At 39.8% G+C, this 72,089-nt stretch overlaps 1 protein-coding gene across 2 annotated transcripts; it reads left to right on the top strand.

Annotated features, from left to right (window-relative positions):
* Positions 1-53,522: 53,522 nt before the first annotated feature.
* Positions 53,523-69,733, top strand: LOC126278119 (40S ribosomal protein S7-like). Of its 2 annotated transcripts, none has more exons than XM_049978005.1 (5): positions 53,523-53,610; positions 53,876-54,043; positions 55,795-55,976; positions 62,257-62,407; positions 69,612-69,733. In XM_049978005.1, the coding sequence occupies exons 2-5, from the start codon at positions 53,876-53,878 to the stop codon at positions 69,687-69,689; spliced, it is 579 nt and encodes a 192-aa protein (XP_049833962.1). In that variant the 5' UTR covers positions 53,523-53,610; the 3' UTR covers positions 69,690-69,733. The 2 variants fall into 2 exon arrangements, with proteins under 2 accessions (XP_049833962.1, XP_049833961.1); XM_049978004.1 differs by having other exon boundaries at positions 53,560-53,664.
* Positions 69,734-72,089: the final 2,356 nt, after the last annotated feature.

Here is a 72,089-nt window from a genome sequence, read left to right as displayed (position 1 = left end):
TTAGTAGGTTAGTTTGCATGAACAATTACAAAATAGTGTGGTAGACATTTATGTTTGTGATCATAAACTGTATATAGACTGTATACAGTTCTGATTTCACACACTGATTTTCATTATTTCATCGTTTCAAACTTTCATAGTCTCCTGTGGGGCAGTGAGTTGCCGTCATTTACGAGAGTATGTAAACTATTTCTGCAGTCAGTGAGAAAGCAATGGAGAACGTATTGACCATAGTTTCCAGTCTACAAGTCCACATTCTTGTCCAGCCCACTGAAAGAAATATTTCTATTCTCTATTTAATCAGTGGGATCAGGAACTATAATTATAAATGAAGATTTTGAGTCCTAATTGGTAGTTATATTTGATCAACTTTCACATGAACGCTACAATAATATTCTTGACGATAATACTAATAACAAATTTCATGTCTCTATCCAAACACGCTATGTGGAGTTCAGAGCGACGTTCACGGTAAGTTCCCATTAAATGATCTGTCGCCCTGACTTCTGATAATCAATGTTAATTGCTCACCACAAAAGTGGAAAATAATTATCACCACTTTCCACACAGTTTCGTTAAATTTACGGGTGGCACACAAATACATACTTCAGCAAAATCTAAGACATCCAGGACAGTGTACAGTCCTTGCCAGTTCACTTCCTACCTGTACCGAAAACATGAGTTAATTGCAGTCTGGCTGCGACGTCACCCGATGTTTGGCTGTAGCGGACCGTATGGTATCTGGTGCTAAGTGAAGTCTCTTTTCAGAAATATAAACAATCGAGTACGGTGTACGGTCCTCGTCAGTTCATTTTCTATTAATACTGGAAGTTTGAGTTTAGTAACAGACTGTCAGTGACGTCATCAGAGGCAGTGTGTACTCTGGCATTTGACTGATGCAGACCTTACAGTAGGTGGGTGCAAAGCGAAGTGTTTTCACTGCCTCGCAGGCCACATTTATATATGGAAGCAGTGGACTGCCGAAGGGAACACCTGCTGTCATCCACTCTATGCCCCGGTAGTAGCCTCTTGATGTCTGCTTTCTCGGACACATAATATTTTATAACACAGTTGTGTATTAATTTAGAATCTTCCTAATTTTTCTATGAATGTACTTAAGTTGGCTATAATCACAGAAAAAGATTTAGCTCGACTGCATTCGAACTTCGCCGTCTAGAATTTTTAGAATAGAACTGACAGTAGAACATGACCTCTGTACTACAACTTTAAGAGACCATGTATTGATTGTTATTTACATAAAAGACTTGAAACATGTTATAGCTCTATTATTTAATGGATTTTATCAGGTACTGTAATCAAAACATTCTATCATTAATATAAAAGTATAAATCATTAATATAAATAATACAAGGACATTTATGTTCCAAATTTAGTTTGCAGTAAATTACTCAAAAACTGTTAGAGGTAGCTTAATGGAGTCACATACTTTGGGTTTTCATATCAAACTAATGCTTCATACGAGTTTTCATCTTTACAAGTCTAATATTTAACGCTTTCAATTTTTCTTAAGAACCTGGATTCTAACCAAAATATTGCTATAATCAGGTTGACATACATTTGCAAATTATGGCGGATTTTTGCCTTTATATCTTTGTTATTTAGCTCCACTGATCGCTCTGAGATTTGACAATTCAAACATTAATATACTTGCGCTTATTTGACATAGTTGGGAAAACAGCCTAAATTTTTAATTTCATCCATGAATTATGGTGCAATGCTTGTATGCTATGCTATGAACAAACGCATTATGGTGATGTGGCGCTAGTAGTAGCGAACTGGGTAAGTACTGGCACACTCTCTCGTTTCTGTATCTCTCAGATGAAATAGCGCTTGTTTCGCCACATCACCCCCTATTTATTTTTGTGAAAAAATATTACAAAAAAGGTATGGTATTATAGCTGACCTCTTTTAAATGAAATTGATTTTTAGCAAAATTCCTTAACACTACATTCACAAAATAATCGTATATATAAACATAGAAAAAGTAACGTAATGGACTTATACAAAACATGTAGATAAATTACATAGAAATATGAAATAAAATTTTCAATTATTACAAAATTCCTTTTTTTCATAAATTTTTCAGTCTTTACCTTAAAAAGAAACACACAAAATTTTTCACATTTCATTATTCAATTGTTTAATTGCATATGTAGGCATCAATTTGGGTGTCCACATAAAACACTATGTATAAAATGTTAGAGGCAGGGGGTGGGAAGTCACTTCTCCAGTATATTTTATTAGAAAAAGGAAAGGGAGGATTCACTGTATATCGCTTTCTTCTCCATTACAGCGTGTAGGCTGACTTTCATGAAACCCCCATGTCCCTAAGAAACAGATAATATAGCCTAGGCTTCTGTTCTCAACTTACATCTAAGGGTGGGTAAAACATATTCTATTTTCCTTCAACAGTCCCAATAACTGAGAAGTTAACAGAAATAATTTCGTTTCTTTCATTTTTTTGAAAATTGTTATTAACGTCTTCAAAATAATTATTGGCAGCATGTTCCATAATAAAATCGTAACCTTTCGCCTCATTACTAAGCATGGATCACAAATTTTTCAGTTCCATTTTCTTTAATACTTGAACCACAGCTGTTGTGCATTGAAGATCAGTTAATATTTTTTTTTAAACAGATACATTTGGTTTAGTTTGCAATTTATTTTAATACTTTAGATGCTGCTTTAACTCATAAAATTGAGTAATCTTTCTAAGTTTTTCATTCCTTTGACTCAGTTATCGAACGGATTAGTATGATAAAGAAGTCATTTGTTCAACAGCACTTACTTTGTTTCTTAAACATATAATTAGGAAGCTGTTTTTATTATAACATATCAATACTTTACGATTTGTATTTCTGAACACATTTGTTTACCTGCATTTCGTTGTCTGTATTTATCTCTTAATTTACCATTTGCCTTAAGCAAGATTATGTGTTTCTCAAACCTTTTTACGAGACGTGTGGAAATTACTCACCGGCTTTTCACCTTTTCGCCATATGTCAGCCTACTGACTTCCTTTCTCCTCATTTTCATTTCTACACATCTTTCGTCGCTTCTTTTTCCATTTTCTCTTCATCAGCGTACTGACCTTGTTACTTCATATATTTTTGGTGTGGTCCTCTCACCACTTCCACACATCTCCTTTAATTAATATAAAAAGCTTTGGCTTGCCTCTAGAGGCACAACATTATTAATCTCTTTTACCTTCAAACAACCCATATAATGGTTATTAGTCTTATTAGGTGCATTAGAAAGAGAGATACGTGATGATTAAACACATGTCTGAAATAATATGGGCTTTGGTAATGATAATATTTAGTTGCATGCTATAGGTGTAAGCAAAGTAAATTTGCCAGTGGAAGCGAGGAGTGGACGGGCGCAGCCACGGAGGCGAAGGCCGGCGAGCGCAGGCAGAGCTTTGTGCAGGGGCCGGGGGCTACAGGGGATGGGGCCAGTGACCGGCAAGCATCCAAGGGAACACTGTCGGGTGCCAGATGAGAGAGAGAGAGGGGAAATGTTGAGCAGACAGAGAGCGTCCAACATACGCGCTAGAGCCGCACGGTCGTGCGCTGTTTTAGCGGCAAATGGGCTGAGCTGTGATTGGGCAGTTCATAAGAAAGTGCGGGAAACGCTGAGGGTCAACGCCCGCTGTTTGAACAGAGAAATTTTTGGATAGCTGAAGAAGTTGTATCACTCCGCGAGGGAGATGTGGGAGGCCTTTGCAGCGTCAGGATTGGCTGATTCGAATTTGGCGGCAAGATTGTCGCAAGAGCATCGTGCAGAGCGAGGCGGGGAGGGGAGCTGGGTGCCGTGAAAGCAGATAGTCGCAAAGTTCGGTAGCTCTGAGATAGGGACTTAGATTCTGAATTCTGTGATGGGTATGATCTAGAGTCTGCAGCTACAATAGGACACCAGAGACCATGAGAGGCATTGCATTGACTAGTAGTATAATTGCAGTTGATTCCGCCTTATAGGCTTGCAGTCACCATTGAACGTAGTCAACCAGTGCACAGAGCTATCATACTGGTATTGCACGTTAGTACAAGACACAGTGGGCTGCATCTGAAAGGTTGTTGAGCCAGTCTTGAAAGCGTTGTATACCACTTAGAGGAAATATAGGGCTTGTGGTATTAGTAGTTTCTGAGTACTTTATTCTGCTCAAGATATTTGAGAGAATTAACTTAATTCAGAAACTTCGAAGCTGCAGTCGTCGCCCCAGCAGTATCGACGGAGCCAGCACACTGGTAGACAGTATTGTAAAACTTGCAGCATTGGGAGTGAAGTTCAGAAATAGTTGTTTGATCGTGTTCTTGCCATCCACTGAGCATCCGTCCAGTTTTTGCATGTTGTTTGGTTTGTTTCTTGGTGGTGGTGTCCGAAGTACATATTATTTCAGACACAAAAGACATTATAGGAAAGCAGTCAGATCGCATTTACCATTTGCTTATCCATTTGCATAATTAAATCTAACTTCGCATCAACTAAACATTAAGAGCTGAGAGCCAATCTTACCAGTGTAGTATATCTAAGAACAGTGTACAATTTGTTTAATTTGTTTAATTCATGATTTGTTCAGTATGATCTAATTTCTATCGTGAGATAATTTACAATAAATACAAGTTATTTACAATATCGCTTATGATTCAATAGTTAGTGGTAGTCAGCTGTCACTGTCACATTAATATATTTTATCCATGTTTAATATCGGCCACTACCCCATTAGGAAGTCCTCCACATGGCTTTACCATGCCAGGATCGATATTAAAACTGGTAATTAAGAAAGACAGAAAGAGAGGCAAAGCAAATAACAAGAAGAATTGACTCAGTGGAAAATTTTCAGTAATTGTGATCCAACATTTGCTTGTTTCGCGAGATTTGTATTTATATGTGCATTGTATTTTATTGTGTTGTTTATGTTTTATTTTCTTTTGTGAGGAGTGTTGTGTATAATTGTGCTATAGTAAATAGGAGTGTATTTGTTTGCGTGTAACTTTGAATGCAGGTTCAGATTATCATATTATAGGATGCATAGTTATGTCAGGTTGTACAGTAAACTTTGTGTGTGAATTGCGGGTAATGTGATAGTTCATTGTATATCAGAGAACAGATTTAGTTGTGTGTAGTACATCTATGTTATGTACAAAATGAGCGGGTAGTAGTAAGGGTATTACAAGGGCAAGAGCACGTAAAATGGCAGACGATATGAGTCGGGAAAGAAATGAAATGATGACAGAAAATCGGGGTAGCACTGATAGTATACACGAATTACGTCAAATCAACGACGAAAGAGAGAGCAGTTTCGGCAGGGTGAGAGCCGGTGCAGTGGAATGTAGTGAAGCAACAACGTTCGATCAGTCAGCTCGTGGCCAATTGGCCAATCGAGAGCGAAGGGAACAATACGTAGAGCCGGTTATTGTAGTGCATGAGTACGGAGAAATTTCTCCTAGAGGGCGGAGAACACCGACAGAAAATTTGAGTGAAGTTCAAAGATATAGTTCAGGACATAACAGTCCGACGCAAATATATCGCGACGAATTTTGTGCACGTCCAGAAAGAGTAAGACAAGACGGGAGATGAACACCCGCGATTTATGACGGAGGGCAACCCAGTGAGAAACAAGATCTAGGCGTAGGAGTGGCGAGCATTTTGGACTATCTAGAACGTCTATCACAAGAAGTGAAGACAGTCCGTACAGAAACACAGGCGACGAGAGAACGTCTATCACAAGAAGTGAAGACAGTCCATACACAAACACAGGCGACGAGAGAACGTCTATCACAAGAAGTCCATACAGAAACACAGGCGACGAGAGAACGTCTACCACAAGATGTGAAGACAGTTCGTACAGAAGTGCAGGCGATACGGAGAGAAACATCTGAAGTTAAGGACGAAGTCAGAGCCATGCGAATAGAACTAGAACGTGAAATAGCGGAAGCAAAGCGGACGGCAAAAGAAGCAAAGACAATCGCAAAAGGCGCAAAAAGAATAGCTAAAGAGACGAAAGAAGGAACAGAAAGACCGACAAAAGTGGGGAAGATAGTCATAACTAGATTACAAACGAGAGTGAAGAAAATTGAGGAAACTGTAACCAGTAAAAATACGGAATCGGAAAACGGATCGTTTTCGGCAGAATTCTCTGAATTTAAGAAAAAGATCTAGAATGAATTGAAAGTACTAACAGCTGACGTTATGTCGAAAGCAAAAATGGTTCAAATGGCTCTGAGCACTATGGGACTTAACATCTATGGTCATCAGTCCCCTAGAACTTAGAACTACTTAAACCTAACTAACCTAAGGACATCACACAACACCCAGCCATCACGAGGCAGAGAAAATCCCTGACCCCGCCGGGAATCGAACCCGGGAACCCGGGCGTGAAAAGCGAGAACGCTACCGCACGACCACGAGATGCGGGCATGTCGAAAGCAAGATCGGGCAATGTAGACACTGAAACCGTTAAAAGAGTGCAAATGACGTCGGCAGTAGAAACAAATGCAGGGGTCAGGCGTGCAGAAAGAATTTCTGAGGACCGAGTCGTACATCCGATGGAAATCGACACGCGATCGCAAAATGTAGAAAGAGACGGAGGAAGTAACGGACAAAGTTATCACGAAAATCAAACGATTAGTTCATCTTAGGACACGAACAGGATTATCAACTCGTGGTACAGTAACGGATCGTCCGGGACAAACAATTGTAGCCCGTTGCGACGTACTGCAACGGTGTTAACGGATTCAAGAAACGTACAATAAATGAGAGGAAATGTAGAGTTCGAAAATACGCGCAAAGAAGCAATGAACAACAGTAACTATCTGGTGACGAGGTAAAATAGATACGACGAAGGGTCATTTGATTACAAGCACTTTCTGTAAGAAAATTTCAACACTTCAAAGACGACAGCGAGGTCTTGCATCCAAAAACTTTCGTTGGTCAATTCGACATATTTACCACCGCAATGGCCACTGATCTACAAGTTAGGTTTTGTATGTTCGCACATCGAAGGTGCCTCTGCAGAAAGTATGCGGAGCATCGCTAGAGATTGTTCATCAAATAAAGAATTTAGAGATGCTTTCACGAACCGATATTGGTCGCATGAAATGCAGGACAGAATAAAGCAAGAAATCTTAATGACAAGGGACTTCGAAAATTCTGACTTCAGAAGCGTCGTGAAATTTTTCGATAATGTGTTAAAAAGGAACCAGTATCCCGATGACCCATGTAGTCCGGGAGAGATCATCAGAGTTTGTTACATGAAGTTACCGTTATCTTACCAACAGACATTGGCAGGACGATGTGGGAATGACGTGGAGACTTTTAAAAGCATTGTCGGGAATTGGAATTTGCATGTAGTGAGCAGTAAGTTCGGGAGAAAAGAACAGGAAAATAGACACAAAAAGAGAGAAGAAATGAAAACGAAAGTAATAATCAAAGCCAAAATTGGCCAGCCAGTGCAGGAAACAGGCAAAACAACTTTGGGGGAAACAGAAACAGAGATAGTCAAAATCAGGACTGGAGGAATAATAATAGATGGAGAAATCAAGAGCCATAGAACTGTGGGTGGCAGCAACAAAATAATTTCCCATCACGAAACTTCAACAGAGAGGATAGGCCGCAAGTCGAGCAGAATTGGAGATCACAGGCACAACAGAATCCACTGATGGTTGAAGTTAGACCACAAAATCCGGCGCGCAGACGAGGTGATCAGAACAGGTAGCAAGACTGAATAGTACGACGAACGGGTGCAAAAAGGAGCGTACCTGTAGACAAACAACAAACACAGGAAGTGAACATAATGGGACACGAAGACGACATACGGGAATAATTATTAGAGGAAAGAGAGAATAGTCCGAAGAATGACATTTACCCTACTGTAACGGTAAAAGTAGGAGACATATCTTGCATTGCAATTATAGAGAGTGGAAGCCAACTTTCTGCTATTTCAGACAGTGTGTTTGATCGATGCAGAGTGTCAGTGAACCGGCCAATGTTAAAAATCCAAAAGATTAAAGTACGTGGTGCGCTACTTGGTAGAAGCAGCGACATTACGCAACAAACTAGACTGGAGTTAGAATGCCAAGGGCATAATCTTACAGCAAATCTCTATATCCTTCCGAAGTTTACCGCCGAAATCATCTTAGGGATGGATTTCTTGGCCGAAGAAAAAGCAATATTGGATCTTGGACGTGGAGAATTGACGTTAGGGAAAACTGATAGAGCAGTGATAAGGTTCAATGAGCAAGCCATTAAGGCGCAAGTACCTGCAAGTTGCGTAAAACTGCAGTTTGTGAGAGAGCATGAAGATGATATAGAACATGATCATGAATATTACAGTAAAAATATTGTCTGGAAGATAAGAAAACACAGATAGCTGAGATTCACGAAGAAATTAAGCAAAAGTTAACGAAATTGAGAACATAAAGACAACAGAATGAGAGGGGCTTGAAGAAGTGTTAAAAGAGCATGCAGCAGTTTTGCCGGGAGTAATAAAAGGATACCAATACAAATTTCAGGTCAAGAAACACTTTCCATTAAGAGTGCGAAGTTACGATATTCCGTGGTCTGGTAGAGAAAAAGTAGCAAAAGAACTTCAAAGAATGCTGGCTGACGGAGTGATAGAACAGGCGACGTCAGAATACAATAGTCCGTTGAGAGTACTGGACAAAAGAGACGGAAGTATACGGTTAGTACTCGACTCACGCCAAATTAACACTATTATCGTTCAGGAGACAGATCGACCGGAGAGACTTAAACAGTTGCTTCAAAAATTTCACGGAGTATCTGTGTTCTCGAAGCTCGATTTGTGCTCGAGTTTTTGGCAAATTGAGATGCATCCTGCATGTCGTAAATATACGGCGTTCCTGGCGTTTGGTACTTGTTACCAATTTAAAAAGCTCCCTTTCGGACTCAACATATCGTCTGCCGCATTTATTCGTGATTTGGGGACAAGCTTCAATGATGAGTTAAAGGATAAAATAACCTGCTATGTGGATGACATCCTTATTGCGGAGAAAACTTGTGAAGAACATAGCGATCCTCTGGGGTAAGTTCTAAATAGATTAAAGGAATACGGAGTAACTGTAAATATTACAAAATCGTGCTTTGGGAACAGTGAAGTAGACTTCTTAGGGCACATTGTCTCGGCCAAGGATATAGCTCCAAATCCTGAAAGGATGGTAGCTATTGAAACATTCCCAACACCAACCAATAGAAAACAATTAAGAAAGTTTCTTGGGGTCATTAACTTTTACAAAAGGTTCATATATGTAGAATGTTTAGGAACGCCACGCTTATGTGCATTAACAGGCAAGAAAACACCGTGGGTATGGGACGAAACAGTTGACAAAGAATTTCTTGCGCTGAAATCAGCACTGGTGAAAGCTCCCATACTTGCTCATCCAAACCTGTTCCATGACTTTTGCAAAAACAGGAATTGGGGTTTTGATATACCAAGAGTATGAAGAGAATGGAGAACGAGTATATAAAACCATCGCTTTCGGGAGCAGCGTGCTGACGAAAAGTGAAATAATTTGCCCTGTAACTGAATTAGAAGCATTGGCCGTAATTTGGGGGTTCAAGAAATATAGATACTTCCTCTTCAGAAGAAAAACGAGGGTATATACTGATCACAAAGCCCTCGAATTCATCCTGACTGCCAAGTTGAAATATGGGAGACTGGCACGTCGGGTGACGCTGCTACAAGAATATGACATCACAATCGAGCATGTTCCGGGTCAGAGTAACGTAATTGCTGAAGCGTTGTCTCGTGCTCCTATTGGTCTAGAAAAGAACGTAGGGAGCGAAATGGAAGAAGAGCACTATTCTATATTCTATTTAAGAAAAGTTGCCTTTGCTAATTGCCATGACGCTCAGAAACATCAAAAATGAACAAGAGAAAGACGCGCAATTAAAAAACTAAAGAAAAGAATGAAAGACAGAAGGGAGGTCATACTGAGGACGCACTACCTGCTAAGAAATTGGATTCTCTTTCATAGAACAAACGAGAATGACTCAATTTGGGCAGTATGCATACCAGATGAGGTTATGAATGAACTGATTTGGTATGTCTATTTAAGTTACGCTCATTTCGGGTCACGAAATTGGTTACTGAAGATGAAGAGGGTATGTTAATTTAGAAATATAGAGAGACGCATTAGGAAGGTTTTGGCCACTTGCAAATAATGTCAGAAGGCTAAGACAACAACTGTTAACATGCAGGCACCATTGTACCCCACAGTTCCTGAGAAACTCAGACTAATGGCGGCGAATGATTTAATGGGACCTTTGCCAACCACAGCACGGGGATATAAGCACATTTTAGTAATGTTAAAACTAACATCAAAATTTGTCACCCTCGCACCCCTTAAAAGAGCCACGGGTTTGACAGTTAGCAAGGACTTTTGCAAGGATTTTCTGTCTGAAGTGGGACAAGTGGATTCTATTATTACGGACAATGGACCACAATATAAATCAGATGTATGGACCAGGATGTTAAGATGTCACAATATTAAACCCATATTTATATCAAGGTGGTACCCAAGTTCTCATCCTGCCGAAAGGACAATGAAAGATCTTGGAAATCTGTGTAGAATCTACTGGAACAAGAGTCATGGTACGTGGGATGTTTCCCTAAAAGATTTTTAGGACGTGATAAATGAGCTCCCATATAGCACGACCTTGTTACAACCAATAACAGTTTTGAAAAACAAATATCCAAAAGACCTTATCCAGGAGTTATTGGATTTCCCGTCCAGGAAATGACTACAGCATAGGGCCATAGTTGAACCGGCAATTAGTAGAATAAGAGCGGCGGGGGAGAAACGTAAGGCTCGGGTTGACAAAAAGGCACGTGTAAGAGAATTTGCAATAGGGGAAAAGGTACTCGTAAAGACCCACAAACTTTCTAACAAACAGAAAAAGTTGTGCCATAAGTTCTTTGCAACATACAATGGCCCAGTGAGAGTGCGAAGAAAGGCACACCAGACTGCATATGAACTGGAAGCAATCAAAAGTGGTAAATCACTAGGGTGCATAATGTCAGTCATCTCAAGCCGTTTGTGGGGTAGGTTTGGATGACAAGACACTGGGACAAATGTACATATAGAGTAATTAAGTGTAAGTAAAATAAGACATTATGTGTAGATTTCTTTAAAATAATATGGTATAGAATAATATTATATGTTTTGCTGAGGAGAATTCTCAATAAACATTTTGAATTGAGTCATAATTTAACATAACATTTACTGGAATTGTAGCGTAACATATGTTAACCATTTAAATTTCAGGTACTGTGTCATGTTTTCCAAGATTGTAATTTTTAGAGTATTGTTTGTCATGTGGTGAATCGAGGTAGTGGGATGAGTGTTAATTGTGGTTGGTGTGCATTGCGTCTCACCATAGTTGTGGGTTTGATTTGCGTCTGTAGAGACGATATTAGGTGGCCTGTCTTACCGCTGTGTAATGACGCACCAGTTCGAGGACGTTCGTTTGATTTATGTTACCGTCCTTAGAGAAATAGGTGTCCAGTTTCTAGCAGGAACGACGAAACGCACCATTTTCAAGGTTATTTTGAGTGTGTTGTTGCGTCCGCAGAGACGTGCGGTGATCTGTCTAGTACGGAATGTCTGGACACACCGAATTCGACGCTTTAATGTAGCGATGTGGGTTGTAGCGCCCGGTGGTTTATTTGTATTTGTCTGGTATGTTCCACGTGTGCTCGTATGAATGCCGACAAGGTTGAACGAGTAGGTTATCGAGATAATCACAAGACAAACATTCTCAAGGATGTGCAAGGCTGGAGAACTTGATTACAAATATGTAACAATTGTAAACATGGATACTAAAAATTTAATGCAATTTTTCAGGAATAATCGTTATTAAAATTTAATACTGTGCAAAAAGCATAAATATTTACAACAACAAAAACTAAGGAAGATTGGGCATGATGAAAATAAGCAACGGAAAGGTATCAGGAAGAAAAGCAGAGATGTCGGTAATTGATTACTGTAACTAATCTGGGAAAGAATCTCTTTTTTTTCACAAGAAATGTGGGGTGTCCAACGTTGACAGCAAGGATGGAACGAAAGATAACTTCCCTTCTTTTTTCATTAGTCCTAGTTGGCCAACAATTCCCCAACACATCCTAGAAACATTATATTATGTCTGCATGATGAAGTACTGAAGTAGAAACTACAAGTCATTTATATAGTATCTATAGTAGAAAGTGAAACATTGTAGTAAGAATTGGTGGTGGTAAATATTCTAACGGAATGTTTTCTTTCCCAACAGCAAAACGAAAAAAGGAGAATGTTGTTATTTTGCTTAAATGAGTTAAATTGATAAAATTGGCAGATATTAATATTATTGACAAGAGTAAATGTATGTAAAATATATAATTTATGTCCAGAGTAGAGAGAGTAAACTTTGTAAAGGATCCTATAAAATGTAATGTTTTACTTTGTATAAAACTAAAAAGGATGGAAATTGTTGTAAACAGATGGACGTGGATGTTTGGTCTCAGAGGACTGGCATGCAGAAGAGGGAGAGTGTTTGGCGTAAGTGGAGTATCGGCCGTAGTGGGATGACAGTGAGGAGAAATCGCTGTCGCTTTCCATGGCCACTGTAGGTAGCCAGCTGGCGGGCCGAGGGCACATGGAATGCACCCCTACCACCGGAGCGCTCCAGCTAACCGTGAAAGGGCCAGCGTGGCGAGAAGTAGGACCTGTGCAGCGGCCTGCCATCACGACAAAGCTTGAATGGCCCAGCGGAGAGGAGGGCAGCCCATTCTCTCGCTGCAGACAATGAGGTTGTAGTAGACGAACACTTACTGAGAGGATGCATCCAAAGCCTAACTGTCACAAAATTTCCCTATCCGAAAAAAAAATAGCTGATGAAATGTAACACGAAGAAAGAAGACTAGGCACACATTTGAGAGTGAAAGAACATGAAGAATGAAATAGGAAACAGTGACACAAGTCCTTAGTCGCCGAAGAAGAGTATAGGTTCCTAAAGCCCTGTCAGTACACAGCACAACATCTGCGCACTACTAATTAAATCGTCATCTGACACCTCTTGTACCAGCCATAGTTCTGGCAGTCCTGCAGCTAATTGAAGAGGCCTATTGTACGTCGGAGGAGATTCCTGACTGATTACCATTGTTGCTGAACCACCAACAAGCTGTGGGTCCAGGGGTCCATCAGCAAAAGTGCCACAAATGCATTAATCAACAAGTGTAAAGTGTTGTGATAGTGCCAGTGAAAACAACATGGTTAGGTCAGTGAATATCAACATCTTTCTGTAACTAAATTCAACTGATGTGTGTTCTAAAACTTTTTTGGGATCAGCAAAGGACATTATAAAAACGACAATAATTTATCTATGAAATAACATATTTATGTCTTATTGTATTTTGTATTTTATCTTCTGCTTTCATATTATTATAGATGTATTTTTCTATTATGTTTGTGTCTTAATATTTCATTATGCAGTGTCTATATATGTTTTATATGTTTATTTTAGTGTAATTCAATGACATGTTTTAATGATATGTGTGTTTCATGATAGTAGAGCGGCCACGAAGTATTAAATTGATATTTATCTTGTATTTCACATGTCTACACATGATACAGGTACTGGGCCAGATCAGAACATATTAAAAAGTATTGTATGTTTGTACTTCAACACAAACATCAGAACAGAAAAACGCCCAGAAACAATAACACGTTTTCTTAAAGTTAACTCAAATGAGAATGTAATTACTTGTTTAAAATAATTAATGTAGGTGGCCACTCTAAAAATTTACTTACGTGGGGAAGGATAAATGAAGAGTGAGAGGACCTTAAGTCTAATGCTAAGATCTGCCGTTTCATAAGGAGTTATATTTGGTGAACATTGTTTACTTGATTTTTCTTGAACGTTTTTGTAAGGACATGAGACAGTGTTTGATGCAAGTCATAACTCGATATTGTGAAAGAAAGAGAGGCGACATTTATTGTAAATATTCTCATGCCAAATATTAAAAATATAAGGCTGTACTCATGATTGAATGGAGGAATGAATGAGATGACGAATGAGATGGGCTCTTAATTGTTCTTTGCTCGGGAAAATGAGAATTTTACACTGCACATGATGACACTATGAGAATCATCCTGCTTCTATAAACTTTCCAGGAAGGAAGGGGTTATGAAAGGTGACTTGCATTTGTGTCGTTCATTTCGCAGATTGTTCTGCATGTTTGAAGTAAATAAACCCATATAATGGTTAATTAGTGTTACTAGGTGGATTAGAAAAAGAGATACGTGATGATTAAACACATGTCTGAAATAATATGGGTTTTGGTAATGATAATATTTAGTTCCTCCCATGAACCATGGACCTTGCCATTGGTGGGGAGACTTGCATGCCTCAGCGATACAGATGGCCGTACCGTAGGTGCAACCACAATGGAGGGGTATCTGTTGAGAGGCCAGACAAACATGTGGTTCCTGAAGAGGGGCAGCAGCCTTTTCAGTAGTTGCAGGGGCAACAGTCTGGATGATTGAATGATCTGGCCTTGCAACATTAACCAAAACGGCCTTGCTGTGCTGGTACTGCGAACGGCTGAAAGCAAGGGGAAACTACAGCCGTAATTTTTCCCGAGGACATGCAGCTTTACTGAATGATTAAATGATGATAGCGTCCTCTTGGGTAAAATATTCCGGAGGTAAAATAGTCCCCCATTCGGATCTCCGGGCGGGGACTACTCAGGAGGACGTCGTTATCAGGAGAAAGAAAACTGGCAATCTACGGATCGGAACGTGGTATGTCAGATCCCTTAATCGGGCAGGTAGGTTAGAAAATTTAAAAAGGGAAAATGGATAGGTTAAAGTTAGATATAGTGGGAACTAGTGAACTTCGATGGCAGGAGGAACAAGACTTTTGGTCAGGTGAATACAGGGTTATAAATACAAAATCAAATATGGGTAATGCAGGAGTAGGTTTAATAATGAATAAAAAATAGGAGTGCGGGTAAGCTACTACAAACAGAATAGTGAACGCATTATTGTGGCCAAGATAGACACAAAGCCCATGCCTACTACAGTAGTACAAGTTTATATGCCAACTAGCTCTGCAGATGATGAAGAAATTGATGAAATGTATGATGAGATAAAAGAAATTATTCAGGTAGTGAAGGGAGACGAAAATTTAATAGTAATGGGTGACTGGAATTCGTTAGTAGGAAAAGGGAGAGAGGGAAACATAGTAGGTGATTATGGATTGGGGCTAAGAAATGAAAGAGGAAGCCGTCTGGTAGAATTTTGCACAGAACATAACTTAATCATAGCTCACACTTGGTTCAAGAATCATAAAAGAAGTTTGTATACATGGAAGAATCCTGGAGATACTAAAAGGTATCAGATAAATTATATAATGGTAAGACAGAGATTTAGGAATCAGGTTTTAAATTGTAGGACATTTCCAGGGGCAGATGTGGACTCTGACCACAATCTATTGGTTATGACCTGTAGGTTAAAACTGAAGAAACTGCAAAAAGGTGGGAATTAAGGACATGGGATCTGGATAAGCTGAAAGAACCAGAGGTTGTACAGAGTTTCAAGGAGAGCATAATGGAACAATTGACAGGAATGGGGGAAAGAAACACACTAAAAGAAGAATGGGTAGCTCTGAGGGATGAAGTAGTGAAGGCAGCAGAGGATAAAGTAGGTGAAAAGACGAGGGATTTTAGAAATCCCTGCGTAACAGAAGAAATATTGAATTTAATTGATGAAAGGAGAAAATATAAAAATGCAGTAAATGAAACAGGCAAAAAGGAATACAAACGTCTCAAAAATGAGATCGACAGGAATTGCAAAATGTCTAAGCAGGGATGGCTAGAGGACAAATGTAAGGATGTAGAAGCTTATCTCACTAGGGGTAAGATAGATACTGCCTACAGGAAAATTAAAAACACCTTTGGAGAGAAGAGAACCACGTGTATGAATATCAAGAGCTCAGATGGCAACCCAGTTCTAAGCAAAGAAGGGAAAGCAGAAAGGTGGAAGGAGTATATAGAAGGTTTGTACATGGGCGATGTACTTGAGGACAATATTATGGAAATGGAAGGGGATGTAGATGAAGACGAAATGGGAGACAAGATACTGCGCGAAGAATTTGACAGAGCACTGGAAGACCTGAGTCGAAACTAGGCGCCCGGAGTAGACAACATTCCATTAGAACTACTGACGGCCTTGGGAGACCCAGTCATGACAAAACTCTACCAGCTGGTGAGCAAGATGTATGAGACAGGCGAAATATCCTCAGACTTCAAGAAGAATATAATAATTCCAATCCCAAAGAAAGCAGGTGCTGACAGATGTGAAAATTACCGAACTATCAGTTTAAAATGTCACAGCTGCAAAATACTAACGCGAATTCTTTACAGACGAAGGGAAAAACTGGTAGATGCGGACCTTGGGGAGGATCAGTTTGGATTCCGTAGAAATGTTGGAACACGTGAGGCAATACTGACCTTACGACTTATCTTAGAAGAAAGATTAAGGAGAGGCAAACCTACGTTTCTAGCATTTGTAGATTTAGAGAAAGCTTTTGACAATGTTGACTGGAATACTCTCTTTCAAATTCTGAAGGTGGCAGGGGCAAAATACAGGGAGCGAAAGGCTATTTACAATTTGTACAGAAACCAGATGGCAGTAATAAGAGTCGAGGGGCATGAAAGGGAAGCAGTGGTTGGGAAGGGAGTGAGACAGGGTTGTAGTCTCTCCCCAATGTTATTCAATCTGTATATTGAGCAAGCAGTAAAGGAAGCAAAAGAAAAATTCGGAGTAGGTATTAAAATTCATGGAGAAGAAGTAAAAACTTTGAGGTTCGCCGATGATATTGTAATTCTGTCAGAGACGGCAAAGGACTTGGAAGAGCAGTTGAACGGAATGGATTGTGTCTTGAAAGGAGGATATAAGATGAACATCAACAAAAGCAAAACGAGGATAATGGAATGTAGTCAAATTAAATCGGGTGATGCTGAGGGAATTAGATTAGGAAATGAGACACTTAAAGCAGTAGAGGAGTTTTTCTTTTTGGGGAGCAAAGTTACTGATGATGGTCGAAGTAGAGAGGATATAAAATGTAGACTGGCAATGGCCAGGAAAGCGTTTCTGAAGAAGAGAAATTTGTTAACATCGAATATAGATTTATGTATCAGGAAGTCGTTTCTGAAAGTGTTTGTTTAGAGTGTATCCATGTATGGAAGTGAAACATGGACGATAAATAGTTTGGACAAGAAGAGAATAGAAGATTTCGAAATGTGGTGCTACAGAAGAATGCTAAAGATAAGGTGTATAGATCACGTAACTAATGAGGAGGTATTGAATAGGATTGGGGAGAAGAGAAGTTTGTGACACAACTTGACTAGAAGAAGGGATCGGTTAGTAGGACATGTTTTGAGGCATCAAGGGATCACAAAGTTAGTATTGGAGGGCAGTGTGGAGGGTAAAAATCGTAGAGGGAGACCGAGAGATGAGTACACTAAGCAGATTCAGAAGGATGTAGGTTGCAGTAGGTACTGGGAGATGAAGAAGCTTGCACAGGATAGAGTAGCATGGAGAGCTGCATCAAACCAGTCTCAGGACCGAAGACAACAACAAACAACAATATTTAGTTGCATGCTATAGGTGTAAGCAAAGTAAATTTGCCAGTGCAGGCGAGGAGTGGACGGGCGCAGCCACGGAGGCGAAGGCCAGCGAGAAGAGCTTTGTGCAGGGGCCGGGGGCTACAGGGGATGGGGCCAGTGACCGGCAAGCATCGAAAGGAACACCGCCGGGTGCCAGATGAGAGAGAGAGAGGGGAAATGTTGAGCAGACAGAGAGCGTCCAACATACGCGCTAGAGCCGCACGGTCGTGCGCTGTTTTAGCGGCAAATGGGCTGAGCTGTGATTGGGCAGTTCATAAGAAAGTGCGGGAAACGCTGAGGGTCAACGCCCGCTGTTTGAACAGAGAAATTTTTGGATAGCTGAAGAAGTTGTATCACTCCGCGAGGGAGATGTGGGAGGCCTTTGCAGCGTCAGGATTGGCTGATTCGAATTTGGCGGCAAGATTGTCGCAAGAGCATCGTGCAGAGCGAGGCGGGGAGGGGAGCTGGGTGCCGTGAAAGCAGATAGTCGCAAAGTTCGGTAGCTCTGAGATAGGGACTTAGATTCTGAATTCTGTGATGGGTATGATCTAGAGTCTGCAGCCAGAATAGGACACCAGAGACCATGAGAGGCATTGCATTGACTAGTAGTATAATTGCAGTTGATTCCGTCTTATAGGCTTGCAGTCACCATTGAACGTAGTCAACCAGTGCACAGAGCTATCATACTGGTATTGCACGTTAGTACAAGACACAGTGGGCTGCATCTGAAAGGTTGTTGAGCCAGTCTTGAAAGCGTTGTATACCATTTAGAGGAAATATAGGGCTTGTGGTATTAGTAGTTTCTGAGTACTTTATTCTGCTCAAGATATTTGAGAGAATTAACTTAATTCAGAAACTTCGAAGCTGCAGTCGTCGCCCCAGCAGTATCGACGGAGCCAGCACACTGGTAGACAGTATTGTAAAACTTGCAGCAGCGGCAGTAAAGCTCAGAAATAGTTGTTAGATCGTGTTCTTGCCATCCACTGAGCATCTGTTCAGTGTTTCTTACTATTGCTTATTTGTGTTTTTGCATGATGTTTGGTTTGTTTCTTGGTGGTGGTGTCCGAAGTACGTATTATTTCAGACACAAAAGAGATTATAGGAATGCAGTCAGATCGCATTTACCATTTGCTTATCCAGCGGCATAATTAAATCTAACTTCACTTAAACTTAACATTTAGAGCTGTGAGCCAATCTTACCAGTGTAGTATATCTAAGAACAGTGTACAATTTGTTTAATTTGTTTAATTCATGATTTGTTCAATATGATCTAATTTCTATCGTGAGATAATTTACAATATATACAAGTTATTTACAATATCGCTTATGATTCAGTAGTTAGTTGTAGTCAGCTGTCACTGTCACATTCACGTATTTTATTCTTGTGTAATATCGGCCACTACCCCAATAGGAAATCGTCCAAGGGGAAGTAAAATGAGATGTATAGTGAAAATGATTAAGAAATGTTGCTTAAATAATTAAAATGGAAATTTTGAAGAATTATTCAAAGAAATTGGAAAGTACACTTATCCTGAGTGAACTTTAACTATCACTAATATCTACAGACCATCAATACTCAATACATTTAAGATCAACATTCACCATTTAAATTTATGTACTTCTTGTTGTTGTCATTGTGCATAGGGTTGGTTATGACGATTGTCCCTCCTCTGCTCACACAAATTCCTCTTGTTTGCTTTGATCCTCTTAATGCAGGATTCTCGGCGCCAGCAAAATGATGAACAGATGGTTTTTTAATAAACTTCCTCTCCTAAATAACGTTTGTAACACTTCTTTAATGTCTGATTAGAATACACATTTTTAACAATATTAATGCAGTGGAACTGTTCATACTTCTGCCCGCCACAACTTATAGAGAATTTTTTTTAACAATATTAACTCTGCGGAACTCATAATATGTCCTCCCATTGTCACTTATAGAGATGAGTAGATGAATATTAAGAAATTTAAAAAATTGAAGAAAATATATCTACTTTTTTTGTTTCTATGCCTATGTTATCTGTGGTACAAAAGTATACATATAAAAGGAAAAGAATGAGGGAGAAAAGAATAATAATAATAATAATAATAATAATAATAATAATAATAATAATAATAATAATAGTAATAATAATATCCAGTGGAGGCCCGGGAAAAGAATAGGCATCCGGTATGTTCTGCCAGCCGGAAAAGGCGACGAAAAGAACAAACCACTAATAGGGCTAACCCCCCTTTTAGTGTGATTTGTTGTTTCAGGACAGAACTAATGAAGCCTCGGACAAGCGCTGTCATGGTCGGGGACGACGCTTGAACCCTATGCCCGTCCACAATGGTAATGACACTGCTAGCCACATGGAAAATGATTTAAAGCGAAATAGAGGTGTTTTGCAGGATATGCTTACTGCAACCACTCTAGAAGGAAAACAAAGACAGAGGATGAGATGCTCAGATGAAGTTAACCAACACCTCATGTTCTGTTATTACCAACCAACACAACTGGATACAGATCATAAGTATACACAACATTTATTACCAGATACCCAGAACTAAAATTATTAACAGAACAATGACTAGCTGATCAGATCCGCATAATAATAAAAAATAACAGGATACCCCAGTCAGAAATAGAAAACATCAAACAAAAAAGTACAACAAATACTGGAACAAAATAATGTGCAATCAGAAGAAGAAGAAAATACAGTAATGGACTCAAACATCTCAGAGCAAACAAACAAAGAACAACACACATCAATTAAACGATCAGAGGAAAACGAAATCTTAAGACAGCCACCAGAACAAGCACAGAGATCAGAACCAACCAACACATAGAAGAAACCCACAAAACCAGCATGATAACACAGTCTACAGATAAGAATAGAAAAACTGAGGAAAGACATCGGACAGCTAACACAATTTATCAGAAAAGAAATATCAGACAAAAAACGAAAAAGGTTAGGTAGAATCTCACAACAAGAAGTGATAAAGCAATTAGATGAAAAGAAGCAGAAATTACAAGCATTGGCCAAACGACTTAGAAGATACAAAAAAAGTGAAAATAGAAGCAAAGAAAAACCAAACCAAACACAAACCAAAAGAAATTTTACCAGACAATAGATAACACACACATTAAAATAGACAATCCACCAAACATAACAGACATGGAACACTTCTATAGCAATTGATGATATTGCAACATGAAGTCACCCGAGCAATTAATTCTACTCACAATGGGAAAGCACCTCGAAAAGATAAAATAGCAAATTTCTGGCTAAAGTAGGTCACCTCAACACATTCACATCTAACTAAATTATTATTAGTTACATTGCATACCCATACACATTCCCTGATACACTTACACCTGGAATAACTTATCTGAAACCTAAAGATCAAGCAGACACAGCAAACCTATCTAAATATCGCCCCAAAAAATGCCTACTAACAATATACAAAATATTAACTCCAGTCATTACACAGAAATTAATGACACATACAACACAGAACAAAGTTATAAATGAAGAACAAAAAGGCTGTTGCAAAGTAAAGGATGTAAAGAGCAACTGATAATAGATGCAGAGGTGACATATCAAGCTAAAACCAAACAAAGGTCGCTACACTATGCATACATTGATTACCAAAAAGCTTTTGATAGTGTACCCCAATCATGGTTATTACAAATATTGGAAATATACAAAGTAGATCCTAAATTGATACAGTTCCTAAACACAGTAACAAAAAATTGGAAAACCACACTTAATATCCAAACAAATTCAAATAATATCACATCACAGCCAATACAGATTAAGCGTGGAATATACTAAGGAGACTCATTAAGTCCTTTCTGGTTCTGCCTTGCTCTGAACCCACTATCCAACATGCTAAATAATACAAATTATGGATACAATATTACTGGAACATGCCAACACAAAATCACACATACATGGATGATCTAAGACTACTGACAGCAACAAATCAACCACTCAATCAATTACTAAAGATAACAGAAGTATTCAGCAATGGTATAAATATGGCTTTTGGTACAGACAATTGTAAGAAACATAGCATAGTCAAGGGAAAACACACTAAACAAGAAGATTACATATTGGATAACCACAGCGACTGCATAGAACCGATGGAAAAAAATAGATACCTATAAATATCTAGGATACAGACAAAAAATAGGAATAGATAATACAAATATTAAAGAAGAACTAAAAGAAAAATATACACTCCTGGAAATTGAAATAAGAACACCGTGAATTCATTGTCCCAGGAAGGGGAAACTTTATTGACACATTCCTGGGGTCAGATACATCAATGATTACGCTGACAGAACCACAGGCACATAGACACAGGCAACAGAGCATGCACAATGTCGGCACTAGTACAGTGTATATCCACCTTTCGCAGCAATGCAGGCTGCTATTCTCCCATGGAGACGATTGTAGAGATGCTGGATGTAGTCCTGTGGAACGGCTTGCCATGCCATTTCCACCTGGCGCCTCAGTTGGACCAGCGTTCGTGCTGGACGTGCAGACCGCGTGAGACGACGCTTCATCCAGTCCCAAACATGCTCAATGGGGGTCAGATCCGGAGATCTTGCTGGCCAGGGTAGTTGACTTACACCTTCTAGAGCACCTTGGGTGGCACGGGATACATGCGGACGTGCATTGTCCTGTTGGAACAGCAAGTTCCCTTGCGGGTCTAGGAATGGTAGAACGATGGGTTCGATGACGGTTTGGATGTACCGTGCACTATTCAGTGTCCCCTCGACGATCACCAGAGGTGTATGGCCAGTGTAGGAGATCGCTCCCCACACCATGATGCCGGGTGTTGGCCCTGTGTGCCTCGGTCGTATGCAGTCCTGATTGTGGCGCTCACCTGCACGGCGCCAAACACACATACGACCATCATTGGCACCAAGGCAGAAGCGACTCTCATCGCTGAAGACGACACATCTCCATTCATCCCTCCATTCACGCCTGTCGTGACACCACTGGAGGCAGGCTGCACGATGTTGGGGCGTGAGCGGAAGACGGCCTAACGGTGTGCGGGACCGTAGCCCAGCTTCATGGAGACGGTTGCGAATGGTCCTCGCCGATACCCCAGGAGCAACAGTGTCCCTAATTTGCTGGGAAGTGGCGGTGGGGTCCCCTATGGCACTGCGTAGGATCCTACGGTCTTGGCGTGCATCCGTGCTTCACTGCGGTCCGGTCCCAGGTCGACGGGCACGTGCACCTTCCGCCGACTACTGGCGACAACATCGATGTACTGTGGAGACCTCACGCCCCACGTGTTGAGCAATTCGGCGGTACGTCCACCCGGCCTCCCGCATGCCCACTATACGCCCTCGCTCAAAGTACGTCAACTGCACATACGGTTCACGTCCACGCTGTCGCGGCATGCTACCAGTGTTAAAGACTACGATGGAGCTCCGTATGCCACGGCAAACTGGCTGACACTGACGGCGGCGGTGCGCAAATGCTGCGCAGCTAGCACCATTCGACGGCCAACACCGCGGTTCCTGGTGTGTCCGCTGTGCCGTGCGTGTGATCATTGCTTGTACAGCCCTCTCACAGTGTCCGGAGCAAGTATGGTGGGTCTGACACACCGGTGTCAATGTGTTCTTTTTTCCATTTCCAGGAGTGTATATAAAGACTAACAAAAATACTGAAAACAGAATTGACAGCAAGAAACAAGACAAAAGCTATAAATACTTATACTATACCAATATTGACCTACTCATTTGGAGTAGTGAAATGGAGTAACACAGACCTAGAAGCACTCAATACACTTATACGATCACAATGCCACAAATATGGAATACATCACATACATTTAGCAACAGAAAGATTCACATTAAGCAGAAAGGAAGGAGGAAGGGGCTTTATCGACACAAAAAACCTACATTATGGACAGGTAGACAATTTAAGAAAATTCTTTCTAGAACGATCAGAAACTAGCAAAATACACAAAGCCATCACTCATATAAATACATCGGCTACACCATTGTAATTTCATAACCACTTCTACAACCCTTTAGTTCACATAGCATCAACAGATACGAAGAAAGTAAATTGGAAAAAGAAAACACTACATGGAAAGCACCCGTATCATCTAACACAGCCACACATCGATCAAGACGCATCCAACATATGGCTAAGAAGAGGCAATATATAGAGTGAGATGGAAGGATTCATGATTGCAATACAGGATCAAACAATAAACATCAGATATAACAGCAAGCATATTATTAAAGATCCCAATACCACAACAGATAAATGCAGACTTTGCAAACAACAAATAGAAACAGTAGATCACATCACAAGCGGATATACAATACTAGCAAATACAGAATACACCAGAAGACATGACAATGTAGCAAAAATAATACATCAAAAACTTGCCATACAACATAAACTAATAAAACAACACGTTCCCACATACAAGTATGCACCAGAAAATGTACTGGAGAATGATGAATACAAATTATACTGGAACAGAACCATTATAATGGATAAAACAACACCACATAACAAACCTGACATCATACTCATTAATAAAAAGAAGAAATTAACACAACTAATCGAAATATCGATACCCAATACAACAAATATACAGAAAAAAACAGGAGAAAAAATTGAAAAATACATCCAACTGACTGAGGAAGTCAAGGACATGTAGAATCAGAATAAATTTGACATTATACCAATTATACTATCAACTACAGGAGTCATACCACACAATATCCACCAGTACATGAACGCAATACAGCTACATCCAAACGTATATACAGGGTGTCCCAGCTATCTTGTCAACCCAAAATATGTCTGGAACAATAACAGCTATTGGAAAACGACTTTCACCGGTATCAATGTAGGGCTGGGGCCCATGAATGTACATATTTGGAAACATTCTAAAACGAAAGCATATGTGTTTTTTAACACAAACTTATGTTTTTTTAATGGACCTCCTATATTTTTTCTTCAGCAATCCTAGCATGACAAAGCACATACACAATGGCGTTGATTGCATCGCAATACTCCCATTACATCCCGAGATATTGAGACGCGAATTTGACGCTTGAAACACCCGACATGCGCTGCTAGCGCACGTCCTGAGGCTCAGGCGTGAACCCCATGCTGCCCGCAATCGCGATGTGATTGACATGTGTAATCACACCTCCATACTTATCAAGAAGGACACTTACTTGTCAATGACATCGCGATTACAGGCATCATGGGGTTCACGCCTGAGCCTCAAGACGTGCGCTAGCAGCGCATGTCGGGTGTTTCAAGCGTCAACACTTGATCAAGGACCGTGTCAGTTTCCATTTTTAACCAAACATAACGTCTGAGAAAGGAAAGAAATGATAATAATAATATACAGCACAATTGCCCTCACTGTGCACTGAAGTCATATGAAGGTGCACATTGTCTGAGCTTATTTCTCTTTTTATGGGTTGATAACGCTGGCCGGTATGGGCACAGGATTTATTTTTCGGCTAATTGAGTTATCCTATATGCTTACCAATTTAGACAGATATGCCAGCTGCCTTAACACATACATACATAAGTTTTCCATCATTACAAAGTGCTTGCTGTAAGCACATAGTCCCATTATTGTCAGTCAGTATCTGCTGAGTGGTTAGCTTATGAAGCATGTGCATACAGCTCTTTGTCCATCACCATCCCTGCTCACATTCATGTGTTTAATACAAGGTCAAAGTGCACACACATAGTCTTCACTGCACAGTTTTGTGAATCTCGTGTTCAGCGGCGTGATCATTTGTGATATCTTCAATGTGGTGACAATTGGTTTCCATATCAGTGGCCCGAGGAATGTATTTCAACTCATCACTCGCACTTATTCAGTGGTGATACCAGCAGCACATTCGCAGACAAGGTAAGTTTCTTGCCACTTCAACGACATTGTCGAGCACAGAAAATTCATGTTACACAAAGTATTGTCATTTTTAATTCATCTCTTGAACACCCACATATCTCACATGCTCACTTAATACTTTGCAGGCAGCTTTCATATATTTTTGCACTTTGTTTTTCAGCGTCTTTCAGCCCACTGCATTACACAAAATTTCTGTAGTGTCCTTTCCACATACTATACACATGTTGTTGTTGTTGTGGTCTTCAGCCCTGAGACTAGTTTCATGCATCTCTCCACCCTACTCTATCCTGCGCAAGCTTCTTCATCTCCCAGTACCTACTGCAACCAACATCCTTCTGATTCTGCTCAGTGTATTCATCTCTTGGTCTCCCTCTACGATTTTTACCCTCCACGCTGCCCTCCAATACTAAATTTGTGACCCCTTGATGCCTCAGAACATGTCCTACCAAGTTGTGCCACAAACTCCTCTTCTCCCCAATCCTATTCAGTACCTCCTCATTCGTTATGTGATCTACCCATCTAATCTTCAGCATTCTTCTGTAGCACCACATTTCGAAAGCTTCTATTCTCTTCTTGTTCAAAATTTTTATCGTCCATGTTTCACTTCCATACATGGCTACACTCCATACATAAACTTTCAGAAACGACTTCCTGACTCTTAAATCTATACCCGATGTTAACAAATTTATCTTCTTCAGAAACACTTTCCTTGCCATTGCCAGTCTACATTTGATATCCTCTCTACTTCGACCATCATCAGTAACTTTTCTCCCCAAAAAGAAAAAACTCCTCTACTGCTTTAAGTGTCTCATTTCCTAATCTAATTACCTCAGCATCACCCGACTTAATTCGACTACATTCCATTACTCTCGTTTTGTTTTTGTTGATGTTCATCTTATATCCTCCTTTCAAGACAATGCCCATTCCGTTCAACTGCTCTTCCAAGCCCTTTGCTGTCTCTGACAGAATTACAATGTCATCGGTGAACCTCAAAGTTTTTATTTCTTCTCCATCGATTTTAATACCTGCTCCGAATTTTTCTTTTGTTTCCTTTACTGCTTGCTCAATATACAGATTGAATAACATTGGGGATAGGCTAAAACCCTGTCTCACTCCCTTCCCAACCACTGCTTCCCTTTCATGTCCCTCGACTCTTATAACTGCCATCTGGTTTCTGTACAAATTGTAAATAGCCTTTCGCTCCCTGTATTTTACCCCTGCCACCTTCAGAATTTGAAAGAGAGTATTCCAGTCAACATTGTCAAAAGCTTTCTCTAAGTCTACAAATGCTAGAAACGTTGGTTTGCCTTTTCTTAATCAAGCTTCTAAAATAAGTCGTAGGGTCAGTATAGCCTCACGTGTCTCCATATTTCTACAGAATCCAAACTGATCTTCCCCAAGGTCGGCACCTACCAGTTTTTCCATTCGTCTGTAAAGAATTCGCGTTACTGTTTTGCAGCTGTGACTTATTCAACTGATAGTTCGGTAATTTTCACATCTGTCAACGCCTGCTTTCTTTGGGATTGGAATTATTATATTCTTCTTGAAGTCTGAAGGTATTTCACCTGTCTCATACATTTTGCTCACCAGATGGTAGAGTTTTGTCATGACTGGCTCTCCCAAGGCGGTCACTAGTTCTAATGGAATGTTGTCTACTCCCGGGGCCTTGTTTCAATTCACATCTTTCAGTGCTCTGTCTAACTCTTCACGCAGTATCACATTTCCCATTTCATCTTCATCTACATCCTCTTCCATTTCCATAATATTGTCCACAAGTACATCGCCCTTGTGTAGACCCTCTATATACTCTTTCCACCTTTCTGCTTTCCCTTCTTTGCTCAGAACTGGGTTTCCATCTGAGGTCCTGATATTCATACAAGTGGTTCTCTTTTCTCCAAAAGTCTCTTTAATTTTCCTGTAAGCAGTATCTATCTTACCTCTAGTGAGATAAGCCTCTATATCCTTACATTTGTCTTCTAGTCATGCCTGCTTAGCCATTTTGCACTTGCTGTAGATCTAATTTTTGAGATGTTTGTATTCCTTTTTGCCTGCTTCATTTACTGCATTTTTATATTTCCTCCTTTCGTCAATTAAATTCAATATTTCTTCTGTCACCCAAGAATTTCTACTAGCCCTTGTCTTTTTTCCTACTTGATCCTCTGCTGCCTTCAGTAATTAATCCCTCAAAGTTACCCATTCTTCTTCTACTGCATTTATTTCCCCAATTCCTAACAATTGTTCCCTTATGCTCATTCTGAAACTCTGTACAACCCCTGGTTCTTTTAGTTTATCCAGGTCCCATCTCCTTAAATCCCACCTTTTTGCAGTTTCTTCAGTTTTAATCTACAGTTCATAACCAATAGATTGTGGTCAGAGTCCACATCTGCCGCTGGAAATGTCTTACAATTTAAAACCTGGTTCCTAAATCTCGGTCTTACCATTATACAATCTATCTGATACCTTTTAGTATGTACCAGGGTTCTTCCATGTATACAATCTTCTGTGATGATTCTTGAACCAAGTGTTAGCTATGATTAAGTCATGCTCTGCGCAAAATTCTACCAGGTGGCTTCCTCTTTCACTACTTACCCCCAATCCATATTCACCTACTACGTTTTCTTCTCTCCCTTTTCCTACTACCGAATTCCAGTAACCCATGACTATTAAATTTTCGTCTACCTTCACTATCTGAATAATTTCTTTTATACACATAACTAAAAATAAAAATACAACCACAAAAGAAAACTTATCCTACACATTTCCTGACATGCCATTTTCGCTAATTATATACATTGTAGTCTGATTGTCATTTTCCTTTAGTACATTTTGTTAAATTTTCATATCATTACATTTTTCAGCTCCAATTATATAAGTACACTTTTTGTTCTCGTTCGGCCTTTCATTCTTTACATAACAATAATACAATAATATAACATTAATACAATAATAATAGAAAAATATTCATACAATAATAGATTCTTTTTTCCTTTATGGCCTAAGTTGAAATACAGTTCATTCCAATTCACAATGACCTTTGGTTGGAGCATATTTTTCAATTTCAAAGAATTAAAGAAGTAATCAATAGAGGATGCAACAGATTCTATGTGCTGCTTAAATAACTACACAAGGCCTCGCCTCTCTAGCATTCTCCAGGAATGAATCTACACACTTCAGGGTTGAGGAAATTTCATGGAAAGGCATTGATGAGCTCAGCCCCATCTCGTTACTGGACTTAATTCTGATCCCAAGAACTAAATAGCGTGTTCATAAACACAACGCAAACCTGACGATGCCTATCATGTCGAATACTTATTCAGTGTTGCAAGTTCACCTCAATATGTACTTGCTATGTTCATTGTATAAATGATAACCATTTCATATGCTGAGGTATACAGAGTTGTATCTTAAATATTGTACACTCCTGGAAATTGAAATAAGAACACCGTGAATTCATTGTCCCAGGAAGGGGAAACTTTATTGACACATTCCTGGGGTCAGATACATCGCATGATCACACTGACAGAACCACAGGCACATAGACACAGGCAACAGAGCATGCACAATGTCGGCACTAGTACGGTGTATATCCACCTTTCGCAGCAATGCAGGCTGCTATTCTCCCATGGAGACGATCGTAGAGATGCTGGATGTAGTCCTGTGGAACGGCTTGCCATGCCATTTCCACCTGGCGCCTCAGCTGCACCTGCGTTCCTGCTGGACGTGCAGACTGCGTGAGACAATGCTTCATCCAGTCCCAAACATGCTCAATGGGGGACAGATCCGGAGATCTTGCTGGCCAGGGTAGTTGACTTACACCTTCTAGAGCACGTTGGGTGACACAGGATACATGCGGACGTGCATTGTCCTGTTGGAACAGCAAGTTCCCTTGCTGGTCTAGGAATGGTAGAACTATGGGTTCGATGACGGTTTGGATGTACCGTGCACTATTCAGTGTCCCCTCGACGATCACCAGAGGTGTACGGCCAGTGTATGCATACGACCATCATTGGCACCAAGGCAGAAGCGACTCTCATCGCTGAAGACGACACGTCTCCATTCGTCACTCCATTCACGCCTGTCGCGACACCACTGGAGGTGGGCTGCACAATGTTGGGGCGTGAGCGGAAGACGGCCTAACGGTGTGCGGGACCGTAGCCCAGCTTCATGGAGACGGTTGCGAATGGTCCTCGCCGATACCCCAGGAGCAACAGTGTCCCTAATTTGCTGGGAAGTGGCGGTGCGGTCCCCTACGGCACTACGTAGGATCCTACGGTCTTGGCGTGCATCCGTGCGTCGCTGCAGTCCGGTCCCAGGTCGACGGGCACGTGCACCTTCCGCCGACCACTGGCAACAACATCGATGTACTGTGGAGACCTCACGCCCCACGTGTTGAGCAATTCGGCGGTATGTCCACCCGGTCTCCCACATGCCCACTATACGCCCTCGCTCAAAGTCTGTCAACTGCACATACGGTTCACGTCCACGCTGTCGCGGCATGCTACCAGTTTTGAAGACTGCGATGGAGCTCCGTATGCCACGGCAAACTGGCTGACACTGACGGCGGCGGTGCACGAATGCTGCGCAGCTAGCGCCATTCGACGGCCAACACCGCGGTTCCTGGTGTGTCCGCTGTGCCGTGCGTGTGATCATTGCTTGTACAGCCCTCTCGCAGTGTCCGGAGCAAGTATGGTAGGTCTGACACACCAGTGTCAATGTGTTCTTTTTTCCATTTCCAGGAGTGTATGTTATGTACAATGAGCATAAAACAGTATTTATATATGTAGCAAACGTGTATAAAAATTTCAATGTAAATCAGGTGTTTCATGCTTTCATGAGTAGTCGACACTCACAGTAGTTAGGTTTCGACCCCATGATTTTTTGGTAGTACTCCACCTTCGTTAACATTGTGATATGCAATGTACTGCAATGGTATTCTTCTATACTTATTTTCGCACCATTTCCTATGTTTATATAGTACCTAACACTCTACAAGCGTTTATCTTTCTTCACTTTAGGATGTGTCGATGAAGAAAAAACTTAATACTAACTTAAAACTAAATCTTCATGGATAAGTGTATAGTGGCTCGATGGTCACTAATACCTGTTTCATATATTCAACCATGTATCCATTTACTTCAGTGTTGAGTCATGCTATCACAGACTCATTTAATGTCATATGTGCCTCTCTACTCACCTTGTAAATCTGAAAGATAAGGTGTATTATAGGCATGACACGACCACTTATTCAGTTTGCCACTCTTATTGTACTCCTTGTTTACCTGCAGCAAGGGTTTTCTTGTCCCTTAATTATCATTAGTGCATGTACTTTCAATACTTAAATTTGTAAATATATGGAATAGTGTAACTTCAGTAAATATCTCGTATTTTGGGATCCCTTTCCATATATAAAATCCCTTAGCTTATCTGTGTTTTTGTACATTGTGTAGATAGTCGTAGTTGTAGAATAGACTCTCCCTTAATTTTCACTGTTCCTGTTTATGCAATAGGTTTTAAAAATGCTAGTGGAGGCTGTAGCTCATGCGTTTTTTTTTTTTTTTTTTGTGTGTGTGCTCCAACACTTTCAGTTGTGTCTGGCATGCACAAACTTACAGTTTCTTGACTAGCTTTCTCCCCAATGCCCATGCGCTGCTTCACTCTGTTGCCACTAGTAGTGTATTGCAGTGCATCCTGCCATGGCTTTCACTAGCTTGTTTATTCATTTACAACTGGGCTACCCACAAGGCTAAGGGTTGTCTTTAAAGTATCATCATCTCTAGACACATAAAAGTAAAATTCTTCCTTGTTACATCTACTCATCTTAGCATTTACATATTTGACATATAAGAATAAAAAGAAATATTTGTCTTATCATTTAACAACATTATTTCTGTAATGTGATTTTCCAACATCCTAAATCTATTATTATTATACATGTCGTCAACTTAGAGGGTATGCAGCCCTTCTTCAAAATATAAGCGTTATGAGGTATATAGGTCCTCACAAACCTGTTGAATTCCTTAAACGCCCTTTCTATAGGGGACAATTCGGGATGAAATTTGCATACTAAAATGTGTTTGATTCGGTTGGAGCCTACAAACTCTTTCCATTTACATCCTAAAAAATATGAGGCATTATCAGTTAACATGACCTCTGGTTTTCCAACTCTTGCAAAATAATCCTCATTCGTCTTATAATTGAACTGGCTGTAACTTTCTGTAAAGCATACAGTTCTATGTAGTTAGTAAAAATATCATACAGGACTACGATATATTTTACTTCCCCTTTACCTCTGGGATAGGGTCCAGCCACATTCAGCGATACCTTTTCTAGAGGTTTCTTAGCCACAATGGGATGTAGTTCTATGTGGTTGGAGATGTTAGAATGTTTTGCTTCCTGGCAAACAATACAAGTTCTTACCACCTGTAGTACTCTTCGTCTAAGATTGGGGAAATAATAATATTTAACTATTTTATCAGCGAATTTTGCAGTGCCAAAATGGCCCCAAGTATTGTGTGTATATAAGATAAAATCACCTTCATGAATAGTGAAAAACCTTTTTTAATTTTTCATCGCCATTATGTGCAAGTTGTGCTCTTACCTTACTCCAGCGTGTGTCTTCCTGCTGTAATTGCTTCATATCTTTGCACATGTGGACATAGTATAGTCGGAGTGTTTTGTCCTCCATCAATATAACTCTTATTTCACCTTTCTGATCGAAAAGATTGTTGAATTCCTCTAAGCCTTGTGGTAGTCGAGCATCAGCTATTATGTTTTGTTTTCCTTTTACAAGTTAATAAAATCTATAGGGACTGATGGTCACAGTACACTTTGTGTGTTTACCCCAAAGGAAACATTCAAACTTTTTAAAGGACCAAATTAATGCTAAACCCTCTAACTCCGTGACTGAATATAAACGTTCAGCTTTGGACAAGGTGCGACTGGCGAAGCTAATTTCTTTATGGATGAGATTTCCCTCTTCTCCTACGATTTGAAAAAAACATGCACCCAGACAGTGAGAAGACGTGTTGGTGCATCAAAAAAATCTTTCTTCATGTCTGGTTCAGATAAAATATTAGCATTTAATAAGGCTTCCTTGATGTTTTCGAAGTCGGTTTGACATTGCTTGTCCCATAACCAATGTCTGTTTTTCCACAGAAGATTGAGTAGAGCATCACTGTTCATAAGCTCGTTAGGGATGCATTTTCCTGAAAAATGACACTAGGCCTAAGTATGTCTTTAACTGTCTCTTGTTTTGAGGAACAGGGCATTCCTAATGACATCAAGTTTTTTTTAGGATCTAGCAGTATGCCTTCCAAAGAGATTATGTGTCTTGAAAATTTTACCTTTTCTTGTCTGAAATTAGATTTGTTAAGATTTGCTGTTACTCCATATTTGGAAAAACGGCTCAATTAATCTTAAATGTTCTACGAGAGTGGGTGTAGCGACTAAAAGGTCGTCCATGCATACTGTTACGCTACTCAAAAGTTCAGGCCCTAGCACTCTGTCAAGTGCTGAGATAAATACACTTGCACTTACACTCAATCCAAATGGTAATATTTGAAATTCGAAGTTCCTGGCCCCGCAATCAAAGGCGGTGTCCTTCCAACTTTCTTCATGTAGTTTTATTTGCCAAGATGAAGACTGGAGGTCGATTATTGTAAGAAATTTAGCATTCTGGAATTTCATAAGCTATTCCTCTAAATTGTCTGGACGTGTTAGGACTGGTATAATAATCTTATTAATGTCATGTGCGTCGAGGACCAAGCGCACCTTGCCATCTGGCTTACTCATAGCCAAGATTGTTCTACAATAAGGGGAAAATGATGGTTGTATTATGTCCCATTGAAGCATCCTGTTAATCTCTTTTCTTACTGCTTCCCTCTTTGTCCATGATATAGGGTATGAGATAGACCTAAAAGTTTCATGAGGATAGACTTCTATTTTGTACACGAAATCCTTAATAATACTTGGTCTTTTTTCAAATACATGTATATAAGCAAGTATCAGTTCCTTAAATTCCGCTTGCTGTTCTTTAGACAAGCATTTTGAATCACTTACCACTGTGCTTATTGTGTCGACGTTTATTTCTTCTGCAGACAGCTATTCGTTATTGTATATCTTGACAAACATATCTATGGGATTTATCAATTGAACTTCAAGGTCGTGAGTAACTTCAGTTTTACATCTATTAGTATTTCCTCTGATTAGGTCTATTACAAATAATTGGTTATATACAGTCATCTGACATTGGTAGTTTCCTATGTCAATTAGTACTTGGTATGTTCTAAATGTATCCATATCGATTAAACAATCAAGTATTAATTTCTCTACTATCAAAAAAGCATCATACAGAAAACTGTCCTAATTGTAGGGGAATTAAGGCTTGTATCTTGACTCCTTTTGCTTTCTGACCAGTGGCAGTTTGTACCTTGCAATTCTGCACTGGCAGTGTGGGGTTACTGAAATTCTCTTTGCCTCTGAGTGTAATTCGGCATATGTGTGTTACTTTGGTGGTCGCATTCCGCTGTCTATGGGTTATTCAATTGTCTATTATTGTTTTGCATTTGTCAAGCGATCGGCTGATAACACAGGTCTTAGACTTCAAAATTGTTTCAAATTTATTAAGTGATTTTTATAGTGTTATCAACGCTGATTTCGCGAAAAATAGTGAAGAAATTCCATCATGTACAGTTATTTCACAAACTGCTAGTCTAGTTTTAGCTTTTTCGATATTTCAGCACTGTAGTTAGTTTGAATTTTGGTTTTTAGGATCTCCATGAACTGTTATTTAGTCCCTTTTTATACTAGATATACGTAAAATAAAGAGTAATTAGGAGAAACCAGCAGTATTTTCATATTTTCATGTCAGTGCCTATCTTTTGGGCTGCCCCTTCCCCTGTCATCACCAAGCAGTGAGCTTCTGCTATTGTCCTTCAGTTCAAATTATTCTTCACTCTTTGCTGTTCACATGTTGTTGTTACTAGTGCTTTAAAGTAGTGACTGTTTTCTTGTGCCCTGAAGTTATCTTATGGACAATGGACAATGGCTACCAGAGGATGTATAAACTCGCCAGACTACCACTGCTACGTTTGTGGTACCTATACCGTTAAAAAGCAACAAAGAAACATTGCCAATCTTGTTGAAAAAGTATATTTCGCCTAATTTGGTATAAAGTTAGGCGATCAGGATAACACTTGGGCCCCACACAAAATTTGTTCAGTGTGTGCTGAAGAACTGAGGCAATGGTTTCAACATAAAAAGCAGTCCTTACGTTTCGGAATACCAATAGTTTGGAGGAGCCTAAAAGTCATAGTGATGAGTGCTTCTTTTGTTCTTGCAATGTTCGAGGTTTCAATTTGAAAAACAAAAAGGACATTTCTTACCCTAACATTCAATCAGCTATTCGCCCTGTTCCTCATGGACCTGAAGTACCAGTACCCTCTCCTCAAGATTCTTTAGATGATGTAGATTATCACGAGCCATTGATTCAGCAAGGTGATAGTGAAGAAGACAGAGATTGTTATGATCCTGGTACAACCGATCTCATTCCATTTGCACAATCTGAACCGAACGATTTAATTAGAGTCTTAGGCCTTTCTAAAGAATCCGAAGAGGTTTACGATCTAGATTGAAAGATAAACATATGTTGACTCTGGGTATCCTTTTCTTGGTATCGATCGAAGGAAAAGGAGTGTGTATCTTTCTTCTCTCAAGAAGGTGACCTGGTGTTTTGCAGCGATGTACCTGGACTTATGGAACGTTTCAGAATAGAATATGCTTCTGAGTGGAGACTTTTCATTGATACTTCAAAAAGAAGCCTTGAAGCTGGCGATAAGTATGCTTCTATACCAGTAGGGCACTTGGTTCACTTGAATGTTTGCAGGTTTTTAGAAACGTAAGTGCCTTGTGATCACTATCGATTATCACCTTGTGCCGTAGCAAATAATGCTCAAGCTTCTGCATATCAAACACGATGGACAGAGCCTCTAATTCCGAAATACTATAATTTCGCTCAGCAGGTTGCAGCGAACGACTCGCAAAAGCGACGGTTTTATGAACCTCTTAGTCGCGTTCCTTTTCTGTCTGAAACAACTCTACAGCAATCCCATAACCACTTGCACCAACTGACATGCCAAAAGATTTTGAAAAATGGGAATGGTGTAAAAGAGGACTATTTATCAAAAAGTTTTTTTTAATTCTTCAAAAGCAGACTGCCAGTCTTCAGTTCAAACCCACAGGGTATTCTTCTTCAACAAGGTGGAATACTCAAGGTGCATTAAACAAGTGGGCTTTAACGAAACGGCGGCAGAATCCGAACAAAACGAACACTGATCTGAGCTGCTTTTTACTTCAGGGCGCTTCAAACTTTTCAATGACTGACAATTTGGAGGGATCAGGTAATATACCTTCCCTGTTAATTTCATGGCCCAGGAATTTTATTTGGAACCCTTACACGCTCAATCTTCTCTAACTTCAATGTCATACCTCCTTTTTCTATAGCTTGTAGCATAATGTTCAATAGACTAAAATGTTCTTCCAATATGGCAGTAGCCAACAGTACATCACCTACACAAATAGTTACCTGACCTAACAATTCCTACACATACATGAGCCATTACTCGTACAAAGGTACACACAGAAATATTTAATCCAAATGGGAATACTTTGTACTGTTAGCACACTCCTTCATACAAAAAGCCTGTATATTTTCGTGATTCTTTCTCCAGGGGCAAATTCCAGTATTCATAAGTTATGTCCACAGATGTAAGGCACCTAACTCCTCGGAATTTTTGTATTTGCTCTTTCATATTTTAAGGACGGTCACTCTCTCTTATGAGAACTTCATTTAGTGGATGGTCACTGGTACACATACAGTAGTAATCTAATGCTTCAGTCACACTTCGGCACAACAACAAGATCGTTATTATATTCACTAACTGCTTGCTCAATGACACCCCATGCCAATATGCATTTAATTCCTTTCTTAACTGCATGCTTTCTTGAAACATAGGCTTTAATTTCACCAGGTGTGTTCAAGAACACATTGAGATGCGTGGTTAATACTTCCCTTAATTCTGCTCTTTGTTTATCAGAAATTTGATTTGTTGACTGTACCTTTGCCTGTATCTCTTCTGGGGTATAGCTCCGTTCTGCATTAGCATCTTGCACATTATTATTGAATTCATTATCTTCTGGGAAGTATCCATTATCCCTCATCATCCTAGTAGGCAGTTCCCAGGCTTGATTATTACTGCCTATATAACTCCCTATAAAAGGCTCGTTTACTACCTGAGAACCAGGTGAGGTTAAAACTAAGTTGTTCTCATAAAAATCAATCCTGTCCTGATATTTTGTTAAGAAATCTGTAGCTATTAATATCTGAACACTTAAACTGAGCACAATTAAACAAGGATAATCTATTATCACGTCACCTATACCAACTGGTATCAGAGCTTCATACTGTACTGGCCTAGTAACGTTTCCAGTAGCACCTATTATTCTCAAACCACTTACTTTCATGACAGTCGGTTCACTCTTATTAGGAATAGAACCAAAAAGTGTTTGGGACAAAGTACTTGCTTCACTGCCACTGTCAAGAATATAACACATTGTTACTCATGAGATGTTAGTTTTTATAATAGTGTGAGTTGTTTTAGTCTAAACAGGTTCCTCACAAACATCTTCTACTAAATCTTTTTCAATCTGTTTCCAGCTAAAGTGGTTTTGTTCAGTTGTAAGTACATTCACACATAATTCTCGAGCTCATCAGTCACTATGTTCTTAGCTGTTTTTTTCCAACCTGTCCACCAATTTTAAACCAAAGCACTTTGACGACTTCCACTACTTTCATTTGCTGCTCATCAGCTAAACTATTCCCTTCCTCTGAGGAACTGCAACCCTATTCACCACTTCTATCTAAAGCACTGTCTTCGGCTTTTACAGTTTGTGGCAGGTCAAAACAGCTATCAGGATCCTTGACATTGCTACTCCACTTCCTCTACCGAACTTTAGCCTTCAGATTGCCATTATCGTCGAAGATGTAAGCCTTTATTTCATCTTCGTCTCTATCAGATTCAAACTCATTAATTTCTTGCTTCTATTATCTATAGCGTTTTCTTTCTCTTCCTTGACCCATTTTTGTACAATGTCCAAAATGCTGTCAGCTATATTATGAGAGTGGTTTAACACGTCGCTGGTACTGTCTGTTCCTATTTCACGGTCGCTGTTACCTGTCTGACTGTGGTTTGTGTTTCTGTTACTGGTTGTACTACTGTTTCCGCCTTGTGAGCGCCAGTTTCCTCATACATGTCATTTAGTTTGCCACATGTTTGCCTGTTGGGTTCATTTGATACAGAATCAGATAGGGTAGTATTCTGATCTTCGTCTTGTCTCAGTGGCACAGTATTTACATTTCTGATCTCGTCATAATAACTGTTGCAAAAGCGTGGTGACTGTTTACCCCCTCTTCCTCTACAATGGTCTTGACTACGATAATTAGACCTGGTATTCCGAATCTCCGCACTCTAACATTCACGTTCCCACTGTCATTATTTCTGTTGTTTACATGATGGTTAGAAGACCTGTTATTTTTTAGCACCTGCTCCTCAGCAGCAGCTACTCTTTCTACTCGCTTATAATATTTACTGAACCTATCTACATTATCCCTAGGTGCGGAAATAATTCCCTTCCGCCAGCACCAAGGCAGCTTATCTTCTAATCCCATGATAATCATTTCCGGTTTCATCTTTTCTGTAAAATGTTACAGCTATGAAACCCACTTCCTAGAGAACTCTTTTACGGACACACGACCTGGAGAAAACTTTTTACCACTAAGAAACTCTCTCGAGACATCGTTTTGTTTGTTGTGTGACCAGTACTCGTCAAGAAATGCAGTTTTAAATTCAGAAAGAGTTTTTATTTTATCATTGCATCAGCTGAGCTCTGCAAAGCTTCTCCTGACAAATGACTTCTTATGAAAGAAATTTCCTCTCGCTCTGACCATGGACTAGGCAAAACATCTTCAAAATCATTCCAGAGCTCGATTGGATGAATTTGTTTGTCTGGCTCAAAACGTATAAACTGACGATATGCGATGAAAGTTGCATCAACTGAAACAACATGCAGAACAGTAGTATTACAGGAACTATGAGAGGTTACTCTATTTTCTATGTTGGTAATACTAGTATTTAGTTCTTCAACTTGTGATCCTATTGCTTCCACCCTGTCAGAGAATCTTTTATCAATATCTTCACAAAATTTCAAACAGTCAGATTTTACTTTCTTAATATCCTTCTGAAAAGCATTTATATTAATAGTTACTTCTTCAAATCGATTAGAGCAAGGTTTGGATTCTTCCTGACAACCTTCTTTCCATAAGTTCATTTGCTGCTTTGAATTCTTTGCGAACTTTTCTAGTTTCGCCTTTGAAAGGACTATGCAGTTATTTCACTGTTGCTCTATTTTGTCTTGCAGATCATGGTGATTAGCGTCAATTTTATAATTTAAACTACTCAGTTTTGAGGTCGTTTCATCCTTTAATGCTTTAGTTCTTTATGATGCGATTCAAGTTTAGCAAACAGTAATTGTATCCATTTGGTGCCTCTAAATTGTCACTAGGCATTTCCACTGATTTTAAAGGATTTTTTAGCATTCCATGACTTGACAGAACTTCAGACACATTGAGCTCAGTTTCATGATCTAATAACTTTATTAATTGTACCTTTTCCTTTTTGACGTCTAATTCAATTACCTTGTCCTCAGAAAATAGTTCTAACTTTGAAGTACCATTGAAATTCATTTCAGATTCTACTTTTGGCAAATCACCAACCGATTTTGGATTTATTACTTTAATCCTCACTAATTTCGGTTTCTGATTCTGAGGATTCATCGTTAGAGACTGGTTTCATCTTAATTTTCGTATTATTCCTAACAATACATTCTATTTTTTGTATGTGAGGGTGGCGGTTAGTATCACCTACTGCAGTAGTCCCAGGGGTACTGGGCAATGGTGAGCGAGAGCAGTACCTTGCAGGTGGCTTGAAAGTTCATACAGCTTCGTGATGATGTTCTGTCTTCTAACCTCAGTGCAGGTGGAAGCCGTGATCTAGTGTCGTATTCTTTTCTCCTTCCATCACGATCAAGATTTCTGTGGTTAACATTCACAGCTTATTTTGCACACTCATGTAAAATTTCAGCAGTTCTCGCACTGGTTTCTGCCTATTTCACTTCAGTATCCTGTTAGTGCCTGTCGAGTTCATTGTTTTGTACTGATCACTTTCACTGTTTAATTTACTGGCCGATACGAACCATATGTGCGGCGGCGAGTTGCTGTCTTTTACGAGAGTCTGGAAGTCCACAATCTCGTCCAGCCCACAGAAATAATTATTTATATTCTCTATTTAATCATCAGGATAAGGAACTATGACTATAGCTGGCCGTGGTGGCCGTGCAGTTCTAGGCGCTTCAGTTCGGAACCGCGGGACTGCTATGGTCGCAGGTTTGAATCCTGCCTCGGGCATCGATGTGTGTGATATCCTTAGGTTAGTTAGGTTTAAGTAGTTCTAAGTTCTAGGGGACTGATGACCTAAGATGTTAAGTCCAATAGTGCTCAGAACTATTTTTGAACTATGACTATAAATGAAGATTTTGAGTTCTAATTGATAGATATATTTGATCAACTTTCACACGCAAAACATAGTAATATTCTTGACGGTAATACTAATAATAAATTTGATGTCTCTACCCAAACACTCTATGTGCAGTTCAGACCCGACCTCTCCGGTAAGTTCCCATTAAATGATCTTTCGCCATGACTTCTGATAATCAAAGTTAATTTCTCCCTTCAAAGTGACGTGGCAGCGTGTAAACCGGTGTTTGACCGACGCTGACCATATGATAGCTGGTGCAAAGTGAAGTCTCTTTTCAGAAATATAAACAGTCCAGACAGTTTTTGGTCCTCGCGAGTTATTGGCAACTTATCATTCGGCAAGAGACGAGGATTAGCAGAAATATTTACGACAAAACTTAAAAAGTGGTAATTTGCAGTAGAATGTTACGAAAAAGCCTCTTTCTCATTTGTATATCGACTATTGTATTGTTCAACCATTACATAACAGGAATTCTCTGAGGACTGGTGGAGCTATCGAGTGGAAATTTATGTCACATACTAAGGTGTCTGGTCCCTTCGTTGTGTATCTAATAGAAGCTTCTAAGTCATTGCCGTCGACAATTACATTGATTTCCATTAGATTTTTTGGTAATCGATAACTCACTTAGCTCACTCATCGGCCATTGTAGGCGCTTCCCACTTGACCTAGGAGCGTAATATATGGCAAGAGACGAGGATTAGCACCAATATTTACGACAAATAGCGAAAAGTGTTAATTTATAGAAAACTGTTTCGAAAAAGTTACTTCTTTGTCATTTGTAAATCGACTATCGTAATATTCGAGCATTACATAGCAGGAATCTCTGAGGGCTGGGTGGAGTTATCGAGTGGAAATTTATGTGACGTACTAAGATGTCTCGTCCCTTCGTTATGTACAACATAGTAGCTTCTATGTCATTGCAATCGACAAGTACAGCGATATATATTAGATATTTTGGTAAATCGTTAACTCACTTATCGGTCAATGTAGGCGCTTCCCACTTGACCTAGGAGCGTAATATTTGGTAAGATATGAGGATTAGCAACGTTGTTCACGACAAAACGCGAAAAGTATTAATTTAAACATCCTAATGCGAAATCTATTTTCTTTTAGTCATCCCACTTTTTAGTTAAAGATCTGGGAAACACTCGTAAAAAATAATGTGCGTGCAACACCGTCTGGTTTATACTTTGTAAGCTGCTTTGCTAAATTAAACCCATTTCCTATATATAAATCATGTATTACAGGTTTAGTTACTGCTGTCATCGTTTCAGGTTTACTATTTTCTAATTGCTTTTTATTATCTTCTATTGCTTCCCATACTCTATCAAGTGCTTGTGAAATCTGAGTTTCTCCTGGCGTACACAATTTTCAAATAACTTATGGGAATTCATCCATGTAATATTCACAGCGACCGTCGATATTTCGGCGGGAGTACACCCTGCCACTTTCAAGGCAAGGCCCAGTTTGTGCATTGAAAATGGCGTGGTGTAATCGCCATTACCTGGCTGAATTCCCGTAAGTTGTTTGAAAAATATCAAGTTCTTGTTTACTGTTAATTGTATCTTCCCCGGAAGTGATTTTCTCATTATTTGTTTCTGTTTTGGCTTTTAGTTCTTGTTCTACGAAAAACTGTAAACGTTTTTCCAAATGTTTTATAGAATCAGTTGTCCCTATTACAGCATTTCTCTGTATGGACGTGATACGCTTATTTGTGTCTGAAATACTACCTCGTACCGATTAGAATCGTGATTCACATTATCTACATAGCCTGTCCACTGTCAGGTTGCTATTCTGTGTTAACTGCATGTTGTATCTCTACTGGCACTGATTTTCGTAATTCATTTACTTTAGAGTTTATTTCCATTATTTTAATGTTTTAATTATTAATTTGTCCATTAAAGTTAGATTCTAAGTTAGCTTTAACCTCTTGTATTTTATGGCTTAGTATGTCATCTATTGATTCAGTAATTTGTTCCTTAATGGATTTAATTAATTCTACTTGTTCCGCTTTCTGTCTTTCCTTATCCTTCTCTGCTTGTTCTTTAATTATACCTTCTAGTACCGATCTCAATTCCTCGTTTTGCATTGCCATCTTCCTTGTGATCGTGATGCACTATTTGTTACCAATCAACAATATTAACATTAAACCATATATTCACAGAACTGTTTCTACTTTTTAAATATTCATGACTCACCCTTCTGCAGACTGTGAGCTACGTGGTGACTGTAGGACAGCCGAAGCCAAAGCAAGTGCTCAGGGTGAAGCCAACGTCTGCTCTCGTGCTGCACGCTGCCGTTGACTGGACAACACACCTTCCCATATTCCCATAACTGCTCGCTGCCCTGCCACTGATAACTCCCGCCAGATCGACGTCGGCCATATGCATTTTCCAGTTGCAACAATTTTGTTAAATTTTGAACTAATTCTGTGCACGCGTTGCTTATGATATGGGTGCAATTTCTGCTGCCACTGTCTTCTGTATACTTAATGTTTCAGATTTGCGACAGTAAATTATATTTTACATTGCTTATGTGTTTACTGTTCTTCTCTTAGACAATTCGTTCAAAAGAAGCTCTTAATTATTTTCGATTTCTTGTTACGTGTGTTACAAAGCTCTTGCCTGGGGCAACTTCTTTGTCTTCTATTCTTTGGAGTCGTAATTCTGATTCAAATCAATTTTCTGCACTTATTAGCTGGTGCATTCTCCGTTCACGTTTAGCAGGGCTGCCATATGGGGTGTATTTTTCCTTCTTTTCCTGCTGTTGTTTATTTTGTAAGATTTGGGGTGGGTCTCATACCAGCACTAGTGGGAAGTGGCGTCCCTGGCCGATATAACAGGGCAATATTTTGCCGTCACCAATACATTGTCAGATGAAAGTAGCATTACCTTTATCCTCTCTTCTCATAGTACTTTTTTTTTGCTAATCCAGATCCTTCCATGCCACCTCCATGTCGATCCAACTGCAGTGAAGATCTCTGGAATGCTTCCGCAAGTTCTCTCTATTGCGATACTAAATAAATAGCCACACTTCTCACTAATAGGGGTATATTTTGCCCAATATTTTCATTATTACTTTTCACAACACAACCAACAATTGCTACAGTAATACCACTCTCTTGAGTCCATTCAAACGTGCGTATATGCATAATCTAAGACCTGAGAAAAAACCAGAAAAACAACTACCAATATTCAATTATTCATTATGCCCTTGCTGGTGCATCGTTTACTCCATGGCTCTCGTGTTTAGGCACTTGCTGCACAATGCCACAAATGACTCCCATACTACCAGTGGTTGTAATACCACTTTCATTGGTCCCCTTATCGCCAGCTCCACCACTGCTCAAATTCACTGCACTCAAGAAAGGAAAACACACAGTTTCGCTTTTGCACTACATTTATCATTATTCGATTTACTCATGTGCATCTCTGGTCGATGGCTTTCCAATGGTGTGTTGAGATGTTTACAAATATCCCAAAACACTACACATTATATGTTCAATATATATGTTGAGCCATATCCTAGTATGGATCCTATGAATGATCTGTAAGCAATTTGCTTTCTGAATTTATAGCATTTCCCCAGTGTTCTAACAATAAACCGAAGTCTACCAACAGCTTTACCCAAAGCTGTGCCTCTGTGATCATTCTGTTTTATATTCCTACAAAGTGTTACATCCAGTTATTTGTATGAGATTACTGATTCCAACTGTGACTCACTGACTTTGTGGACATATGATATTACATGTTGTTTTGTTTTGTGAAGTGCTCAGTTTTAAATTGCTGAACATTTACAGCAATTTGCCAATCTTTACATCACTTTGAAATCTTATAAAGATCTGACTGAATATCTATGCAAAATGTGTGAGGTTCCAATTAATATTGTCCACTATGGCATTAATATACTTCACGAACAACAAGGTTCCAAACATGCTTCCCTCAGGCACATCTGTCATTACTTCTACATCTGGCGATGACTCTCCATGCAAGACAACGTGCTGCGTCCTCCCTACCAAAAAAACATCCTCAGTCCATGCACAGACTTGGCTTTATATCCGTCTGCAACTCTAAAACTTTTTATCAGTAAATATTACTATTACTGTTACTAATTTAACATGGTCGGACAGATTGCGTCACATCTTAACAATCATATATTAAAACAACTACTAAAACTAATATAACAGATAAGAAGCATTACACAATAGAGATGTTATAAGGAATGGTAATAAACAACACTATAGAGCTCTTAAATGTTTCCAGATTGTGACTTCACATGTGATGGCATCATGCTGACAGTCTACAATTCCACTTGATGAGAAAAATTTATTTACAGAATATAGTGCCTGCAGCTTGAGCACATATCCAGTCTAGCTCTGAACGTCCTCAGTGGCAATGTTGACCAACTGGTGGCAGGTGGTTGAACACCTATATCAAGTATTGCAGTAAATGTAGCTTTCACTCTTTTTATATCCATTTTGGTTATCTGTAAAGAGGTTGTTGTCTTCGAAATAACAGAACAGTTGGTTCTTTATTATAGTTTCAGTCACTTTTACTAGTGTAGTAATAGTCATAGAAATTGGTCTGTAGCTGGATGAACTGTTAGGATCACCTTTATTATACACTGGTACTCTCTTCGCCAGTTTGAAAAAGCCTGGAATAGTACCAACCTCGTAGCATTGGTTAATGGCAGCAGCCAAAGGTTTAGCAATATAAGATACAGCGTCCTTCACAGCAGCACACGATATTCCGTGTTTAAAATCTTTTACAATTTTCGCTATGTCTTCTGAAAGCACTTTCATCTACCTGGTCAAGGTGCAACTATTGGTGATGCTTAACTTGCTTGTAATATCAATCTGACACTTCAGCTGCATTATTCCCAACAATATCAATGAAGTATTTGTTAAAATATGAGGGCTGCAAGCGTTAATGGGGCAGTGGGTCTTTTTCTGTGTTTGTTAAGAATTCCCAGGCCATTTTGCATGGGTTGTGAGCTTCAGGAATGAACCTAATATTAAACGTTTTCTTGGCTGCTTCTGCTTCCTTCCTGTAGATTCTTTTAGCTTCCAGATAATAGCAATGAAACATGTCTTTGACCTTGGCATCTGTTGCAGTTTTACCTCAGTCATTTAGAAGCAAAACAACATCGTTTATGTTTTCCACCTTGGGACTTTACCATGCTTGGCTCTGCCTATTTTTCTTCTATTTTGTAGTTTACCTAAGGGATTATTTATGATTAGTGAAGGGAACAGTTGTCAATATTTATTCTGAGGAGCTGGAAAATACATTTAAAAGCACCACATGGTCCCATTCCTACAACTGCAGAGTGCCAATCAGTTCTACTAAGCACATTTTTGTTGATGATTATTTCTTCCTCCATTATAATTATATTACTGAAGGTATAGTCAGAATACCACTTACAGTATTTTTACAGAGCTTCCTCTGTCCCCAGAAAGACGGATTCACTCTGCAGTAGAGTGTGCACTGACATGAAACTTTCTGGTTCAGTCAGTAAAGCACTTCACTGCGAAGAAAAAGGTCACGAGTTCGAGTCTCAGACCGGCGCACAGTTTTAATCCGCTAGAAAGGTTCATATCAGCTATAAGGGTGTTGTTTGTGTTGTTGCCTCAGATGATAATTAGACAAAATGTTCGGCAGCATTTGTAAGCAGTGGGTCCTTGATGTATGGCAATATGAGAACACAAGAAGTAAGTTTAAACAGTTTCATTAACAGAGGCTGATTATAAAACACGCATACTATATGCACCCATCATCACTGTGTCTGATATCGAAAGGCTCCATGGTGAACTAAGAAAAGAGATATACTCGCACCTGAGGCCACACTAGTTAATACGGCGCACTGTGGACCGCAGCCAGTCGCTTACTTGCTCCATCACACTGCAGCCAGATGCACGTGTACTGACCAAGTGAATTGTCAGCATTCCAGATAGGTAGGCTGGCGAGCTCCTGTTACGCACCGTATGGCTGCGTGCAACCTGTAAACCCTTACATCACTCTCCCCAGAGACTAGAGCAACCATAGGTGGCTCAAAACGACCTTCTGAGCGTTATGAATCTATTTAGCCATTTGTGGCATCAGAAGGCAATGCAACATGTATTTCATTTGCAGACACAGTAACGTTCAGTACAGCGAAGCTTGCCTTCAGGATGAAAATTTCATACATGACAAATGCTGTTAGCAAAAGACAAATTAATAAAAGTAATAATCACACAATACTGACAATTAAGTATGCATTAACATTACTGGATGAATCGAAGGACTTACTGGTATTTGCTGCTTCAATGAAGTTTAACTCATTATTGGAAGAAATCAAATTTTCATGGATATCCTTAATTAAATTATTGTCTTCAGAAAAAGTTGATAAGGAATGCTTTCCATATGTTAATATATATGAATCGTTGTAATAAACAGATAACATTCTCATTAATGGTAAACGTCCAATTGTATGAAATATAGTTGGCAATACACTAGGCATATCAAATAGTTCACATGACAAATCACAATGTGTAGCATTCAAGATTAATCCACTATTTTTCAATCTGAGTGTAAAGGTATCTCATGTGTATTACAATTTTACATGTAAATGTGACATCAATCTGGAGTTAAATGAGAAAATTGTACCTTCAGAACAGTGTTTAAGAAATGTATGATAAAGATGCTTTAAAATTCTAGAGAAATAATCTCTTCAGGGATTATTCATAAACAATTCTCTCACAGCTGTACACTTTACTGCCTAAGAATACTGCCGATCCAGTGCAAATTAACTTATGACTATGTTTACACACAAGCAAATTATTTTCATTTAGGGACACAAAATATCTTCAAACCCTGCTGATCAGGAGATAATCATTCAGTATGTACTTTACATGAATAAGTGCCTGTCTCCTTTACATGGGGTAAGTATATATCTTATACATTTCAAAATTATGCTTTGGTCTAGTAATAACAGTTAATTCATCTTCAGTCATTAAAGAGTGTGTCGTGGTTAACTAGTAGTAAGCATATAAATTGCAAGAGTTAACAGGGGAAATCATAGTATATGTTGCATCTAGCTTTTGCTCAATTGATAGTAGGATCTGTAACAATTGTACACTGCTCAAACAAACATTTGAAATGCTGTCTAAGGCTGTTCTTAAGTTAAGGGCACCAATTCTAGCATTTGATAAACTGTCAGTAATCCTTAACAAAAGAGTTTTTAAATCTAAGTGTGCACTCACAGCATTTAGTCTTGGAATAGTTCTTGGATATTTGCGTTCATTTCATTATGAGTTACGCAGAAATGTAAGATAAATTTCTTTAAAATCTGTTCAATGTGGTTAATAATGGTTCTTTGCATTTTCTTTAATACGATAATTTCATTACTTGAATCTATACTGGACTGTTGTTCAAAAGCTAATATTTTGCCTTTAACTTCCAGTAGATCTCAACTAGTTAAAGTACCAAATACAGTATGAAGGATACTCCCTCCAAAATTAAACCAGGCACATTTACACCTAATTAAAGGTTTGAGTGGCAAACGCTTTAAAAAACAGCAAATGTAGAAACTACCTGCATTTTGGCTATGACCCAGTTATTATACTAAGATGTACCCATTTCCAAAATTGTATCATTACCCTTGACAGAACGAATTAGATCAATTTGTTTCTTTACAGAATTGAATTGTTGCTGGATTACACTCAGATTGTACTTGAGAACAAGTTTTTCATTACTTGTTGAAACTACCATATCTGATCGTAGATCAAACAAAACATCTGTACTCTGTGGTACTATTACTACAGCATTAGTAGAATACGCTATAATAGCAAACATTAGAATAAAAATGAACATGGTTAATTAGTTCTAAATACTAGAGTTAACAATGAATATAAAATAAATGAGTTTCTTGTGGTAACCTGTGGAATAAATGGTTTACTTTCACATGTGCACTCGTGCAATACCTACAGTACTAAATTTTCACAACACAGTCACATAAGCACGAGGCTGAAAAAAAAACACAAGCATTGCACTGTCACACACTACATATGTTTACGCAGATTGTAGGGGTGTCTGGAACAGGATCGCTTGGAACGTGGCGATGTCTCGGCCTCGAAGTCTGTACTGCGACCTCGCGATTCTCGCTTCCTGGGTTTGAGAACAGCAGGTCTGCCTCTTGGTCGGTCCTCGTCGTCTTGCGATACTACAGGAAATCTACCCAGAAATGGCTTTACCCAATTGACGTGAACGACAATCAAACGAATAGGCAGTTGGAGCTTAAGCTCCAACTGCGACAACGGGCGACAACACCTCCAATATTAAATATGGTCCTTTCCAAAACTTCTTAAACTCTTCGACTTGACTCTTCTTTAACACCACGTTGCTCAGATACATAAGATCTCCAACTTGATACTGTGACACTGCTGCTTGGCGGTCGTGTTGTCTTGCTTGCTGAAGAAAGGATTGATGATTTCGCTGTTTCACTCCCCTCGATGCTTCCTTTAGCTTGCGTGCTAGATCCCTTATGTGTTCATTGCTCATACCGGCAATCGGTCATACAAAGTCCAAGGGTGAATGCACCCTTCTTCCATAGACGATCTCATATGGACTTAGCCCAGTTGAGCTGTGCATTTTGATATTGTAACAACTTACCAAGTACAGTAAAGAGACATCCCAACTGTCGTGTTTGCTGTTCACATAATGTCTAACCATTTTAATAATTGTCTATGGACTCACTCGACTCTTCCATTTCCTTCAGGGTGTGCTGGTGTAGTCCTTAACTGAGTTATTTACATGAGCTTACAAGTCTGTTTAAGTAATTCACTCTTAAAATTCGTGCCTTGATCAGTAATTATACTTAATGGTGATCCAAACTTAAGAATCCATTCTTTTACAAAAACTTTAGCTGTAGTCTCAGCGCTCTTATCAAGAATTGGTGCCATGACAAGGTATCTAGAGAAATGATCTAACATTGTCAGTATGTATTTGTTTCCATCGTTAGTCTTAGGCAATGGTCCTACGACATCAAGTCCTACTCGTTCAAATGGTTAACTTGTCTCTGGCAGTTCTTGCAAAGGTGCTCTACTTTTTCGTAGATTATTGCGTCTGCTACAGGAATCACATTGGGAAACAAACACGAAAACGTCAACTTTGCGGCTCAGCCACCAAAACATTTGAGCTATTTTAATATTCGTTGCTTTTTTTTACCATAATGTCCTGATAATAAACAATTGTGTTGTTCTCTGATGCTTTGCTCTTTCATGCTTTCTGGAATAACTAGGTGGTTCCCTTTCAATCTACATCTACATTTATACTCTGCAAGCCACCCAACGGTGTGTGCTGGAGGGCACTTTACGAGCCACTATCATTATCTCTCTTTCCTGTTCCACTCGCATATGGTTCCCGGGAAGAACGACTGCCGGAAAGCCTTCGTGCCGCTCGAATCTCTCTAATTTTACATTCGTGATCTGCTCATGAGATATCAGTAGGGGTAAGCAATATCTTTGATACCTCATCCAGAAATGCACCCTCTCAAAACCTGGACAGCAAGCTACATCCCGATGCAGACCGCCTCTCTTGCACAGTCTGCCACTTGAGTTTGGTAAACATCTCTGTAATGCTCTCATGTTTACCAGATAACCCTGTGACGAAACCCGCCGCTCTTCTTTGCATCTTCTCTATCTCCTCTATCAACCCGACCTTGTACGGATCCCACACTGATGAGCAATAGGTCGAACGAGTGTTCTGTAAGCCACCTCCTTTGTTGATGGACTACATTTTCTAAGTACTCTCCCAAAGAATCTCAACCTGGCACCCATCTTACCAACAACTAATTTTATATGATCATTCCACTTCAAATCGTTGTATGCGTACTCCCAGATATATTACAGAAGTAACTACTACCAGTGTTTGTTCCACTATCATACAATCATACAACAAAGGATCCTTCTTTCTATGTATTCGCAATACATTACATTTGTCTATGTTAAGGGTCAGTTGCCACTCCCTGCACCAAGTGCCTATCCACTGCAGATCTTCCTGCTTTCGCTGCAATTTTCTAGTGCTCCAACTTCGCTGTATACTACAGCATCATCTGCGAAAAGCCGCATGGAACTTCCGACACTATCTTCTAGGTCATTTATATATATTGTGAAAAGCAATGGTCCTGTGGGAGCACACAGATGAATAGTTGCGTGTGCACAATACAGGGGCAGTGACAAAGACTCTAGTGTGTACATAATCATTTACTCTTCGTTTTGTGTTTGTTTTTGTCTTAGGTGTTCTGTGTTAATGTCTGGCTCATGGCTTCACAATAAAGTTGAACATTAAGAATACAAACAAGTCTATCATTAATAGAATGGAGCTACGTAGTGGCTACAAAGTGGTGACCCCAAGTCAAAAGAACACGTACGGCAAGAGGCAGAGAAGAAGGACAACGAAGGAAAACTACAACATACACCAAACGGCAGAAGCTCTACAGCACGATCAGTACACCGGCGAGGGCAGGTTCGGGAATTATGGATCGACGTTCGACACCAAGGAATGGATTCAGCGGAGCGGGACAGTAATATTACCAGGACAAAATCCGCGGTCGGAACACATATACGAGAGGAAGCTTCGCTGGAACAATGCATGAAAGTACGCCTGCCACCGTTGGTTCTCCATGTTAGAACTGACATGATAGCGGCAAACAGTCTGGATGCCAGGGGAGTGATATTGGTTGAAGAGATAATTAGACGGCTGCCGTAAATGCAGCAATATACAACATTGAAGGACATTTTAATAAATCCGCTTACCAAACCGCTAGACCAAAGAAGCTGCCAGGTGTTGCGAGGAGAGCGTAGAGGTGACAGAATTCCCTCCGAATATTGGAGGCACTTGTGTGGAATAGTGACGGAAAATGAATTTTCAGACACTACACTTCATTCCGTTTGGGCAGCACAGCTCCCGTCTGCAGTAAGAGCAGCTGTGACAGCGAATGACGGATACGATATACAAGCACTACTCCAACTCGCCGACAGGCGTCATGCGACGCTTGAACCAACTTATTCTCTCAGAATAGCACAGGCGGAGGCGACGCCGGAAGAATACGAAGCGGCGGCGATTAATAAGCAGCGGCGCGCTGTTACTGGTAGACAACTTCCAAAACTCAAGGAGCAGCTAGACGCGCTGCAGAGGCAGATGGAGGCGTTGAGACCTATCGATTCGGAGGTCCTGCCGACACATAAGGACAGCGGAGATTTCCTAGGTTGTAGTTGCTACGGCCTAGTCTGATCTTTCTTTCTGCGACAAATATCTCTGCCTCGTTAGTGGACAAGAAATCAAATCCAAGTACACTGTCGTAACGCATTTCGTTATTTGAAACTACTCGAACCCTTGCTGTGTATTTATCTTTATTTTCACCTTCCTCTTGGCCTTGACCAAGAATTAATTCTATGTCAACTTCTCCATAGTTACGTAGCTTTCCTCCGTTTAACCCTCGCTCTTTTAATAGCGGTGGTTTTAGTTTACCCGTTTATCTATGCCACACCACATTGAGGTCTGTGCTCCTGTGTCAATAAGTAATTTGACGTTTCTCCCACGATATACCACACTTATCACGAAGTCAGTTTCGGTCTGATTTTCACTGGAACTAACAGGAATCACTGTCTCTGGCAAGGGCCGGATGGGGTGGAGATGGTGGATGTCCCAGCATAGTCGGAAGGTGTTCATGCTGCTGCTGCTCCTCGAAGTTTACATTATGCTGCACCTCTTCAGGGCTGTAGATTTCCCATAATTATCCCCATGCTGTCACCACTTCTATAAGGTGGTTGTTTGTGTTGTTGCCCCAGATGATAATTAGATGAAATATTTGTCTGGATTTGCAAGCAGTAGGTCCTTGAGGTACGGCAATACACGAGCACAAGAGGTAAGTTTAAACAGTTTTATTAGCAAAGACCGATTATAAAACATGGACGCTACTTGCACCCATCATCACTCTGTCTGACTTCCTAATTACGGTTGTATCGAAAGGCTCCATGGTGAGCTCAGAAAAGAGACATATTCGCGCCCGAGTCAACGCTAGTTAATACGGCGCTCTGCCGACAGCGGCCAGTCACTTACTCCCTGCGGCCATACGCACGTGTACTAAGAAAATTGTCAGCATTCCAGATAGGTCGGCTGGTGAGCGCGTGTTACGTACCGTAAGGCTGCGTGCAACGTGTAGACTCTTACACAGCACACATTCCGTTGCAAAGTGAAAGATCCCATTCTGCAAACATCCCCCAAGCTGTGGCTAAGCCAGGTTTCTGTAATACCTTTTCTGTAATATCCTTTCCTCCAGGAGTGCTGATCCCACAACTTTTTCAGGAAATCTTCTGTGAAGTTTGAAAGGTAGGAGACGACATACTGGAGGAAGTAGAGCTGTGGGGATAGGTCTTGAGTCGTGCTTAGGTGGCTCAATTGGTAGAGCCCTTGCCTGTGAAAGGCAAAGGTCCCACATTCAAGTCTCAGTCTACTACACACTCTTAATCCGCCAGAATGTTTTGTTCATTTGACTATTTAGGTGGTCAACTAATGCATCACGATTTGCTATCGAATGGAGCCATCAAAATTATTTTGTAGTCCCAGGAGTTTACGTTGGTGACACCAGTGTCGAGGCAATCCTCTCTTCTAATTGGTTCATAATTATTCACATACAACCCATAGTCACTCATCAAGTACTTTAATGTTTTCTCCTTAGTGTAGCATTCTTCTAAATGGGTGCTGAAGTCATCACACAAGATAATTTCTGAATTCGAATGCGTTAGGTGAGAAATTTATCAAAGTCTACACCAGGTGCATGGTACACTGTCACGACAATAGTATATACATCACACTTTTTTAACGCTACCAACTCTAAATCTGGGTCAACGCAAAAACTTTTTAGGTCAACTTCAAAGATACTAAGACTGTTGTTTGCATATGTAGATATCCCTCGTGAGTTGTTGTTTTACGATACCACGCACTTATCAATTAAAGATCTTCCATGTGTTTATACTAATCCTCTTCCCACTCACAGCACACAGCTAGTCAGTAGTCAGTTTTCACTGCTGCACGGAACATCTGCTTTGACTTGGCCCACAAAGAAGTTTTCAGTTTTGTCCTGATACACTGGAAAAGAATCATGAACATGTCAGTTAATGCTCAGTACTATCATTCAAATTATATTAATCTATGCTCCAATGCTTTTTAAAATTTATTGTACGGTAGTTGTCATAAATTCTCATTTCTAGTACATTTTAAATTTGTTTTTTGTTATTTGCAGTTGTGGAAGATTAAATTGTAGCGTCTTCACTGTCAACTCTTTGAACTTTATGTCTTTGTGTAGTAGGTGGAAGTCTTTGCGATCTCGGACGGCAAGGTACACGTTTAGAATTGTGTATTGAATTAGATTTGGGAATTATTTTGCCTTGAAGTAAGTTAATCTGGTAGAAGCGTGTATTTTATAACCTTTATTCATTACTTCTTGTTGCTGAAAGAAGCGATGATTTTATTTTTAAGGCCTTGTGCGCGTCGATGATGTTGGATATCGTGTGGAAGTCGCATACCCAAGCATGTTGTTTGAGTTTGCCAGTGGAGCTTCCGTTTGTTGTAATGACTGAAATATTATACTTTGCTTGTTTCAGATGTTATCGGGTGCCAAGATCATTAAAAGCGGCGGCGGTGAGCCGGACGCTTTCGAAACTTCAATTTCACAAGCACTCATCGAACTGGAAATGAATAGTGATTTGAAGGCGCAACTTCGCGAATTGTATATCACAAAGGCGAAAGAAGTTGAACTCAACGGCAAAAAGGTAATTTGTAACAGGGATATGTAACCAAATAGCGTCGCGTTTATTTATATTTTATTGTGCGTGTGGTTTGTAGTCTACAGACCGCGACACTTCGGTTGATGTTACATGCGACTTTGCCAAGCTTTATCTGATCATGAAATACTGTCTGGAGGACCTTTAAATTTGTCATTTGCTTTGTTGTGCTACTGTCACTTCGTTAAACTACAAAAATGCCATCCATAGTATTGTGTTACTGAAAGTTACGAATATGTGACATGCAGGTCTTACTTTTGGTAGGGGAGCGAAGATTGAAAGGTTTTATTTTTGTATGTTGATTTGGTCAGTGACTATTACGATACACATTACTGATATCTTCTTTCGAATGATATTTCCGAATTGTGTTTGTTGAATACCCACCTTCACTTATGTTATACATACTTTCCATCAGTATAGTGAGTCGGTTGAGAGTGAATGTTAGGTATGCTATAAATGCCAGTAGATTGTAGAGTAATGTATTTGGGATATGTGAGAGGAAATGGGAGAGGCTCCATGGACAAGCAGCATGTTGTTTGGTGTGCGTAGCAGAGTCTTCCATTCATAAGTGTATTATAACTACAATCTGTGTTGGGTTAGATTGTGCTGTCCCCAATTTGACGCTGTAATTGTCATAATAGAATATTATGAATATGTAAAACTGTAAGATAAAGGCAGGAAGCTGTGTTACATACCTGTAGTAGCACCTTGGCACGCATCTGCATATATTCTACATAAACTAGTAAAAGTACCGGGGGGGGGGGGGGGGGGACCTAGATGAATTGTTTGGACACTGAAAGGTGAACTACAGTTGTTAACAGAAAGGTAGAAGTCAGGTGTGAACTATGTTTGTGACATTGTGCGGCAGCTGTTACCTGCTGTTCTGTGTTGTGCATTCTTTTTCTGTACTTATAGTGAGTGGGGTTCAAATTTATCTCAAAACATGAGTAATAGGTGATTCTAGGGATATTGGTTCTGTATTTGCAGATGCACAGGATGTGGATGGACTTCAGTCAGCCAAGACTGCTAGAATAATTTCATTCACCATGTAGATGAACGAAAGTTGGCCATACTCATATATTCTCCTTGCCCATTTAAGAATGTTTATCATTCGAAAACCATTTTCCAATTCCAGGCATAGGGTGTAAATCACTAATGTAGCAGTCCAGGGCTGATAAACTAAAAACTATTTAAAGTACATGCAATGTCAATATGAAAGCTCAATAGAAATTTACCATGGAAAAATATTGCACTGTATGTGGAGGGTAAAGGGTAATTAGTGTAAAATAAAGTAGGAGAAATTCAGTTGAACTATACCTGGGTCAGAACAAATTGATGGGCAGCTACCTTAGGAAAAACCAGAAAAAGTGTTTGCTCACACCTTCCATCCTGTACACAGTTATATCTCTGTGATGAATAGATGCTCAGGATAATTTAGTGTGGAGAGCTGCAGGTTAATTGAATAATTGTCTATCATGTGATTTAGTGCATTAACTTTGAAACATTCACTTGATGTAATTGTTGTAATTATGATGGTTTTCTTTCGTCCATTTTCATAAGGAAAATGCTTATTTCTGAAATCGGTGTCACGTACAAAGTATTCTTGCTCTCTTTGTGTCAGAATTCCTTCTTTGACTTCTGTTGTTTGCTTTAGGGATTCAATTGTGTGAAATGTCTCCAGGTATTATTTGTAAATACAGAGTGATACTTTTTCATTAATTTTCATTTTTTTGTTTCAGTCAATAATAATATATGTACCAATTCCACAACTGAAAGCTTTCCGTAAGATTCAGATACGCCTTGTGCGAGAATTGGAGAAAAAATTCACAGGAAAGAATGTGGTCTTCATTGGAGAAAGGAAAATTTTACCTAAGCCAACCAGAAAAACTCTCACAAAGAATAAGCAAAAGCGACCAAGGAGGTGAATATGCAAACATTTCTTAGTTGAAGACTATATATTATTAATTTGCTTTTTAAATTTAGAATATTGTGACGTAGTGCATAATGGCTTTCTTCATAAATTTCAAATTTTTATGATGGTTTGATGTATTTTTGTGTGTTTTGGGGTTGTACACATGATGTTAATTTTAATTGGCACAATTACATTATTTGAAATGTAAAATTTCTGTAGAGTTTTTATTGAGTAATAAAGTAGGGATGCGACGCAAGCCGCGTCCTGGACTGTGTGGCTGGTTCTGCCGGAGGTTCGAGTCCTCCCTCAGGCACGGGTGTGTGTGTTTGTTCTTAGGATAATTTAGCAACTGATAACCTCAGCAGTTAAGTCCCATAAGATTTCACACACATTTTTTTGCGACACACAGGTGCAACATAATTTAAGAACCAGTCCAGCACCCTGTTTACAAATCAGTTATGTTCATTGCCACAAACCAAATAGGTACACTGATTGTGTTGGGAGTAAAGATTCTGATTTTGATGGTAGAGATATTGTTATACTGCAGCAAATATTTTTCCACGTTATTGCTAAGTCATTATTTAGCTTCATCTACTGTGTCTCAGCAGTTCCATTTCCTGTGATTTCAGTTGATAACGACAGTCGCTCAGCAGTCACTTTAAATGCCTCATGCTCATAATGTAGTCAGCTTTGTATGGACTTGTAGATCTTGCTCAGGTATAACTGGCCAAAGACTAGCAATACTGTCGCAGACATTACAATCTGTCATAGCTGGATGTTTTTTGGTTACTGGGTACCTCCAGACATTGGAGGTGTGTAGCTTTAGCCCTCATAAGGTGACATTCGTATTTTCTGCCCATGGTGAAGTGCTTTAGATGCCAGCATTTTGGGCATGTTTCTGCCCAGTGTACACATCTAGTTTGCGGAGACTTTGGCTGACAACAGCATTACCACCTGTCTCAGTTCTGGAAATAGCCACTCTCCCGTATCTCTGAAGTGTGCTATCTTAGTTACAGAACTGAAGGTCTCAAATTACATTTGTACTATTGAAGCTCAGCAAAAGTATGTTCATTCATATCTTGTCCCCATGATATAAACTTTGATCCCTACTGTGATCAGGTACTTTGCAGTACCTAGCATATTTACTCCCTCGATAAATACTAAGCTGCTCCTTAGGAATGTGTGCCTGTTCATCCCAGATGTGGGCCAATATCTGTACTTGATAGTTGCCAAAGATAAACAACTGTTCTGTATTTCATCGTTTATGGCAGTCTGTCCATTCCTGTTTAACACCTTACCAACACTTCTTGAAAGGGTTAGGCTACATTTTAAATGCATAAGACCTGTTGAAAACGTCGTCCTCACCTTCAGTCCCTACTTGGGTCTTGCCAAATTTTACGGTGAACATTTAAGAGGGTGTGTAATTCATAATCGGATGAGCCAACCTCTGAATGTTATTCAGGGTGTTATACTGTATTAGGCTATAAAATGTTTTCCTTCTGCAGTGGCAAGATATTGTCGTCCCAGTCCTTAAATTACACAAAAACAAAGTGCCTGTAGACATTAGTCTATCCAACATCTACTGCTAACTGCTTGAAAGGATGGTAATTTGACAGTTACGTTGGGTTCTCAGATCACAGGGCCTTTTGTACTGTCAGTGTGGTTTTTGGAATGGACGATCAATGATCGACCATGTGGTTAGGTTGGAAACGGCCATGAGACTTGATTTGTGTAAATGCAAAAATCTGATTGTAGTTTTTTATCCTACATCAGGCATATAATATTGCTTGGCGACATCACATTTTACTTACCCTCCATGACTGGGGCTTTAGAGGGTCTCTCTTAATTTTTGTTCACGAGTTTTTGTCCCACTGGTTGTTTCAGGCTAGAGGTGATACATCACTCGGCTCCCCATAAGTCCAAGAACACTCATAACCGCCATAGACGGGCAGTTAAATCCATCAGACCAGTGGTCACTCCTGAACTGCCTGTCAGTGACCTTTGCATTTTGTGTAGCTCCTAGTCTGTAGCCTCAGCTAAAGGCCAGATCAAGGTGCCATTCAAAGGTTCTTCACCTGAACCTTTTCTTGTTGCTTCGTTATCTCCTTAGAGACTGACTTGTACATTTGTGTTGTCATAACATAGTCCATCGAAACTGATAACTCTGCTTGGTTATCCAGCATGTGGGCCTTGGGTGCACAGACCCTGTTTTTCAGACTTCTCTTTAATTAAAAGCTGACATTACTGCCCTGTATTTGTTGGTTAAAGTGTGTGTGTGAAAGCTTAATGCTTTTTGCTTCCTTGCCCATGCCTCTTGGGATGTGGATCGTGCTACTCTACTCCATATTTATCAAACCCTGGTTTGTGTCCTGACCTGGCCATTTGCCAGGTTAATGACATTAAAACTTTGAAATTATTGGATTGAGTCCATAATTATTAAAACTAAACACTGTCGCTCACACTGGGCAGTCTCCCTGCCAAAGTGGGGTTTGTACCACTTTAGTTCCAACGGAACAAACTCTTTCTCTGCTACAAAATTAGAAAGTTTCATAAACATCCAAAGTATCAAATTCCTTTTGTGTACAGGGGACATGAACACCTGACATCTTCCCTAGGCCAGGATTACCTTGAGGCTTTCTGCCAGGACCTCTGCCTGACCCCCTTAGAATGTGTTCAGCATGTTTCATCTACATCTACATAGATACTCCACAAGCCACAGTACGGTCTGTGGTGGAGGGTACACTGTACTACCACTTGTCATTTCCCATCCTGTTAAACTGTCAAATAGTGAGGAAAAACAGCTGTCTATCCACCTCTATATAGCCCTAATTGCTCTCATCTTTGCGGTACCTGCACGGAATGTATGTTGGCAGTAGAATCATTTGGCAGTCATCATCAAGTGCCGGTTCTTTAAATTTTCTCAATAGTTTTTTCTCGAAGAGAACATCGCCTTCCTTCTAGGGATTCCCATTTGAGTTCCCGAAGCATCTCTGTAGTACTTAAAAATTGAACCTACTGATAATAAGTCTAGCAGTCCGCCTCTGAATTACTTCAATGTCTTCCTTCAATCCGACCTGATAAAGATTCCAAGCACTCAAGAGTTGGTTGCACCAGCATCCTATGTGATCTCCTTTACAGGCGAACCACTCTTTCTTGAAATTCTCCCAATAAACTGAAGTCAGCCATTCACCTTCCCTACCACTGTTCTTATTTTCGGTCCACCTCATATTGCTTTGCAATGTTACACCCGGATATTTAAAATGACTTGACTGTGTCTAGCAGGATACTAGTAATACTGCATCGGAACAGTATGGGTTTGATCTTCCTACTCATCCATATTTATGTACATTTTTTCCACCTTTAGGGCTAGCTTCCATTAATCACACCAACTGGAAATTTGGTGTAAGTCTGTCACTCAACGTGGATAACTTAACTCATTTATGTACATGGAGAACAATGGCGGTTGTATCACACTTCCATTCGGCACTCCTGACAATACCCTTGCCCCTGATGAACGCTAACCGTTGAGGACAACAGTGGGTTCTTTTATTTACAAAGTCTATGAGCCACTTGGATATCTGTGAACTTATTCCATAAGTTCGTATCTTTGTTAAGTTTGCAATGGTGCACCACGTCAAATGCTTCCTGGAAATCTAGAAATATGGAATCTGCTTGTTGCCCTTCATCCTTAGTGCTCAGTATATAATTTGAGAAAAGGACAAGCTGAGTTTCGCATTAGTGATACTTTCTAAAACCTTGGTGATTGCCGGGCATAAGCTTCTGTCTCAAGAAAGTTTGTTACATTTGAACTGAGAATATGTTGCAGGATTCTGCAGCAGACAGAAGTTAGGGATATTGGTATGTAATTTTGCTTGTCCGTTCTTTTACCTTTCTCATATCCTGGAGCCATCTGCTGTTTTTTCCGATTGCTTGGGACTTTGTGCTGGATGAGATTCCTGATAAATGCAAGCTAGGTAAGGGACCAATGCCGTAGAGTACTCTTTGTAAATCAAACAGATTCCATCCAAACGTGATTTGTTTTTAATCTTTCAGTTGTTTTTCTAGACCTGGTAAACAATTTTTCGTACGACTGGAATTTTCTCGGGTTCTGTGCCAGATCTTTTGTTAAGGTGTGATGGTGGTAGTAGTTCAATGCTTTGCGCATAGATGTTTTCACAGGTGCACGAATCTCTAACAACCTTCATTTGTGTGTTCCCTTTTGAACTGAGAGTGCAGCAGTCTGCTCCACAAGCATCTGCCAAATTTTGGGTCTTTTCCATCCTTTATCCATTTACTAGACATGTATCTCTCCCGACTACAGTTCACAATGTACTTAAACTTTGCCCTTGTCATTTACATTGACACTGCTAAATCCTTAGGCAGAACAGGATATGCTTTTACATCTCCTCCCAGTAGGAACGTCATTTGCTTTTGGAAGCGTAGTTTATGACCGAACTGATAACCATTGATAAAGTTCAAAACTTTATTGAAAAGACCTCTCAACCCCATTTTAATTTGTTGTAATTTGGTGTGCAGTCTGCAGGCAATTGTCCAGTGTTAATCTTGTCACCCTGAGATCTGTGGTTCATGAACCTCTTTGACCTCATTGTATTGCTCGCTGAGTTGTCATTCTCTGGGGGCTAAGTCATGTGGGTACATCATGGAAGGAACTGGCTGACCATTTGGCGAGAAAAGTGATCACTTGGCCAAAATTTGCTTCACATCTTGGTGGAATGCATTTCTGGCTCCATGGTAAGCATGTCTTACAGATTGTTTGCCTGTAATATTTGAAGACAGCCAATGTACATATGGTGGAACTGGTCTTTCTTTTCTCAGGGAAATTAGTTTTTATTCTTATGTATAACATCAAACTACTTTTGGAGCTGGAGCAATGTGGCTCAGATTGTGGTGTCTTTCGCTGCTTATTGGTTCTGGGGGCAACTGTGTTCTCTACTTCTTGTCAGCTGCCTGGTTATCTGTTACTTTGTTTTAATTGTTTTTAGATGATGATGATGATAATAATAATAATAATAATAATAATAATAATAATAATAATAGTATGTGACGGGGGCCTCCCGTCGGGTAGACTGTTCGCTTGGTGTAAGTCTTTTGATTTGACTCCATTTCGGCAACTTGTGCGTTGATGGGGATGAAATGATGATGATTAGGACAACACAACACCCAGTCCCTGAGTGTAGAACGACCCAGCTGGGAATTGAACCCGGGACCTGAGGATTGACAGTTTGTCGCGCTGACCACTCAGCTACGGGGGGGGGGGGGGCATTGTTTTTAGATGCTATTAGCCCTTCTTTTTGCTGTTTTGCTGCACCGTATTCTGCAGGGTTAGCGCTTCGATGAAGGCAAGGCTTTGATTATTTGTCCTTGATAAATGCTGGTAATGAACAATACAATAGATTTTTATGCTTTATCTGAGTTGACGCTGTTCCTGTCTTTTAACACGTAGACTATAACAGATCATGGGTGAGACGGCTGAGGAAGAGACTGCACCTGCCGCATGCAAAGCTCTGAGTGACTCTTGCGTGGCTGTACCCACCTTTTGATGCAATTATTTTTCTCTTGTTGTTGGTTCCTCTGACGTTCATTAAAGTTTTAGCCTTCTCTCTTTTACTAGTACAAGCCTCTTGGTTAGGCAGCATTTTTTTTACACTGTAACTCTTCACACTTAATTGGGTCGGTTAGGGGATGGAGTTGGGTGAGGTTTCTAATCACCACATATGTGCCCAGGGAGACCTTTTGTCTGATATGACCTATATACTTCCATAATTGTGCCAAATTTCTTGTGGACATAACTGCAGCAACTGATGACCTCCCTGTTTGGTCCCTTATAACCCAGCTAACCAAAATTTGTTACAGAGGAATAAAATTTTCCAAAACTAGAACAATGCCACTAGAAATACTTTATAAGCAGGGAGGCTGACAAGACTTATACAAATGCTACAGTCCTATCAATTTGTAAATGTTATTTGTTCTAACAATGTTCATTATGCTTCATTAATACGAAGTTAATTTACACTTTGGCCTAATTGAAGCCCATTTTTGTTTGTGGTATAATTGGCTGAGAGGGTGGCAGTCTTTACTAGTAACTTTGCTCTAGTACTGATGATTAGTAAGATTGATGACAAATGTGGTAACCAGCTTAATTTTCTGTATGGTACATACATATTCGCTGGCTTTCATGAAGAATTGGACAGCTAAGCAGTTCTTTGTCATAGATTAAAGAAATGGAAGCTTCTTCTGCAGCCATAAATACATTTATTTATTTTTTCAGCCGCACATTGACAGCAGTATATGATGCCATTCTGGAAGATATAGTTTTTCCTGCTGAAATTGTTGGAAAGAGGATCAGAGTGAAGCTGGATGGATCCCAGCTCATCAAAGTGCACCTAGACAAGACTCAGCAAACAAACATTGAGCATAAGGTTTGTTCAGATTTAGATGTATTGTCTGCATTATCACTGTCACTATTAATGGTAAATCTGATATACCATAGTTGGGTTCCTTTCCCCCCGTGTAGAATCTAGTCAGCATATAAATTTACACTATACCTGACATATTTGTCAAAAGAAATTCTGAAACTGTGTTGACATTTTTGTAAAAGTTTATTTTTCAGTGTATTGCACATTATTTATGGTATGACTAATTTCGATCATCTTCAGATCCTTGTAGTTTATGTAAGTTGTGAACTAAAAATGTAGCCTCTGTTTTTGATGGAATTTGCATCTAAATTTTATTAGGAAATGATTAAAGTTAGAAATTTAGAAGGTTGTAACGCGACATGCATGAATAGGGAAGCTTTTTGACGCACTTTTGCTTTTGCACAAATGTAAAGCTTTTTTCCACAATAGTCTTTCTCTTCTTTTGACACTCTTTAAGCTTCCAACAAATTGTTGCTGGTGAGAATCAGCAACATTTTCCTGTCAGTGAACAGTGGTTCTCTGATATAATGTGTTTCTTGACATTTTCTTTTCCTGCCTATTACATCCTTGAGCCTCTGGTTGTTGATGTACCCTGGCCCGGTTAGTGGGTGACGCTACCATTTTCTAAGTCCCGTGACTGTGTGTTATCTCGGATGGGCTCTGAGGTCGTCGTAGCAGCACTCCTGCTAGTGTGTCTGCTTATGCGGCAGCAGGGCTGCCAGAATGTCCTCAGCACTTGCCCTGGATAACACACAGTCGCCGGACTTAGAAAATTGTAGCGTCAAGCACTAAACGGACAAGGGTACATCGAGAAGCGGAGGCTTTATGATACAGCAGGTTTCCTATGTAAGTAATGATTTTGGTAAAATGGGGTCAGTCTTCATGCTGCTGCTCGGACAACAGCATTGGACCGCTCTCACAGAAGATGCCACATTATTAGAGGAGGAGACAGCATTCCTGCCTGACAGTGTATAAAGCCATTGATAGTATTATTGCTACCGAGAACTATGTGGGCGCTCAATTGATTTTGCATGGTCCTTCAGTGTTCTGTGGTTGTTTTGAATTTTACACTTTTTACAAACAATTACTCTGCGCAGCACAGTAGTGGCTGGGTTACTGTTGCAGTGGCATTCACTTAGTGTTATGTAATGGCTACTGTCCAATTGCTTGCTGAGGATGGCAGTGATATGAATGAGATAGTTCAGGTTCACTCTACCAATAATGGATCCAGTCAGTTCAAAACATCTGTCACATTAAAAAGTGTCTGTATTACGTCAGAATTTGATCTTTAGTTAGTACGAGGGTGGTTTGAAAAGTTCTCGGAATCAGCACGAGAGGTGAGTTGTTCACAAGATATTCATTCGACTGTTGCCTGTAAACGCATGCTACGTCAGTGCTCTTGGAAGAGCTGTGGTGGTGACGACGTGGCTGTGTTGTTCCCATGTAGTGGTTTCCGAAGGTGGAAAAAAGAGATTAGAGCAGTGAAGTACTTTGTAAAGAAAGGTATTAAAGCAATTTCCAGAATACACAGGGGCTCTGCTCCTTCATATTCAGCTGTTGCCACCTGGACAAATTAATTTAAATTTGGTTGGGAGAGCTTAGAATGATTCGCTCAGTGGCCGGCCAAGATGTCATTTCTCCAGAAATCGTTGCAAAAGTGCACAAAATTGTCATGGAGGATTGCCGATTGAAAGTTTGTGAAATTGCTCATGCTTGCCAGATGTCATATCACATTTTAACTGAAGAATTAGAAATGAAAAAATTATCTGCAAGATGAGTGGATCAAAAACTCAATGGAATGGACAAATCAGAAAAATGTTTGGCCCATTTTGTGACCACAGATGAAACTTTGGTGCACTACTAAACCCCAGAGACAAAACATTCAGAGCAATGGAAACATGCTGATTCTCCGCCACCAAAGAAAGACAATTCCTTTGGAGGGAAAGTTCATGGCATTAGCGTTCTGCGATGTGAAAGGGATTCTGTTTGTAGATTATCTCCCCACTGGGCAAACAATTACTGGAGAATACTATGCTAACATGCGGGACAAATTGCAACAAAAATAAGTGAAAAAAAGCCTAGGTTTAGCAAGGAAGAAAGTCATCTTCCACCAAGACAATGCACAGCTGCCCACACGTGCCATTGCCACGGCAAAATTATACGAGCTAAGGTATGAATTGTTGTCACACCCACCTTATTCACCGGATACGGCACCGTCAGACTTCCATCTCTTTCCAAAACCAAAAATTTTTCTTAGTGAATGAAGATTCACTTCAAACAAAGAATTGATAGCTGGAGTTGACAGCTATTTTGCAGGCCTGGGGGAAACTCATTTTAAAGATCGGGATCAAGGCACTGGAACATCATTGGACCAAGTGCATTAATCTACAAGGAGACTGCATTGAAAACTAAAAAAAGTTTCAGTGATGTAAGTACTTTTTTCTATTGTGTTCCGGAAACTTTTCAAACCACTCTCGTAGGTAAATGTACGTTTCTTTTGTTCTAGAGTCCTATGTTGCATTACATAGTAAATATCTTATACAGACATTCAGATACCCACAATTGCTGTAGAATCAGGACAGTGTGAGTGCACCGGTACAGCATTGCGTTCATACTCTATTTTGCAAGCACATTGTTATGCACATAATGTATCCTCATCCTCACCGTATGTGCAACATCAGTAACCAAAAATTTGTTAAATTTTCAATATTTATATGCAGAAGATAAAGCCACTTTCTACTACCTATGATGAAGTATTTCATCTGGATAAAATTTACTATGAAATAGCATTTTTTAAGTAATTTTGCATTTTGAGTAAGATTTGCATCTTTATATCTATTTATAGGAAATGTGAAATTTTCAGGTCCCTAGGCATAAGCAACCCATCATGTCTGTACAGCAACAAGACTACTTTGTGCTCTAATGTGTAATTCCTGTATCGATAAGACAATGGTGCTTGTAGATGTGAAGGTAATTGAATGCGATTGAAATTAGTTGTACCATAGAAAATGTGCACCTGTTACATATAATTAAGCTGTTTGACTGGTAACTGTTCTTCAGTTAATTTGACAGAACAGGATAGACTGGTTGTATCAGTAAAAAAAAATTTTGATACCCTCTAGTGTCTGAAGAAATATTTACTGAACTGTTCATACGTTGCTACTTGTCAGATAGTTTGATAAAGACCAGATCATATAGTAGTAGTCTAATGATAACACAGTGGTGTTCAGAGTGCTGTTATGCGGATGTTGTAGTCAGTGTGAGCATTAAATGTGATTGTAGTGAGGTAATTAATTCACTTTTATTTCATATGTTTTGTGTTGTTGTGGCTGATGATGGGAAGAGACGAATTCCACATAAGCAAGCAATAGACATAATCTGTGAATATCCTCTTTCTTAGAGCACAAAGTCCCTCTGTGTGCATACCACAATGGTCACTGCAAAACCAGCAGCTCTGTGATCCCCATCTGCTTTGACCGGCCATAATTCGTGAACTGTACTATATTGTGTTCCATTTACTAGTAGGGTTGTGACAGGATCCACTTTATTATTGTTGTGTGTGCTGCAGTGGTGTCACAGGTTCAATACCAGGCTATTCTTTCAAGAGTGGGAATTTTTTTTAACTGTACGTGAAGAAGGGCAATGCAGCAGTCTGAGTTTCGCTTGATTCTCAAAGAGTATCGAAAAACTTAAACTGGTAGACAACTGAAGATAGGTGCCAAGTAGCCTGCGAAAGCCTACTTACAAAGTTTAAAGAACCAGTATTAAGATGGAAAACTAAGAGCATACTATTGCCTCCTATGTATCAGATCCCAAATAAAAGGTTAGACTTACAACAGTACACACAGACTGTTAAGCAGCCTTTGTGCACCCTATTTGTGAATGGAATGGGAAGAAAACTGAATTAAAGACACAGTGAGTAGAACTTTCCTCCATGCACTTCAGTGTTTTCAGAATGTGAATGTTGTTTGGGGGAGGGGAATGGAGATTGATTTCAAATTATGCAGACATTATCACCACACCGGTCATTCATGTCTTCACGTTATTCCCCATCCCCCCCAGTTCCCCATCATTTGTTTTTTGACACCTGTACTTCTCATTCTATTACATTCCTGGCATTTACCTCACTTAGCTTTATCCCTGCCTTGTTCTCGGCTCATGGTCTAGTGGCTAACATTGCTGCCTCTGGATCATGAGGTCCCGGGATCGATCCCCAGCTGAGTTGGGGATTTTCTCTACCTGAGGACTGGGTGTTTGTGTCATCATCATCATGATGGTGGCTAGATTAGATTGTGTAAATATTGGGACTTCGTACGGATGCTGATGACTGCCCCACGAACCAAACATCATTTATCCTTACCTCTTTCTCTTTCTCCGTAATATTTTATTCTCTTTCCTATTATGTAAGTCCCCCTCTCTGTTTCTATTATAGTCACCTATTTGTAATGCTTCATTTGTATTTTTATTTGTTTGCCATGTACTTGTGTGATATGACTTTACTTCTTACTCTGTTCATTCAGTGCTTGCCTCTGTTATATCTTTCTTGCTCTGAAAGCATTCTCTTCAAATGATGCGAAGTCCTGTTGGTTTTTGTTTTAAATAATGTGCTGTACTTCTACAACAAATTACTCCTTCTGTGAAAAAGAAGCTTCGTTTTTCAAAAGCTCTCACTTCACTGCTTGTTGCCTGTTTCAGGAGTTCATTTCACCTGAAGCTAAGTACCTTCTCTTTGTGGAGTCCACAGTTTCTGAAGTGAACTTTTATTTTTGTACCACGATTTAAGTAACTGCATTAGTGTTCATGAATTTAGTTACCTTTAACTTCTTCATTAAAGGTTACTAGAAATAGCATTTATATCTACAACAAAGACGGAACATCCATAAACTACCGACAATGTAGAGTTTTCTTTATAAATTGAACTATGTAGTATTTATATCCAAATTAAACTAAGTAACATTCATTGTGTCTAGCATTTATCAAACCTATCTTGGTTTAATTGTTGTGAGGATGGTCTGGTTTAACATGGTGGCTCAAGGACTCCATACAGTTTCACTTAGGGTATACATATTATTTAAATCCAGTGTGAGCTGTGTGTGCTTTATACATCATAATATATACACTCCTGGAAATTGAAATAAGAACACTGTGAATTCATTGTCCTAGGAAGGGGAAACTTTGACACATTCCTGGGGTCAGATACATCACATGATCACACTGACAGAACCACAGGCACATAGACACAGGCAACAGAGCATGCACAATGTCGGCACTAGTACAGTGTATATCCACCTTTCGCAGCAATGCAGGCTGCTATTCTCCCATGGAGACGATCGTAGAGATGCTGGATGTAGTCCTGTGGAACGGCTTGCCATGCCATTTCCACCTGGAACCTCAGTTGGACCAGCGTTCGTGCTGGACGTGCAGACCGCGTGAGACGACGCTTCATCCAGTCCCAAACATGCTCAATGGGGGACAGATCCGGAGATCTTGCTGGCCAGGGTAGTTGACTTACACCTTCTAGAGCACTTTGGGTGGCACGGGATACATGCGGACGTGCATTGTCCTGTTGGAACAGCAAGTTCCATTGCCCGTCTAGGAATGGTAGAACGATGAGTTCGATGACAGTTTGGATGTACTGTGCACTATTCAGTGTTCCCTCGACGATCACCAGAGGTGTACGGCCAGTGTAGGAGATTGCTCCCCACACCATGATGCCGGGTGTTGGCCCTGTGTGCCTCGGTCGTATGCAGTCCCGATTGTGGCGCTCACCTGCACGGCGCCAAACATGCATACGACCATCATTGGCACCAAGGCAGAAGCGACTCTCATCGCTGAAGACGACACGTCTCCATTCGTCCCTCCATTCACGCCTGTCGCGACACCACTGGAGGCGGGCTGCACGATGTTGGGGCGTGAGCGGAAGACGGCCTAACGGTATGCGGGACCGTAGCCCAGCTTCATGGAGACGGTTGCGAATGGTCCTCGCCGATACCCCAGGAGCAACAGTGTCCCTAATTTGCTGGGAAGTGGCGGTGGGGTCCCCTACGGCACTGCGTAGGATCCTACGGTCTTGGCGTGCATCCTTGCGTCGCTGCGGTCCGGTCCCAGGTCGACAGGCACGTGCACCTTCCGCCGACCACTGGCGACAACATCGATGTACTGTGGAGACCTCACGCCCCACGTGTTGAGCAATTCGGCCGTACGTCCACCCGGCCTCCCGCATGCCCACTATACGCCCTCGCTCGAAGTCCGTCAACTGCACATACGGTTCACGTCCACGCTGTCGCGGCATGCTACCAGTGTTAAAGACTGCGATGGAGCTCCGTATGCCACGGCAAACTGGCTGACACTGACGGCGGCGGTGCACAAATGCTGATTCTTCGGCCAACACCGCGGTTCCCGGTGTGTCCGCTGTGCTGTGCGTGTGATCATTGCTTGTACAGCCCTCTCGCAGTGTCCGGAGCAAGTATGGTGGGTCTGACACTCCGGTCTCAATGTGTTCTTTTTTCTATTTCCAGGAGTGTATTTTGGCAATTACTTATTTGTTTCCCAGAGTCTGTGATCTGCATTGAGCTTGGGTCTGCCATTGTGACAAATTGTTTTATACTACATGCAGGTGCCAATTCCCCCCCCCCCCCCCCCCCCTTTGTGTAAAATGTGTCTTTAACCATTTTAAAGTATCCTGATAAGCAGAAGCAACAGGAACTCAGTGGATAAACAGTCCATTGAAAGTTAAATCATATCAACAAATCAGATGATAAAATGTGGTTAGATTAATAAAAACTAGGCATAAAAAATTTATGTGATAGCACATTATTCTGTAGATCTGTGACAGCAATAGTGGATGCCATTCAGATAGCACACATGCAGAGACTATCATGGCATAATGTGAAATCACAGAATTTTTACAGCAGTTTCTTATTAACCCTAGCACATTTTTATCATTTGAAGGAATTTTCCTCATAAATGTTGTGGAGCATTTTAGATTTCTCACATCTGATATCTAATTAATTTCTTTTTGTAGTTTACTTAATTTTAAGCCAAGGAATTTTCATTTTTTACAGCAATTTTGGTTTGTTTCACTGTGGTTGAAACTTTTATTATTTTGGCCGTGGTCATGAATATTACTTAAAAAGTCAGTGTAACTAAATAAAAAGCATTGTGTGTGCTCCAGAAGTACATTATTTATAATAAACTTTTGTTTCAGGTCGACACGTTTGCATCTGTCTACAAGAAGCTAACGGGAAGGGAAGTGACATTTGAGTTCCCAGAAACTTATTTGTAACAATATTTGTAAGACATTAAAATGGTTATTTAAAATGTGGAGAATCACTTTTTATTTATGTAGTAAACCCAGATGCATCAGTTTTTAAACATTTGTGTATACAGTTTATATTAAGATTTTACTTTGTGTATTGTGCTGCAGAAGGCGAACATTCTGGTACATGCATTGTTTTTTAAACATTGTATTCTCAGATAAATGCAGCGTGTATACGATGTGGGAGATTCGGGAAAAACATGGGAATTTTTTCTTCCGGGAGAAAACCAGGAATTTTTCATTGTTTTAGTTTTAAGTTAAATTTTTGTAACTTTGATTGGTCAGAACGAATACTGTAACAAAGAATATTACTGTATTTCATTACTGCCACTATGAAACATGAACAAAAGTAAAACTTGCAAAGGAAATATACAAGAACAAAACACAGTGCTCATACAAGTGTCTGCCAACAGCAAAATGTGTCAAAGACTTTAGGAAGACTATCAGTGAGGAGATCACTGAAGACTATGCAGTGTTTCATAACAGATTGCCTCCTTTCAACGTGACATCACAACTGTTTACATTAGATTCTTTAGAGCGGTTGCAAGTGAGATTATGCGCGTATGCAGTTGTTGCGTATGAGTAGTACCTTCTCCCGCTGCTGGCTACAGAAGTGTGGTAGTTAGCTGTATAAGCAATAGCAGCAAGCAGCCACATGCTATCCGAAAAAATTTTACTGGTGCACCTGCCCAACAGGTGCATAACTAGGGTCCGGGGTATCTTGCCAGGGGAGAGATTCATATTATTGAGTAAAAAGACCTTGTTTCACAAAGCCTAGTGTCCAGGGCACGTTGGTCTATCGATTACTCATAAGATTTTGAACAATTTTGATAATTCTATATTGATTTCTGAATTAATCATAAGTTGATTTTGAATGAGTACGTTATTTCTCTGCCAGGGGAATCCCCGTTGTATCTAGAAATAAACATTCCTGCAAACAAAAGGGACAGGTCTACGTGCAATACACGCTGTCAACTTTTGACATTGCAGTGCAATTTCATACAAATGTAAGTGTAAATGACAATCGCCACTTATGTGGTTGACTGGGTTTGCGTTGCTATAATTACTAGCGAATTCCATAGTACCAGAGTGGAAATAAATGACTAACAGGCAACAAAGATTACATATTGTCTTCTCAGTGATCCAAGAAAATGAAATTTTGGCAGAATTTTTTGACCAGACCGCTACACTGTCTCCGGCCAGCAGCTGCTAAAGTTCTATTCTGGAGGTATCAAGGAAAATGTGTTGTGCGAAGACGTAATAACGCCTAACCGGAGAATAAATGCGGGATAACTAAATCGGTGATTGTGGCAGGTTTTTGAAGTTAACCAGAGAATAAATTAGGACACTGGCAGGAATAGTGATAAGATTGTTAAAACGAGGAAGGAGAAGAAACGGGGCTCCCACAAATTGCGGAAGAATATGAAGATTACAAATTTATATAAAAATTTCGTAATACTACTATTCGATCTCATGCTTCAGAAGCTAGAGTATGAATGAAATGTGAAACTTTTTTTCCTAACATAAAACTTTTTGCTTGTAGTAGGCCTAATAGGCATTTGATATCGGTACTTCGTGAATTATATTCTGTCGTGTTATAAAAATGACCATTTGTGCTAAAACAGTCTCTTTTATTTGGTGTGTGTAACAATTGCTGGAATATTAGAAAGGCCTATTTCATTTTATCTAGCAGACAGTGAGAAAATACACGTAATCAAATCGAGAAGCCACACCAGTCTTCGGTACATTAACAGCTTTTCGTTTTTCATGTAGAAAAAAGTTGACAACTTTGATGACGTAATAGATTCTTTCCTAGAAAGGAAAGCACGCCATGTAAAGTTGTAGGAAGATTAGAGAGAAAAAATGCTAGGACTTCAGGATTGAAGAAATGTATACTGTCTTGCTTGTCTGTCTTTATGGGTTTTATGTAGCCTATATTTAATGTTATGTAACGCAAAACAGCACGTTATTAGCTAATAGGAAAGAGTGCAGATTTTCTAAAGAATTCTTGTTCTTCCAGTTACAAATAATCCTATCCACAATTAATTTTGAGTTTATTATTTTAAGAGGGGCAGGAGAGGCACCACAGGATATTTTAAATTTCCACTGGCCTGAATATAGTTTGATGGCACCGATTACAAAATATTACACGTTTAAATTTCACAGAGCGAAATACAGAGACGTGCGATGGAAGAATGCTGTGTGAAGAGGCATGGCACTGCACTTCGGCACACGACTAAATGACTTCTTACGTTCCCTGAAACATATGTTTTATGTATCTGACTCTTCAGAAAGATGTGCACTACAAAATGAAGATTTTTTGAAAAGTCGATTTTTTTAAATTTTTGGTCTCCTGCCTCAAATGCT

Source organism: Schistocerca gregaria, chromosome 6, assembly GCF_023897955.1.
Source record: "Schistocerca gregaria isolate iqSchGreg1 chromosome 6, iqSchGreg1.2, whole genome shotgun sequence".
Taxonomy (NCBI): Eukaryota; Metazoa; Arthropoda; class Insecta; order Orthoptera; family Acrididae; genus Schistocerca; species Schistocerca gregaria.
Note: the sequence above shows the minus strand (reverse complement) of the source record. Positions and strands in the feature narration are given on the sequence as shown.

Excerpts from the sequence above, each read along its gene's own strand:
- LOC126278119 (XM_049978005.1), top strand. The coding sequence starts at position 53,876 with ATGTTATCGGGTGCCAAGATCATTAAAAGCGGCGGCGGTGAGCCGGAC. Across the intron at positions 54,044-55,794 it reads TTGAACTCAACGGCAAAAAG|TCAATAATAATATATGTACC; the intron begins GTAATTTGTAAC and ends TTTTTGTTTCAG. Across the intron at positions 55,977-62,256 it reads AAGCAAAAGCGACCAAGGAG|CCGCACATTGACAGCAGTAT; the intron begins GTGAATATGCAA and ends TTATTTTTTCAG.